The sequence below is a fragment of the Dendropsophus ebraccatus genome, chromosome 2 (genome assembly GCF_027789765.1).
Source record: "Dendropsophus ebraccatus isolate aDenEbr1 chromosome 2, aDenEbr1.pat, whole genome shotgun sequence".
NCBI lineage: Eukaryota > Metazoa > Chordata > Amphibia > Anura > Hylidae > Dendropsophus > Dendropsophus ebraccatus.
Window position 1 is genome coordinate 146,873,859 of NC_091455.1, and position 72,089 is coordinate 146,945,947.

At 44.4% G+C, this 72,089-nt stretch overlaps 1 protein-coding gene across 2 annotated transcripts; it reads right to left on the bottom strand.

The window, feature by feature from the left end:
- Positions 1 to 2,370: 2,370 nt before the first annotated feature.
- FKBP9 (FKBP prolyl isomerase 9) lies at positions 2,371 to 24,899 on the bottom strand. 2 transcript variants are annotated; one of them, XM_069958448.1, is made up of 10 exons: positions 24,232 to 24,899; positions 18,026 to 18,171; positions 16,681 to 16,870; positions 14,949 to 15,094; positions 13,981 to 14,170; positions 12,460 to 12,605; positions 11,574 to 11,760; positions 7,029 to 7,174; positions 5,741 to 5,904; positions 2,371 to 3,489 (listed from the first exon to the last, which is right to left on the bottom strand). In XM_069958448.1, exons 1-10 carry the CDS (start codon positions 24,486 to 24,488, stop codon positions 3,307 to 3,309), a joined length of 1,755 nt encoding a protein of 584 aa, XP_069814549.1. In that variant the 5' UTR covers positions 24,489 to 24,899; the 3' UTR covers positions 2,371 to 3,306. The 2 variants fall into 2 exon arrangements, with proteins under 2 accessions (XP_069814549.1, XP_069814550.1); XM_069958449.1 differs by lacking the exon at positions 24,232 to 24,899 and adding an exon at positions 19,342 to 19,577.
- Positions 24,900 to 72,089: the final 47,190 nt, after the last annotated feature.

The following is a 72,089-nucleotide window of genomic DNA, read 5'->3' on the forward strand; positions in this document are numbered from 1 at the left end:
AGCCATAGTAAGTTAAACAACGGCTGTTATTTGATGCTTAGAACAACGGCTGTGGCTTTGACTATCAAATAACGGCTGTTGAAAATTGTTGCATGAGCATAGCCAAACACAGCACAGAGATCCCTTTTCTATTACAATATTACTCTTACTTTGGGAATTGATTATAGTATAAACAAAAAGTAAAACCTAATTCATGCTACCATCTGACACTGATATAAAGTGTAAAAAAACACAAGCAGAGTTTCTCAGTTATTTATTTATAAAAGGTGATAACTCTGCACTCATAACATTTCATTCAGTTTTGAAACGGTTAGGACATTCACATGTCTGCAAATTTGGCACTGTCGTGACAGACACAGCAGTTCAAAGAGTTTCCCGCTGCTGGCATGATATTGACACAACATGCCAGGCGGGAAACATCCATTACATTCCTTCCCATCCGCAAATTTGCGGACGTGTGCATGCCCCCTTAGGCAGGCTCACATGTGTCAGTCTTCCTGTGCCCACCTGCTGCAGTACCTGCTAATGGACATGAAAAGACTAATCCTTTTTAATGCTGCGTTTACACGAAACGATAATTGGCCCGATCGTACGATTAACAATGTCGGAGTACCGTTTTTTTTTTTATAACGATCAGCGTTTAGACGGTACGATATATCATACGGAAATTCGTTTTGCGATCGCTTAAGCCTATCTCACACATTGGTTAAATCGGCGAATGACGGAACGATCTGCGAATTTTTTGCGAACGACTATTTTGGAACATGTTGTAAGATCAAAATGAACGATTTGTCGCTTGATCGTTCGCAGCGTTTACACGTACGATTATCGTTCCGTGTAAACGCAGCATAACATAAAGCAACAAGAGTTAATTCTTGAGCAGCACCTCTTCAACCACACCATGCTTAATTTGTTGTTTTTTTTTTCCCCCTGTCATTCTAGACATTATATTGAATTACAAATACTTGGAGATGTAAACATTTTTAGCAACCTTTAGCCAGGGTTTAATGCTAATAGTTATGTAATCCACATAGACTGTAGTTTTTGATCCGAAGCCATGTGGATGTGGCAGGGAGACCTAAGTTGTTTTATTTTTCCCATTACTTTGAATCTACCTCTGGTTTTGACTCCAAAACTGCAGTGCCTGTTTTTCATAAAACAGGCACTCTAGGCTCTGTGTCACTCTAGGCTATTAGGTATGTGAACAAAGTCTGCATCATGCCTTAAGATCTTTTTGCTGGTACTATTAGCATTGCACCTTATTGTGTAGTAAATACTGTCAAGGGTAATAATTCAACTACTTTAAGGAAATCTGTTGGGTCTGTACCAGGTGCAGAGCTGCAGACACAGGCAGATAGGTGACAGGGAGATAAAACAAATGATGCCTTTGTCTTTGCTGATGGCCATTTGCAATATTCTAAAATTTCATTTTTCCTTGGTAGTGTCACAGAAGTTATGCTGAGCTACAGCATGGACACTTTTTCCCTCCCACACCCTCCCTGTCTCGACTGTCGTGATTGATTGAAATCAGTCAAGGAAGGTATAGGTGGGAAGGAGACGTGAAGGCTTTGGCTTAGCATTGCTTCTTTGGCACTTTAGCTTCCAAGGGAAAATATAATTTAAAGGGGTAGTGCGGTGTAAAACATTTTTCTCCCATTCTGACCCTTTGCCAAAGTTATACATCCCCCCCCCATATGCTTCCTGTACCAGAATGGTCGTTTTCCCTGACTTTGAGCCCCCTCTCCAGCTGCACAGGAAGTCCTGTAGTTCTGAAAATCTCTCTGACTGTCGTCACATAGATTTCCCTGTCCTCCATCTTGTGCCAAACGTCAGAGAAGGTGGAATGTGACTGGGCGGTGCTGGCAGTGAGAGAGTCTCTTCTTATTGGTCCCCTTCAGGGCTAATTTAAATATGTGGGCGTATGAATTCTTATTGATGTAGTAGTAGTGAGCAGCAGCCAGATTCTAACCCAGGTAGAATAGCTGACTGCTAATGTCTCTAATGTGATCTCCCTGTATGTACATACAAGCTCTGCTGGATTACAGCGTCCTCCTGGTGTAGCAGAGATGAGTTTCAGAATGGGAGAAAAAATTTTTAAACTGTACAACCCCTTTAAGCACTCAAATGGGCATCAACAAAGACAAAGGCATCATTTGTTTTATCTCCCTATGCATACGTTCACACTGCAGAATTCGTTCGGAAAATTCAAGCGTATTCCGCCGGACGGCCTCCACTTGAAGTTCCACCCGTCCCATAGACAAATGGCGCCCTCAAATATTATTAAGTCTATGAGATGGGTTGAACTTCAAGCGCAGGCCACCCGGCGGAATCTGCTTAAAGTCTCCGCACATATTCTGCAGTGTGAACATACCCTATCACCTATCTGTCTGTTTCTGCAGCTCTGTACCTGGTACCGACCAAATGGATTTCCTTTTAAAGAAAAAGTGATACATTTAAAAAATGGGATGTCTGCCGATCTTTGTACAGATCAAACAGGTTTTATGGGATGAAACCGCATATAGCTGCATTTACATAAGACACACAGCTCTTTTTTTTCTTTTTAAATAGGAAAGTACTCCACGTTCTACTTCACTGATAATATATCTGACATGGATCATTCTTGGTCTGTGTCTAGAATTGCAGCTCAACTCAACTGAATGTAATATCAGAAAGAGCTGCCCCATCAGTCTTGATTACTAGATCTCGCCCTATAACCAAACAAGAAGAGATCTATTAATCAAGGCTGGTGTTGATAGGTTTCCTTAAATTACATGTGAACTCTATTACACCCTACAATGCATCATTTATGTGAGGCACAAAACTCTGCAGCATGTGTGGCATGTTTCCCCCCATAGGAAATATTCATATTTTAGTTTAGATTTTAATGTTATCTTTGCCTAACCTCATATATAAGAACAAAAGGAAAGTAAATCATTACAGGACTTGTTATGTGAAAGAACATAATTGGGCATTTTGGGGACAATCTGAGTATGAAAAAATATAGAGGTAAGATCAGTAAAATACAAATAAAAAATATTAATCTAAACTTTTTTTTTCTTCACAGATTTTAGATTTTTTTTTAAATGTAAAATGGAACCTGAGATATTATTAGTGTTGTCGCTGATAAAACCATAATTCAAATGGAATGTTGTATGTGGTGCCTATGTTCTCACATTTAGCAATCCAGTCAGTGATTTATATCCCCCACAAACAATCCATTCACCGATACACATCATTCACAATTCCACCTTTTTACCATCAAATAAAGCTTTCACAGTGCATGTGGACACAAACTTTAACTAAATATTACAGTTCGTCATGTCTTTCTTTATCTTCTTGGTCTTTTAATTTAAACTCTGCTTCTGTTATTTTGCCGTCTTCATTTCGATCCTGGTTTTTGAACATGTTCTCTATAATCTTGAATGCATCAAAACCAGGAGCTAGTTTGCCTTTGCCTGATTCCACCTGGGCATAAATATAATCTGAAAACTAGAAGAGCAAAGATAAGGAGACTTAGTACATTTGTCATATCAGTTGTGAGCAAGATACATGGTAAATGCCTGGTAGAGGGTGTCAAGCATAAAACATATCAAGAAAGACTTAAAGGGGTTATCGAGCACTACAAAAACATGGCCATCTTCTTTCAGAGACAGCACCACTCTTTTCTCCAGTTCAGGTGTGGTTTGCAATTAGGCTCCTTTCACTTCAATGGAACGAAGGTACAGAATTCCACACAAACTGTAGACAAGACTGGTGCTGTCTCTGGAAAAAAGTGGCCATGTTTTTGCCCCTGCGCGGCATCAGCGGCGGCGATCTCAGCGATATAAGCCAGCTACTACACCTCCTATCACCTGCTCATGCTATGAGCAGGTGATGAGAGTAGTAGTTGAGTGTAGTCCAGAGCGGCGGGCGTTCGGTAGCAGCGGTTCGGCGGGCTTACTGTGATGTACTGATTGATTACATTTATGGAATACTTTGGGGAGCAAGGACACTTGCTCCCCAAAGTATTCCATAAATGTATTAAATCAAAAACACTGTATATTACATTTACATACACATCCATTGTAATTCCAATGGAGTGTCCAGCAGGGGCGCACTATATATAGAAGTCAATGGTACTCATTGACTTCTATATAAAGTGCGCCCCCTGCTGGACACTCCATAGGAATTACACCATTTGTCGTGACTTCACTGCTTCTGAGAGAATTCTCACACTTCCTGATACATTGAATTAAGGGAAATAGCAGTATATGAGCCTTTTCCATAATTAATGTACATTAGAAAATTGTATAACTTTCCATCAGTAATAACAAATAAAAAAATTATTTTGGCCCGACTTCTCCTTTAAACCTGCCTGGGATAAACCTATATCTATCCTAAAATAATAAGGGAAATATTAAAAAGGAAGACTAGATGGACCAAGTGGTCTTTTTCTGCAGTCTGCTATGTTTCTATGTAAAGACAATAATGAACATACTTATGAATCAAACCTCCAAGTCTCCAGATTTATAATTCATAAACAGTGTGAAAATGTGTGCAACCAGAGCATGAGGCTATAGTCACACATAGCGTTTTATCTGTGCTATTTTTCAGAAAATTCACAGGAAAATAGCACTAATTAACACTATTTAAACGCTATGTATGAACATCACTTAACTGTTGTTTAGCTATTAGACTAACAATCATCTGATGATAAATTATTTTTTCCCCAATGCAGCTGTAAACACTTAAGTCCATATCTGGCATATGGGTATGTTTTCACATATTAGAGTTTTATTGCATTCATGAAGGATGGCTGGACAGCAATTAAATAATGTAGTAACCCAATTAAAATGAATGTGTGAATACAGCCTTGGAGTCCTCTTCCATTAAAAGATTTTGGTATTGTTTTTGCGGTCATGGAAACTGACAGCAAAAATATGTATATATCTGTGCTGTCAATTTCAGCTGACCGCTGTTACTTTTACACTGGCTGATTATCGGCTGAACGGCAACAGTCCTGGTCGAAAATCGGCTTGTGTAAAAGGCCCTTTAGAGTTGGTTAATCTGGCCATACATGATCAATGACATCAGGCAAAGGATGAAGAATCGTTCTGGGAATATTCTGGCTTTCTTTCCTGGAAGATCATTCGTGGATTAAATCTTTTATCATGGCTATTGCTTGAATTCCTTCCAGACAGTGAGTCTGTAATTGGTTGGCTAAAATGACGGCCAACCTATAAGTTTTGGCTGAAATCATCCGTGTTAATCAACATTAATGTGTATGGGAATCTTACATCTCATCCATCACATAGGTCATAGAAATAAATTAGGTGGAGATCTGGCCACCATTACTTGCCCTATAGGCTACACTGTAAACTACAAGCACAGCAAAATTCATACGGAATCTGATATAGTGTACCGTTGGCATATTGTGCTAACGCTTCTGTTTTATGGGGGCGGCTACAAACCAATGCAGACTCACCACGTCACTGTTGCCAGTTGCTAGGAAACCACTGAAACCTGTGGTTTTCACTTAGGTTTCTCTTCAATGTGGGGTTTGGTGTATGCTACACTAATACCCATTATACAATATAGTCCCTTACTTTCACAGGAAATTTAAAAATACAGTGCTGTGCTAATCACAAATTATTAATGATTAGGTGTTAAAAATCGCCTCCAATTGTCCAGTTATTAAAAACATTATTACTGAGTGATAAATTGCTCTACCATAATTATTATATGAAGATCTGGCACATACCTCCTCCAAAAATATCTCCCCATTTTGGTCTTTGTCAATCTCTTCAAAGAGATTCGGTGACACATCTCCATTCCATATAAACATGTAACCATCAGGCAGGCCTGGTATTAGATCCACCAGTTCAATGTTAAATACCAAGACTGCACTTCTCGGAACTTCTCCCTCTGTCATATGGTGGAAAACACAAAACATATTGTATTGATATTTGTTCACATATGATTACTGCATTTAAATGTAAACTGATCTAATTACTCTCTGTAATGGAGCGTTTACACGGACAGATTTATCTGACAGATTTTTGAAGCCAAAGCCAGGAATGGATTTGAGAAGAAATCTCAGTCTTTCCTTTATGATCTGATCTCTGTTTATAGTCTGTTCCTGGTTTTGGCTTAAAAAATCTGTCAGATAAATCTCACCGTGTAAACGCTCCATAAGTCTTGAGCCATGACTGCTTGCTGAATGCATTGTCAAAATGATCCGGACAAACCTCACTGATTAAAGTGTACCTGTCATATGTAAAAACTTTTGACAAATCATAGAAGCATGACATGAGTGTTCAGACCCCTACTGAATGGGAGAACGAGCAGGTAGAGCACCACGCTGCAGCGTGTCCTTTCCCCGCTTTGTGTGAGAAAAAAAAAAAAAAAAAAGTTGGGCTTCATAGACTTACATTATGAGCCTGACTATTTTTTGTAACAGAGTGTTAGGTGCAGGTCTGAACAAAGTTTTTGTCTCAATGACATCTCAAAAGTTTTTACCAATGATGGATAAACTTTAAGCTCTACAGTATGACCTGTATTACTACCAATGTCTATGGCGACTACATGACTGAGTCCAGTATTTTTGGCAGCAGCAGCGCGGCAGACTTCTGTTTTTTTCTAAATGCAAAAAGATAACTGCAGTGTGTTTTATTTAAACATATCAAAAATACCAGGCATGTCAAAAGTTATTGATCACAGCAGTTTTAACTGCTGACACTTGCTGTGATCAGTGTACAGTATATTGCCAGGGAGAGAGCACGGCAGCAGGGCGATCCACTTGCCAGCCAGCAACCTCAAAGACTACACTGTCGGAATTGATCATTATGGCTATATCTCCTGATCACAGCAGTGAGAACCATTGTGATCAATAACTTTTGACAAGCCCGACGACATGTCAAAAGTTATTTTTCATGATGTAGTAAACCCAAAACTGCAAATTACAGTAACTCGATTTATGCATTTATCCATGGTGAAATGGCGTACAGTAATGGAGTTTTACTCACTGGAATGCTTTCTGACACACTCACCTACTCCGGCTTCTCCATAACCATAATGTGGAGGAATAACAACTGTACGTTTCTCTCCGACACACATGTCCCGTAATCCTATGTCCATTCCTATTACCACCTGTCCAGATCCAAGAACGATGTTGTATGTTTTTCCATACTGGTGCCTGACGGAACACATTAAGATGAGTCTAGTATGTACTCTATGTATAATATTGTAAGTTTCAGGTATAATAGACACTACTGAATAGGCTGAGTTTTGCAAACGAAGGCTAGATTCGCACACACATTTTTTTTAGTCATTTTGGTTAGTGTTTTTATCCAAAACCAAAAGTGGAACCAAAGCACTAATAGGGGTTAAATCTTTTTCATAAATTTTCCTCTCTGTCAGTTCTCCGCTAGTTATAACTAAAAATACTGACCAAAATATTACATGTAAACACAGCCTAAGGCCATGTTCTCACTGCGTAAGTTTCATAATAATCACGGCCGTGATTACTACGGAACATATGTGGTAAGGAATCCTTCTAAGGAATCCTGGCCGGAGTGTATACACACAGTATACACTCCGGCCGGGATCCCTAGCAGCGCCGCAAGAAACTGACATGTCAGTTTTCTGCTGCCGCTATTCAATGAACAGCGGCCGTAGAAAACTCTGTCAGTTCACACAATGGAGCGTGCGGCCGGAGCAAATTCGAATTCAGAGGAAGTAAAGATCTTTTCTGACACTGGCCAGGGAATGGCCAGTGTCATACAAAGTGGGAATATAGCCAAGTGGGAATATAGCCTAAGGCTATGTTCACACTACGTATATGTCCGGCCGCATATTTTTCGCGGCCGGACATATACGTGTAAATCTCCGGCCGGAATTTACGCAAGTTGCGGCCGGCTACGTACGGTCCGTGAACTTACGCCCGTAAGCTACGTACGCTTCCCGAGCGGTGTACGTAGCGATCTGACATCGGTATTTTACTGGGATATCTTCGGCTAGCCCCGGACACCCCACAGAACCTTTTGGATCGGCAAATCAAAGTGGAAAAAAGAAGAAATCACCACTCCGTACGGGACCGCATGTTACGCAACGGGCGTAAGTTACAGCATTTCTTTAAGGAAAACAAATAAAATGTAGATCTGTTGTCCACATGCAGAAAAAAAAGTATCTGCAGAATTCAGAGCATGAGGATTTTAAGATCTGCAACATGTCAATTCTGTTGCTGCTTTGTCCTATGGATTTTACATTTAGACTATGTTCCCTCTATGTCTTTTTTGGCCATTCTACAGTGCCTTTTTAGTAACTGTCTTTTTGGCATCAAAAGATGTCTGTAATTTGCATAACATGGATGTATTTTGGTGTCAAAATGATGGCTGGCCAAAAATGCCCAAAAAACAGCAAACAAAAGACGTTGTGGGAACATAGCCTGACATTGCATAAAATCTGCAAAAGAATTTTGCAGTGGATTTAGGGAAATATCCACCAAGTCTTAAATCTATTGCTTTTTTACACTCTGAGAAGTCAGTATAGGCAGTATATGTATAGTCCCACCTAATGTATGTCGGATGGCATGTGGAACTTGTAAACAATTGTAATGGAAAGTAAATTCAAACATTTACAACTAACTGCTTTGTGAGAGTACATGAGGTCACTATGTGAAAGAATTCCATCCTGATGTTTTTTATTGTGACAAGAACACCAAACAAACATTCTTTGATTTACAGGAAATTGACTGTTTACACAAATGTGAAGGTGCTACCGTCTTGGGCACTTACTTGTTACTTTGTGGATTAAATGACAATGTTACTAAACTGCACAACAATAACAGCATTTTTGTTTTTTTTGTTAAAGATTCATAATTCATAGAAAAAATAATGAGCATTACAGCATATAAAAGTAAAATGCATTCCTTACATATATTGATTTTACTATTTTACTATACTAAATCTGCACAATTTCCTCCACAACCAACAGGTTGGTAACCTCCTTTCCGAAGGAGTTGTGAAATTTAAAGTGTACCTGTTAAAAAAAAAGCTGATTGCCTGAGCGGGTTGTCCATCAGCCAGGACAGGCATTTTCCCCAGGGGGGGGGGGGGGGGGAATGGCTTCCGATGGGGGTCCCAAGGCCGGTCCTGCCACTCATCATAAGCAAGGGGAGAGGTGAGTTAGGACTGGTTATTACATTCCCCCTGCCCCTGCTGCCTGTCCTTTTCTGAAAATGCCCAGACTTCTCCTTTAGGGTACAAACCCACTTGACGTATTTGCTGCGTGAATCAGTCTTAAAAATAAGCAGGCAAAACGCAGGTTGGCTTTATACAATTGTTCTGCGTTAAAATACGCAATTGCGTATTTTTGAAGCGTGAAGCTACATGCGTTTTTCGCACAGGTTGTTAACAACTGATGCTTTGCTAACAACAAGCTTCACGCTTCAAAAATACGCAATTGCGTATTTTAACGCAGAACAATTGTATAAAGCTAACCTGCGTTTTGCCTGCCTATTTTTAAGACTGATTCACGCAGCAAAAACGTCAAGTGGGTTTGTACCCTTAAGCTTACAAACTGGGCATGAGGGATCCAACTGTTTTAGGGGCATATCAAAAGTTTTTTTTTTGGGGGGCTTTGAGTGTTCAGACCGCTGGAGATGAGTAGGGAGAGAAGAACATGCATGCTTTTCTCGCCACCCTGTGTTATTGGGAGCTAGACCGTCCTACAGACGATCAATGTAGATTGATCAATGTTATAGAGCAGGAGGAGCTGAACAGATTGATAATGAAAATTTGTGAGAAAAGATTCAGTATAACTTGTCAGTTATTAACTGAAATTGTGTGATCCTGTAATTGAGTGACACTGTCCATTGGACTCCTGACAATACATGTTATACTGAATCTATCCCATACAAAAAAATAATTATTTATTTTATTTTTCCCCTCTCCACAAAATACTCGCAGCAGGTGGGTGCCAACAAATGTACCAGGATGCTCTGATATGTGGCTATATACAATAAAAAAAGCTGCGACACAAAGTGAGTGTCAGTTTAATAGAGCTGACCTAGACACTTCATTCTGAACTAACGAAAAATTACTCTATTAACTTTGATGGCCTCAAATAAAAAAAATCATGATCATATAGAATGTAATGTGGTTGGATATGTTTGATCCTTATTAGGACACATTTTTATATACTTAACAATAACATTTCATCTTTTCATTTTCCATCTGCACACTTTTGATTTTTGTGCAGTTTAGGATAATAATTCTGTTGCCCATAGGAAAAATATACAGGTAGAAGCCCTAGAAGGTAAACAGATTTAGTACTTTATAAAAAATTTTTGCTTTGAGTTGTCTTTGAATTAAAGGAGAAGTCCGGCAAATTTTTTTTATTGAAGTATTGTATTGTTCCCCAAAAGTTATACAAACCCCCAATATAGACTTATTACAGTAAATGCTTATAAAGTGCTTTTTTCCCTGCACTTACTACTGCATCAAGGCTTTACTTCCTGGATAAAATGATTATGTCACGACCGGACTCCCAGAGCTGTGCGGGCTGTGGCTGCTGGAGAGGATGATGGCAGGGGGACACTGAGGGGCACAGGGCACTGGAGAACACTGAGCATCCCTGTGCCATCATCCTCTCCAGCAGCCACAGCCCGCACAGCTCTGGGAGTCAGGACGTGACATCACCATTTTATCCAGGAAGTGAAGCCTTTATTAATTGAAAATACACAACAATAAAAACAAGGCAATTCAAAACATAAAAAACAGGCTACAAAGTTTTGGGATTTATATATATCATTAAAAAAATGAAATTAATAATGGGTATGGTGTTGATGGAAGCGGATATTAGTGAAACGTGCGTTGGGGATACAACCAGGCTGCTCTGAGATGGGTAATGCCCTTTTTTATGATTTTGTAATGGGTTGATGCACATATATACATGTTATGAGTTAGAGGAAGCCAGGCTAGACGAATAGAGCTGATGTAGGCATATTGGCAGTGGTGAGGCTAACTGTGTGGGAGGGGGGGGGGGACAGATTTACTTTCCCTGTTAATACGCCAGATTTGGCACATGTGATACGGGAAGTTTATGGTTAATCCCTGCTTGTTAACATCTATATTACATCACACTGCCACTTTGTTATTAATTACAACACCATACCCATTATTAGTTTAATGATATATATATATATAAATCCTGAAACTTTGTAGCCTGGTTTTTCATGTTTGGAATTGCCTTGTTTTTTTTGTTGTGTATTTTCAATTAATAAAGATATTGTTATTTTTATATGGGTTTTGATCTAATTTCTGTAGATATGTTTATGCATAGGATCTCTGTGTTTACAGGTAGAATAACTGTACTGATTGCACAAGCATGAGACTAATTGAAGTACATTATCCACTGGAGTGCGTGTATATAAGTGTATATTGATAATTTGCATAACTTTTGAGGGGTAATACAATACTTTAATAAAAAATTTTGCCGGACTTCTCCTTTAATGGGAAAAACAACATACCTATAAAAGTACTGTTCAACCACTTGAAACTATTAAAATATAACAAATGCATACGTAAACTTACGTTGAATCTAGTGTGGTGCCATCCATAAGTGTTGCATTATAGTGATACTTCAGATAGTCCCCCTTCTTGCTCAGAACAGTGCAGTTGTCTGGCTTATAGCTTGATATGATGCTGACAGAATCTTCGGGGTTGTGAAAATCGACAATGAGGATGTCAAAAACCAACACTGCAGATCCTGGGATCTTTCCTTGGAAAGCAACAAGAAAACCCAAAATGATGAATCTCTCTGTTTATTAAGCAGATTATTCAAAGTGGACCTTGTCAGTCAGTTGGATCAGAGATATTGCTGTGGTAAACTAAATGCTATGAAGGGATGGAGATTTTCATTTTTGGATAGAGATTGGTTCAAAATATTTTCTGAAGCATAGCAGTACTGGAAGGGCATGTTCAAGGAGCAGTTTGGCACATCATGTCTGTGTATTCCCCCAACATACGCCCCATTGATTGGAATGACAAATGTACACTATTATTCACATGACGCATTTCTTATGTGTCGGGTTTGAAAATGTCACAATGTCATAGAAAATACAAGTGTATTTAGATGTTGATTTCAAGAGAAAAGAGATATCAAACTACTTATTCCTTAGCCTCCTTTTTACATTGTGTGAATAAACCCTGGGAATTAATTCTTTTCAGTATCATATTATTTGTGCTATGAAACTGCTCTGAGCTGGACCAGATATCCAGTTGCCCAGTCCACAGTCCAAAATAATAGACCACATAGGCTCCTGACAAACGAGTGTATGTCATGTGCATTCATCTAGTCTCGGACTGACAGCTATCAATCCGGGTCATCATGGTTTGGCTGGGGGTTGCGTTTGTAATATAGATGGTATAATGATAAGACATATGCTCATTCGTGGGCAGCCATACAATAGGTACCTACCAGTTCCTTCTTCACCATAAGCAAGATGTGGTGGAATTGTGATTCGCCTCTTTTCTCCAGTGCACACACCCAATAAACCTTCATCCATTCCAGCAATGACATAACCTTTTCCAATATATGTGTCATAAGTGTGGTTTCGAGAGTAACTAATTATTGGGGCAAATAATAAATAAAACAAAACATAACGGTGGTCACTTTCCGGGAGCATTAGCAAAATATGCAATCTTTTAAGTAAATGCAGACATAGAAAAGACAACAAATTCAGATTTTACTGAGACGCAATACTTAGATATAATACTTGGTATAGTTTAACCTCCTCCCGCCACTCCACTGTTAATTAACGTTGCTGCAGTCTATGCCCGATGCTGCAGCGACGTTAATTAATGATCCAGAATGACACAGGTGCAGGAGCTGCGCCTGTGTCATCCGCGGCGGGTCCCAGCTATCAGTGATAGCCGGGGACCCGCCGCAACTCTTAGCACCGGAGCGCTGAGAGTTAACCCTATAGATACTGCAGGCAGCACGACCACAGCATCTATAGGTCTCCTAACAGAGAATTCTTCCTCTACAGAGGGATAATTCTCTGCCGGTGTCCATCGGGGGCTCTACGAAGTGATCGCAGAGCCCCAATGGTAGCCATGGAAACCAGAAGCCTCAGGCTTCCGGTTTCCTGGCTACGGAGTCTGGCGGGGGGAGGGAAGGAAAGAGGAAAGGCAGGGCGAGTGCCGGGTGCACGGCCGTGAGCTCTGCCTCCTCCCCTCTCTCCCCTGCTGCTATCACAAGATTGTAACAGCGACAGGGGAGAGGGGTCAGACACAGGGACATCAGCTTATGGAGTCATTATGATCCCATAAGCTGATATCCTAAAACGACCTGGGCATTGAGGCATCAGTGACCCCAGGTCGTGAAAGGGTTAAAGAAGCTGTATAGAAAACTAGCTTTACTTACCTCTTTGGCTCCCGAGGTAAGTAGAGCCTCTATATTGTTTTATATACACGTGCAGCAATATAGATAATGTTTTTTATATCCAGATAACCCCTTTAACAGTGTCAGCAATTTGCAACATGAATTGCAGCTGACAGATTCACTTTCATTCACAATAGGCTATAATGCAGCTGATGGATGAGTGTGCAGCACACTGTATCTTCTTCACACAGTCTTGGAGTAATTGTAGGCATACAATTTCTTGGATATAATGCTAGCACACAATAAATCTTAGACAATAACATTGCTTTCCCACTGTTGTCTGAATGACGCTTGTATTGTTTTAGTCTAAAGAGACTGAACTGCATGTCACTCTAGTGAAATGAATGTATATGTGCCACTGTACTTTTCAAGAACTGTACTATGTAAGGAACCCTGACAGAGCCTATGGGATTAACTAACAGTCTGATTTTAAAAGAATGGTAAATCCTTTCATTATGACTTATGCATTTTATGTTAAACTTAGAATAATCAAGGAATACACATTGTGAATAGATATGACAAGATTTGTGTGAAAAGAAAGCATCATCTGTAAACCTGGAGTCGAAGAACGTGCCATCCAACAGTGTGCCATTGTAATGGTACCGAACGTAGTCACCAGCCTGAGTTTTCCTCTCACAGTCTTCTGGGAGATACTGTACTTCTACAGTGATACCATCTTTTGGGTTGTGCAGGTCCAATAACACTACATCAAAGACTAGAGTTGCCTGAGATGGAATATCTTTACCTGTAAAGGCAGAAAATTAACACCATAACTGCTACAGACAGGAACTCTTCTGCTAAACAGGAACATAGCATTACAGTTACAATATAAACTGTGTAGGTACCACCAAGGCATGGGCTCAATAAGACCTATATGGCTCTGTTTCCCCATATGCATTCAGACTGTAATCCTAACTTTGTGGAAGCCATGTGCCTGTTCTCCCCCAAACAGTTTGGCTCTGCTTTAAAACTGTTACTCGTGCACCCACACATCGCCCCATGTAATAGGAGTTGTACGACCGATTAATAGATAGGTTCCCATGACCTGCAACTAATTCACCAGTCCTTACACTTTTGATGGGTGCTATTCATACCCCACCCAGTTGTCTAAACTGCTCAAATTAGGAACTGACTGTTCTACCTTAGGCTGGGTTCACACTACGTATATTTCAGTCAGTATTGTGGTCCTCATATTGCAACCAAAACCAGGAGTGGATTAAAAACACAGAAAGGCTCTGTTCACACAATGGTGAAATTGAGTGGATGGCCGCCATATAACAGTAAATAACAGCCATTATTTCAATATAACAGCCGTTGTTTTAAAATAACAGCAAATATTTGCCATTAAATGGCGGCCATCCACTCAATTTCAACATTGTGTGAACAGAGCCTTTCTGTGTTCTCAATCCACTCCTGGTTTTGGTTGCAATATGAGGACCACAATACTGACTGAAATATACGTAGTGTGAACCCAGCCTTAGAATATGCTCACTGAATTAAATGACACTATAATGTCATCTTACCATCACCATCTTCTCCATAGGCCAGAAAGGGGGGGACTGTGATTATACGTTTTTCACCCACACACATTCCAAGAAGCCCAGTATCCATTCCAGGGATCAACCAACCAATTCCCACATAGGTGTCGTAAGTTCTCATGCGATTGTGGCTTGAAAAAAAAAGAACAATAAATAAATAATTTTTCTTTTTAGTCTGTAGTTCTGTATTTTACACAGATTATATATACATGTAAATACAGTATGATGGAGACAATCTTTCACACAAAAACTATATAAGGATGTAGTCCATATTCATGTCAATATATTGCTGGTATAGTGCAATAGGGCTAATAATGCAGATTACAATGTTACTTTTAATATACCTCTGTTGTTGTGTTTTTGATATGTAAGAAAAACCAATGATATGAAATTTAGCTGGTTTGGTGCACATTCCCGAACCCACAAGTACAATGCTGCATCCACCAGCCACTGTAGATATGCCTTCATCAAATATTTATAGGTCTCCCCTGCACTGATGCATTTGTATCCTGTGATTGGGCGATTACATCAGCAAAACAGTGGCACAGTGTTACTGTGCATGCCCAGTATTTCATACATCACTGCAGGGGAGGCCTATGAATATTTATTAAAAGGCATGGCTACAGATGCTAGTGGAGCTAATATGCATGCCACAGTTTTTATTATATACGAAAACAGCATGAATTGTATTGACTGCAACCATATAATATGTGTACTGAGGACTAAAACAGTTTTTTTGAAGAAAAAAAAAAATGCTAACTCACCCCCAGAATTCCCATAGTACCAACTCTCTGTAATCGGCTCAGATGCATCCATATATTTCTATATGGGTCATGTAGCTGGGTCATGAGACCACCAGTCTGCCAACTAAAAAATTACATGCCTTAATCTTGTAGACAGGAGGTCAGTCTATGTTACTAATTTCCTGTGAACTACATGATTACATTATCACCTATAAGATCCCTACTGGCAGCTCAGCCTTAAGCCCCCCCCCCCCCCCCGATCCCCTCTCCCTGTTTATCTCTATATAACTATATGTGTCTCATACATCTGTCTTATGGTGCGTTTACACAGAGAGATTTTTTAAGCCAAAGCCAGGAACAGACTATAAAGAGGGATCAGGTCATAAAGGAAAGACTGAGATTTCTCCTGTTTTCAAATCCATTCCCGGCTTTGGCTTCCAAAATCTGTAAGATAAATCTCTCTGTGTAAACGCACCATTAGGAGACAAGGGGTATACTGATCAGCTGCTAAGTAATGAAACCAGTCACACTGCCCCTATTTCCTGTGTGCATATTCTGCAGGGTCTCCTGGGTGAAAATAAAAGAATCTATCTACATCTCTATCCATGAATGTTGGATCCATGAATGTTGCTCTTTTCCTCTGTGTTTGTGTGATTCTCCTCCTCTTTGCTTTTTAATATTTTTGGATTACATGAATAAAGGAATATATGTTTATGATTAGATCTGGATGCGTTGATTCTTTTACTATGGGGGGTATTTTTTCCAGTTATAGGTGATAATTGTTCTGCTAATAGGTACCCCTATACTATTCCCCTTCGTGGGATCCAATTTTTTGGTGTGTTTTATTATTTAATAATAGTCTATGTTGCAGTATATAAGCAAAAAATCCTGTACAGCTTCTTTATAGGTGAAAACAGTAGTGTAGACAAATGTAAACTGATCATGTAAATAATTTTATTGATGTAAATATATACCTGGAATCAAAAAGTGTCCCATCAAGCAAAGTTCCGTTGTAATGGTAGCGAATAAAATCAGACACCTGCACTGTTCGAGCACAATTTTCTGGTTTGTAGGATGTCTCTATTTCAACTTTGTCTTCTGGGTTCCAGATATCCAGTAAAAGAACATCAAAGTGAAGTACTGCATCCGGGGGGATAACACCAGCTATAAAAAGTAGAAAAAAAAAACCTTTTGTACACACAACAACATGCATGAAATACATCCAAAATGAGGAAATAAATTCCACCCGATGTTCTCCTGTGCTTTGCAATGGAACTGTAGTACATACTAACATTAAACAGTGTCCATTACAATATAGTTAGGGCTAAACAGAGATTTCTGGTCCCCCAACTTCATCACTTATAGACTATGCTCCTACAATGTAAAAATAAGGGCAAATAACGACCATTGTTGCCATTGATCATGACCATGTGATAGCTGACTTCCTGCCGGGCCGCCGGCACGTGTGAACGGAGAGCGGCGACCCGGCAGGAAGTCAGCTATCACATAGAGTAAGGAAGCAGCAGGAGGGGGGAGCGGAGGGGGATGATGGCTGCAGTGATGAGCGGCTCCCCTGCGCGGCATCGCGGCGGCGATCTCAGCCATATAACCCGGCTACTACTCTCCCATCACCTGCACATGCTATGAGCAGGTGGGGAGAGTAGTAGTTGAGAGTAGTCCACAGCGGCGGGCGTTCAGTAGCGGCAGGCGGCGGGCTTACTGTGATGTACTGATTGCTTACATTTATGGAATACTTTGGGGAGCAAGGACACTTGCTCCCCAAAGTATTTCATAAATGTATTCAATCAAAAACACTGTATATTACATTACATACACATCCATTGTAATTCCAATGGAGTGTCCAGCAGGGGCGCACTATATATAGAAGTCAATGGTACTCATTGACTTCTATATATAGTGCGCCCCCTGCTGGACACTACATAGGAATTACACCTTTCGTGGTGACGTCACTGCTTCTGGGAGAATTCTAACACTTCCTGGTACACTAAATTAAGGGAAATAGCAGTATAGGAGCATTTCCCATAATTAATGTACATTAGAAAATTGTATAACTTTCCATCAGTAATAACATATAAAAAAATAATTTTCGCCGGACTTCTCCTTTAATAATGGCCATTATTTTCCCCTTCATTTTTGCATTGTGGAAACAGTCTTACTAGTGAATGAGGTAATAGAGCAAATAAGGGATAAAGAGAGGGGTTCTCTTCACTGTTCTTTTACTTCAATAAATACATACATAAATACAATTTAAAAAGAGAATTCTTCTGTCCATAGAAGACATGAAAGCTGATCACTTACCCACTCCTTTACTCCCGTAGGCAAGACTAGGTGGAATCTTCACTAATCGCCTCTCATTTACACACATTCCAATCAGTGCTTTGTCCATTCCTGCAATGATCTGGCCTTTTCCCACAAAGACGTTATAGGTTGTACCCCGGTCATAACTGCAATAATAGAATTGATCAGCTTAATTATGATGGTATGTACTTTGTCACTTCATTTCAGTGGGTCCGTTTGTGGTGTTCATCCTCTACTGCTTGCCATATACCAGACTAAATACTTTCATGAAAGCACAAAGTGGTCTTAGTACTTATTACAGGCTAAAATGTACAATGCTGGTGTGTTTAAGGCCTATGTATTAGATTAGATCATGAAAAGTCATAGATATTACATATTTTACTTGCACTTGCTTTATGTTCCACATCTAGAGAAAAAAAATTGCCAAAAGTTAAGCTGAACCTTAAACAACTCCAGTCAGTTTTACAACCTTCCCTAAACATATTTCATCTGCTGGAGCGATCAGAAAACTGGCTGCAGGAAAGCTCTGTACACATTGTATCAGTTCATCATCTTACAAGTTATCACCCCATTCATTGTAAATAGCCTCTATATTCACAAAGCTAAGTTTCTGATTTGTTGCCCATACATTTCTTGCCAAAAACAGCAACAAATCCAATTCGATGTAAGCAAGTGTCACGGTGCCCATACACGTCAGACAAAAGTAATCTGTCCACTAGCAGTCAAGAAGTATGTAATGTTTATGGTGTATCCTGACCCTCCCTGACAAATGTCAGGAATAGAAGGATCCGATTGGGATTTCAACATGGCCAATCCTTTGTTCCCATGAGGGATAAACTGCAGCCAGAAGTGTCTGACAGTGCAACTTATTCCTCCTTTCCATTAGAAAAAACACGTCCACTTGCCGGACAGCTTTGATAAGTGTGCGGACTGCCTTACTTTCAATTACTTTTAGCCAACGATACAACTGTGTTTGTGCACTTAAAGCCTGCAACGTAGAGACAAAGCAGCCCTTGTTCTATCTCTGCATGAATTTCTCTAATAGAGATTTGTGTTGCAATCCACGTTGATACATTTTTACACATTTTTAAAGATTAAGGCAGATTTCACATGAGCCTAATACAGCTGCATTTTTGCATCTGTATTACTACTTTGACACATATCTTTGACAGTACGGCCATGAGGTGGATTCACAAATCTAAAGCATGCCCTCAGTTTCACATGGATTTTTTACGCTGCACATGGAAGGAGATCGCTTAGGGTCACACACAGTAAAATATGTGGATATAAATAAAGAATGTACAGGTGATAATTACCCATCTCCGTGCCCCCTTAGCGCAGTGTCACCAGCTTACTCTCAGCCTCTGGGCTCCAGAGTTCTTCCAGTTCCTGTGTTGTCACAACCTGGTGTGAACTACCCGCTCATCCAGTCAGTGACTGCTGGGATGTCCCGCCTCCAGTCACTGACTGCTGGGATGTCCCGCCTCCAGTCACTGACTGCTGGGATGTCCCGTCTCCAGTCACTGACTGCTGAGATGTCCCGCCTCCAGTCAAGGACTGCTGAGATGTCCCGCCTCCAGTCACTGACTGCTGAGATGTCCCGCCTCCAGTCACTGACTGCTGAGATGTCCCGCCTCCAGTCACTGACTGCTGAGATGTCCCGCCTCCAGTCACTGACTGCTGAGATGTCCCGCCTCCAGTCACAGACTGCTGAGATGTCCCGCCTCCAGTCACTGACTGCTGAGATGTCCCGCCTCCAGTCACGGACTGCTCAGATGTCCCGCCTCCAGTCACGGACTGCTCAGATGTCCCGCCTCCAGTCACGGACTGCTGAGATGTCCCGCCTCCAGTCACTGACTGCTGAGATGTCCCGCCTCCAGTCACTGACTGCTGAGATGTCCCGCCTCCAGTCACTGACTGCTGAGATGTCCCGCCTCCAGTCACGGACTGCTGAGATGTCCCGCCTCTAGTCACGGACTGCTGAGATGTCCCGCCTCTAGTCACGGACTGCTGAGATGTCCCGCCACCAGTCACGGACTGCTGAGATGTCCCGCCTCCAGTCACGGACTGCTGAGATGTCCCGCCTCCAGTCACGGACTGCTAAGATGTCCCGCCTCCAGTCAGTGACTGCTGGGATGTCCCGCCTCCAGTCACTGACTGCTGAGATGTCCCGCCTCCAGTCACTGACTGCTGAGATGTCCCGCCTCCAGTCACTGACTGCTGAGATGTCCCGCCTCCAGTCACGGACTGCTGAGATGTCCCGCCTCTAGTCACGGACTGCTGAGATGTCCCGCCTCTAGTCACGGACTGCTGAGATGTCCCGCCACCAGTCACGGACTGCTGAGATGTCCCGCCTCCAGTCACGGACTGCTGAGATGTCCCGCCTCCAGTCACGGACTGCTAAGATGTCCCGCCTCCAGTCACGGACTGCTGAGATGTCCCGCCTCCAGTCACTGACTGCTGAGATGTCCCGCCTCCAGTCACTGACTGCTGAGATGTCCCGCCTCCAGTCACTGACTGCTGAGATGTCCCGCCTCCAGTCACGGACTGCTGAGATGTCCCGCCTCTAGTCACGGACTGCTGAGATGTCCCGCCTCTAGTCACGGACTGCTGAGATGTCCCGCCTCCAGTCACGGACTGCTGAGATGTCCCGCCTCCAGTCACGGACTGCTGAGATGTCCCGCCTCCAGTCACGGACTGCTGAGATGTCCCGCCTCCAGTCACTGACTGCTGAAATGTCCCGCCTCCAGTCACGGACTGCTCAGATGTCCCGCCTCCATTCACTGACTGCTCAGATGTCCCGCCTCCAGTCACGGACTGCTCAGATGTCCCGCCTCCAGTCACGGACTGCTCAGATGTCCCGTCTCCAGTCACGAACTGCTCAGATGTCCCGCCTCCAGTCACGGACTGCTGAGATGTCCCGCCTCCAGTTACTGACTGCTGAGATGTCCCGTCTCCAGTCACGGACTGGATGAGCAGGCATTTCTGAGCTGGGTTGTGATGTCACAGCACCATGCTGTGGGGGCATGGACACAGGAAAGTCAGCAAAACAGTGCAAATGATACGTTCCCCCTAAGTAAGTGGGATACAAATAACCTAAATGGTACTTTTACAGAAGCCAGCTCCTAGGGGACCAATTAAGTATTAAGCAATATATAATACATCCAGTCAAAAGAGCCCTGTTCACTGTATATGAAACTTTTGTATTACAGAGTAAGATGGAGAAAGTTTTTTCCACAGACGTGCTTCCGGTCTTCAGGCCAGATGAGAACATCAGCAGCTGTAAGAACATGGTATTAGCAGGGGGACTACAACTATTTCTCACAGCTTGTCACTAATATAATACACATCAAAAGAGTTTTTCCATTGATGTATAATTCATAATTGATCGGATTTATCAAAGTATTTATGCCAGTTATCTAGTGTTCCGCTATTGCTACATCCCCCTCACAGAGCTTAAAAATGTTAAAACAAATTGTGTTTTTTTGTTCCCACCATGTACAATATATACAAACTAAATGTAATATGTAATGTAATACTCCTAATGTATTCAAACTATGCACAAAAGGGACATGTTCTTTCTCTAAAAACAACCATGACTATAGGACTATAGGATGGTTTCTAGCCTGTATTATGCAAAGAGACTGTAGTGGTGAACTGGGACTGAGGAGCCAACAGGTCGTCTGCATTGTGAGACTTCTTAACTACGTGTTAACAACTTTCTTTTATGCCCATCAGGCCTATAAAATGTTTTGGGCAGAAAGATGCTACTGATATTTGAGGCTGCCTCTGCAAAACCCATTCTCTCACAACAGACTGCCTCTCTATCCCAAATTCACAGGCAAATGTGGGGACGTGGACAATCCATGGGAGTCATGTTTCAGCTCGCCCCTAATTGAGAGCAGAGGAAAAAAGCGGCTGCTAATCTGAAGCCTGAGCTGGAGTTCTCTATTATAATAATGGTAATGCTGCCGACAGATTTGTGACAGAAAGATGGCACAGAGGCTTGTGAGGTGGGACAGACTGATGAGAACTGTTCCATAGAGGTATCAGGATTTACTGCCCTTACTGAACCTAACACAATACTGTATACAGTGCACCTCTGTAGTCCTTGATAGCAAGCCATTAGCCTACAACTATAACCGGAATGGCAGAAGCTATGACAGCCTTTATACCAAGCCCACCACTGCCAGTGATGACACCATGAACATACAGAATGTCATACTATATAGGATCTATATAGTAGTATTAACCACGCAGGCAGAGCTGTCTTTTGTGAACACAACATTGATATATTATTGTGCCTCGTAATGCCAAAGCTGTGGATGTTCTCTTATTTGGTAAGGGGCCTGCAGGCCCCCCAGGTGGTAGGGTCTAATGATATATGCTGTAACCTCTACAACCCCCCACACCAATGCAGTGGCCAAAGGACAGCTAAGGAATGTGCTACAAGACATGGCTGCTACAACGTCCCATGCATGGAAAAGAATGAATGGCCACATATGGATGATAATATATCAGTCACCACTAACATTTGCTGGTATATATATTCACTCATCCTATTAAACATATGAACTACTTTATGCTCTTTCTAATGCTGTTTATGATATGTGAAGTTGGTGGCGAGAAGATAACACTGAAGTCACAGCTTGTATTTCTCTCTCCAGCCGCAGAAAGCCAGGTGACATACACAATATATAGCCCCTGTACTGTCATGTTGGCACGGGCAGAACTGCTCGGCAAATGGAAGGCTCTGGTCCTGACTGCAAGGTACTCTGATAAGAGGAGCCTATAAGGAAAGGCAGTGTATGCAGGGGGGGCAGCGGAAGCCATTCTGTAGGCATCAATGGCATATCCCAACCACTGGGACTACAGCGCCACTCTGGTCTGTGTGCTAGGCCACCAGATTATTGGTATACACCAGAGCACTGGGGGTTGTTGCCATTAGTCAGACCTGTGCCACACATTCATGGGGACAGAACCACTTAAAAAGGAAAACATAAAAAGTTTGAAAGTTTCGATAGGTGCAGTAACAAGTTGGCTAAGTCTGGTACAGTGGCGGTGGCAGTGCTTGTGCTGTGACCTGGACCAATATAATCAATGAATGGGGGAGGAGTGGATGGAGCAATGATGGGTGAGTGGCTGGTTGGGTGGATGGATAGGTGAGTGGCTGGTAGAATGGATGGATGGATGGGTGAGTGGCTGGTTGGGTGGATGGATGGGTGAGTAGCTGGTCGGGTGGATGGGTGAGTGGCTGGTAGAATGGATGGGTGAGTGGCTGGTTGGGTGGGTGGATGGATGGGTGGGTGAGTGGCTGGTAGAATGGATGGATGGGTGAGTGGCTGGTCAGGTGGATGGATGGGTGAGTGGCTGGTCGGGTGGATGGATGAGTGGCTGGTAGAATGGATGGATGGGTGAGTGGCTGGTTGGGTGGATGGGTGAGTGGCTGGTCGGGTGGATGGGTGAGTGGCTGGTCGGGTGGATGGATGAGTGGCTGGTAGAATGGATGGATGGGTGAGTGGCTGGTCGGGTGGATGGGTGAGTGGCTGGTCGGGTGGATGGATGAGTGGCTGGTAGAATGGATGGATGGGTGAGTAGCTGGTCGGGTGGATGGGTGAGTGGCTGGTCGGGTGATGGATGAGTGGCTGGTAGAATGGATGGATGGGTGAGTGGCTGGTCGGGTGGATGGGTGAGTGGCTGGTCGGGTGGATGGATGAGTGGCTGGTAGAATGGATGGATGGGTGAGTGGCTGGTCAAGTGGATGGGTGAGTGGCTGGTCGGGTGGATGGATGAGTGGCTGGTAGAATGGATGGATGGGTGAGTGGCTGGTCGGGTGGATGGGTGAGTGGATGGTCGGGTGGATGGATGAGTGGCTGGTAGAATGGATGGATGGGTGAGTGGCTGGTCGGGTGGATGGGTGAGTGGCTGGTCGGGTGGATGGATGAGTGGCTGGTAGAAAGGATGAATGGGTGAGTGGCTGGTCGGGTGGATGGGTGAGTGGCTGGTCGGGTGGATGGATGAGTGGCTGGTCGGATGGATGGGTGAGTGGCTGGTCGGGTGGATGGATGAGTGGCTGGTCGGGTGGATGGGTGAGTGGCTGGTAGAATGGATGGGCAGGCACCTTCTCTGCCATCTCTTCCTGGTCACTCCTTACTAAGCCTGTTAGGATCCAGAACATGGAGCATGACGTTATTACCGGCACCTACCTGGAGTCGAACTTGGTGCCATCCGGGAAGGTGCCATGGTAGTGGTACCGCACAAAGTCTCCCTCCTTGACAGCGCGCAGGCACAGCTCGGGCACCGAGGTCCTGTCTATGTGCAGCTGATCCCCGGGCACCGGCGGGGCGTCATTACAAGCCACAAAACTGACTAGAAAGGCGGCCTGCAGGGCCAACACCGGCCAGCGAGTGACGGGCATCCCCGGGAGACTGGCAGCCGGGCTCGTCCTGTGCCGTGCGTCCATGATGTCACGAAGCGCTGTTCGCAGGGGTCAGAGCGGGGAAGAGCAGGAGGTGAAGGCTGAGCGCTGAGGATGATGATGATGGGAGTGTAGGGGGAGGCGCTAGGACTATTGGGGGAAAGTATGTGGAGAGTTCTCAGCCCGCACCTCCTGCAGGCACGGCGCCCGCGGGCACAGGAGGTGGCAGCACCGGCAAGTATGCGGCGTGTACGGGCAGGGACCGGCCGGCCAGGGTCCGCACTCTCAGCTCTCCCTACGGCGCCAGCACTCAATCATTGCGGCTGACTAACTTTTTAGGAAAATATATAAACTTTATGTACTGTAGTGTGGCCGCCATTAATGATATATGTAAACGTGGACACCTTCCCCCCTGCCTCCTCCCCATCTGGTACAAGCCCCTCATACACCCATCATGAGGGGAGGAGACCACTTAGAGGGAGTAGGGGGGGCTGCAGTCAGCTTCTCCAGGACTTGTACACATAGCGGCCGGGGAGGCTGGGCGGGATGCAGGTCACTGCAGCAAGTAGAGTGTATGGGGAGCAGACTGGGAAGGGTCGCCAGAGGGAAACCCCACTGGAGAAGGCTCTACCGGGGTCGGCGCATTCTACGTGGCTGATGTGTTGGCAATAACCATGGATGAGGGGAGGAGAGGTATGTGCCAGCCTTCTCTTCAGCCACCCCCATTGGCCCACCACAAGGCTCTGCTGCCAGTCTGCCCTGGTCTGCTCACTACTAATACAGTACTTCACACAAGTCACTGATACAGTGTTACATAGGGCTGCTATGTGGAGAAGAAGTATTATACAGAAGGTCCCTGGGCAAAGACTGGCACATAATGAGAAGTTGGATCACTTAGTTATCCCCCGTCCTGTGGAGGTTCCCGCAGTCAGACCATCACCACTCACCTATTAATCTGGATAGAGGATAACTTTGTATAGTAGCAAAACCACATTGCACATTGAGGAATAGGCGAGGAATTTGAACCGGAATCTGCTCTTAAAAGGGGTAGTGCGGCGCTAAACAATTATTCACAAAATAACACACATTACAAAGTTATACAACTTTGTAATGTGTGTTATGTATGTGAATGGCCCCCTTCCCCGTGTTTCCACCCACGCTAGACCCGGAAGTGTGGTGCATTATACTCACCGCATCTCGTGTCGACCCCAGTCTGCCATCTTGGGACAATGACGTAGTCCTCGGGAGGCCGGCCGAACCGCTCCATCTGTCTCTCATGCCGCCCCCCCTCTGCCGCGTCATCAGCAGCTCGGCCGCGATTGGCTGAGCAGAACTGTGCTTAGCCAATCACGGTTGAGCACAGTTATGACGCGGCAGAGGGGGGCCAGCATGAGGGATGAATGGAGCGGTTCGGCCGGCCTCCTGAAGACTATGTCCTTGTCCAAAGATGGCGGACTGGGATCGACACGAGATGCGGTGAGTATAATGCACCACACTTCCAGGTCTAGCGTGGATGGGGGGAAACATGGGGAAGGGGGCCATTCACATAACACACATTACAAAGTTGTATAACTTTGTAATGTGTGTTATTTTGTGAATAATTGTTTAGCGCCGCACTACCCCTTTAATTCTGGCTGGAAATTCCTACTGTAAAATATGAACAGAGCAATCTCCCATTGTTTTCAATGGGATTTCCTCTCACATCGGAATTTTCAAGCAAAATTTTCTGCCGCAGATCTGCTTTCTGCCCAAAGGGTGGGTTCACACTATGGCAGGGCGATTAACCCCTTCCCAACCAAGGATGTAACTGTACTGGAGTTCAGAGCGGGGCCATACGGCGACCGTGCTCTGAACCGCCGCAATCCCGGGTGTTATTAATAGCCCAAGCCGCAGCTATTAGTGGGCACAGTCTGATTGCCGCTCCCGCTAATAAGCCGTTTAGAAGCAGCTGTCATTGCAGACAGCTGCATCTAAACTACTATTTATCCCCTTAGTGGGCAGATCCATTTAACTTTCTCAGCCGGGCCTCAGCATCGGAATTACACTGATCCCGGCTTGGCATTCTGCTGATCTGGTCTGCAGCAGACTAGACCAACAGAGCACCAATCTAATGGATCGACGCTCTATTATATACGCAGCATTGATCTCAATGGGAGATCAATGCTGTGTATATAGAAGTCAAGTCCCCCAGGGGACTTCTTATTACTGTGTAAAAAAAGACATTTTTTTTCATTAATTAAAAAAAAAACCCTCCCCTAATAAAAATTTAAATGACCCCCCTTTTCCCATTTTATAAATAAAAATAAATAAACAAACATATTTGGTATTGCCGCGTGTGTAATCGCCCAAACTATAAAATTATCACATTTCTGATCTTGAGCGGTAAATGGCGTAAAGCAGCCAAAGTACAAAATTGCGCATTTTGGGTATAATCGTACTGACTTGAGGAACATAGATAAAATGTCAGTTTAACCATAGGACAATCAGTGTAAACACAACCCCACCCCCCAAAAAAAGCATTTTATCTTCAATTTCACTGCGCACATATTTTTTTTCCGCTTTTGCAGCATATTTTATGAAAAATTAAGTCTGTAATTGCAGAGTACAATTAGTGGCGCAAAAAATAAGGGGTCGTGTGGGCCTGTAGGTGAAAAAAAGGAAGTGCTACGGCCTTTTGAATGGAAAAAACGAAAGCCCAAAAACAAAAAGTTGCATGGTCCTGAAGGGGTTAATCAAATTACTTCGATTAATTCACCCAGACTTGTAGAATTGATTAGATTTTTTTTTTAATTCGATTTTGCGGGTCGTGCTGTGGCCATGATGTGTGCAGTGAGCGGCGGGCGGGGAGGTGTGCGGTGTGGCAGGCTGTGAGGTATGTTGTGAGGTGTGCAGCGGGTGGTCTAGAGAGTGATGGGCAAGCGGTCCCGGCGGTGCGATGTGTTTGGTCTCTGGAGAAGGCTACAGGGACTGCAGAATAGGGTGATCCCACCATGTGCTCCCGGATAGTGTCCTCTCTGCCTGTCAAACATCTACGGTAGCCACAGGGAGCTGCATAGCAGAGCTATACTGTGCAGCAGGGAGCCATATCAGCACAATTGTGCTGATTGATTCCCTTTAACCTACCTGAATTTTGAAACTCTACAATCTGATCCACTAGGACTTGTGACTGGGTCAGGAGAAGTAAAAGGCAAAACCAACAGAACCACTAGTTCCAAAGATGCAGAAGTGTGTTAGATGCACACTGGTTGATCCACAATCCCAAATGAATTGAGTAATCTCCAGATAGTCGGCTAAGTTGGTGGGGACAGGATGCACGCTGGAGGGTCCTGTATGCACATTACGTAGTTCGCTACCAAATGTACATACAGTAGCAAGGAATTACCTCCGGATTTCCTGCTCCTGTACAGTAGTGGCACTGCAATCCATAGCAGTCAGATCTCATGAATATGAAACATGATGCAGATAACATAAATCAGTATCAATAGGTGGTTAGGTATACGCCAGTACAGTTAGATGAAAATGCAAAACATAACAGATTACATAAGGGCTAACACAAGATAGTGACTGACCTCAAAATGAATACTGACATAACAATCAAACCAGCAGACAAGGGTGGGGACTTAGTAACCATCAATACCACCCAATACATACAAGAAGTACTTAAAGGGGAACTCCGGATAAGAAAAACTTGTTTTCTATTAAAAGTACATTAAAGGTTAAATAAATGTGTCTATACAATGTATTACTGTATCTGTATGGTTCTGCCACACTGGTAGCTGATAGAAATCCAGGAAGTGAAAAAAATGGCCTCTGTGCCAATCCACATTGTCTCTTGCTCCTTCTGCTCTCCCCTCTTAGGAGACAAATCTTCCATGCCTCTGTCTCACATTGTGTGTGTTTGCTGAGATCAGACTGATGATGCAGACAGGGGGCAGGGCGTGATGTCCCAGGAGGCCTGGCTGGATCCCCCAATCCCCTGAGTGATTCACCATCTCTGACCGGCCAGAAGCAGGTGTTGCACTGATTTCTCTAATTGTGCAGAAGTGTCCAGTAAAATTAGGGCTGTGTTCACACATGTTGGAGTGTCATTGCAGTACTGCAGCGTTTTCACAAAAATGATGCAGTAACACAAGTAAATTATGCTAAACGACAGAGAGGATCAGAGCCTTATTGTGGGGCTCAACTTCAAAGATAACAGATGCTTGATCATAATATGTACGTGGAAATGAAAAAAAAAAAATCAAAAACTTCTTTATTCCAATATCATCGCTACAGGTAGAGAATACAGTGTTACAGGTATACAGCGTGCTGTGTGGTGTTACAGGTGTGCTGTGTGGTGTTACAGGTAGAGAATACAGCGTGCTGTATGGTGTTACAGGTAGAGAATACAGCGTGCTGTGTGGTGTTACAGGTAGAGAATACAGCGTGCTGTGTAGTGTTACAGGTAGAGAATACAGTGTGCTGTGTGGTGTTACAGGTAGAGAATACATCGTGCTGTGTGGTGTTACAGGTAGAGAATACAGCGTGCTGTGAGGTGTTACAGGTAGAGAATACAATGTGCTGTGTGGTGTTATAGGTAGAAAATACAGTGTGCTGTGTGGTGTTACAGGTAGAGAATACAGCGTGCTGTGTGGTGTTACAGGTAGAGAATACAGCGCACTCTGGTGTTACAGGTAGAGAATACAGCATGCTGTGTGGTGTTACAGGTAGTAACAGTGTGCTGTGTGGTGTTACAGGTAGAGAATATAGTGTGCTGTGTGGTGTTACAGGTAGAGGATACAGTGTGCTGTGTGGTGTTACAGGTGGAGAATACAGTGTGCTGTGTGGTGTTACAGGTAGAGAATACAGTGTGCTGTGTGGTGTTACAGGTAGAGAATACAGCGTGCTGTGTGGTGTTACAGGTAGAGAATACAGCGTGCTGTGTAGTGTTACAGATAGAGAATACAGCATGCTGTGCGGTGTTACAGGTAGAGAATACAGCGCACTGTGTGGTGTTACAGGTAGAGAATACAGAATGCTGTGTGGTGTTACAGGTAGAGAATACAGCGTGCTGTGTGGTGTTTCAGGTAGAGAATACAGCGTGCTGTGTGGTGTTACATGTAGAGAATACAGCGTGCTGTGTGATGTTACAGGTAGAGAATACAGCGTGCTGTGTGGTGTTACAGGTAGAGAATACTTTGCGCTGTGTGGTGTTACAGGTAGAGAATACAGCGTGCTGTGTGGTGTTACAGGTAGAGAATACAGCATGCTGTGTGGTGTTACAGATAGAGAATACAGCATGCTGTGCGGTGTTACAGGTAGAGAATACAGCGTGCTGTGTGGTGTTACAGGTAAAGAATACAGTGTGCTGTGTGATGTTACAGGTAGAGAATACAGCGTGCTGTGTGGTGTTACAGGTAGAGAATACTTTGCGCTGTGTGGTGTTACAGGTAGAGAATACAGCGTGCTGTGTGGTGTTACAGGTAGAGAATACAGCGTGCTGTGTGGTGTTACAGGTAGAGAATACAGTGTGCTGTGTTGTGTTACAGGTAGAGAATACAGCGTGCTGTGTGGTGTTACAGGTAGTAACAGTGCGCTGTGTGGGTGGGACCACAATGAAATCATAAATTACTGCAAATAATTCAGTAACACAATGAAACTGCAATGTGTGAACACAGCCTGGATGTTCTGCAACAGCTTTGGCCGGGGAATAGGCAGGATGGAGGACTGTGATGAACAGCTGAGGGAAAGCATTGCATTCTGGAACCTGTAGTACTGTGTACAACTGATAAACCAGGAAGTGCAGAAACACAAAACAGAACAAACCCCCCCCAAAAACAAATGGATTTTTGGTAGTTTCAAAAATGGGATAGGTAAGTAATGCTTTATGCTTTTGCAAAAGTTTATTTTTTTTTAAACCTCTACCTGGAGTTCCCCTTTAACCAACTGTCAAACAATAGTGTATATGAAAAATTGCCATCCAATTCAACACAACAATACACTAAGGAACTTGGCACTTTGATTCAGGAGGCACATGACGACAACATAATTGACAAACTAAAAAAAGATTTCATCCCATTGTCAGTGTCCTGTACACTTTACCTACAATACATAAGGACCTCTCAAATTCTCTGGTATGTCCTATTATCTCAGGGAGGGTATCCTTATTTAAAGGGGTAGTGCGGCGCTAAAAAATTATTGACAGAATAACACACATTACAAAGTTATACAACTTTGTAATGTATGTTATGTCTGTGAATGACCCCCTTCCCGTTAACCCACCCCCCCGCCCGTGTACCCGGAAGTGTGATGTGCATTATACATTACCTGATCCGTTTTGAGGGCCGTCCGCCATCTTTGGACGCGGACGCGTCATCAGCCGCGATTGGCTGAGCATAACTGTGCTCAGCCAATCGCGGCTGAGCACAGTTGGGATGCGGCGGAGGGGGGACGGCGGCAGGGATTCGGCCGTTCGTCCGAAGATGACGTTTGGCACAAAATGGCGGACAGCCCTTAACACGGATCAGGTAATGTATAATGCACCACACACCTCCGGGTACACGGGCGGGGGTGGTGGGACACGGGAAGGGGGCGATTCACAGACATAACATACATTACAAAGTTGTATAACTTTGTAATGTGTGTTATTCTGTGAATAATTTTTTTGCGCCGCACTACCCCTTTAACCCCTTAGTGGCCGCCGATACGGCTTTTTATGGCGGTCACTAAGGGTCCTTATTCTGCTGCCATCAGCTTTTTACGGCGATGGCAGAGAATAAGGCTGCGGGGCCGGGACGGCCCCCACCCCATCCCCCCAGCTACCGGAGGTAGCTGAGGGGTTGGGGCAGTGTGTGGGGTCCGTCCTGCCCCCCCCCCCCCAACCGACGATCGCCGCTATTCATGTTATAGCGGCGGCTGTCGGTAAAGGGGATTACCGGTGCCGCCGCCGCCTTTCATCTCCCCCCGCCGTAAATCTACGGCGGGGGAGATGAAATAAGTGTCCCCCAGACCTCAGATCAGCCCCCCCCTAGTAGGGCGATCACTAACCCCCCTCCCCCGGCGGCCATGATTTCCAAGATGGCCGCCGCCATCGCTGTGAACCGACTAATGTCTGTTCACAGTGATGGAAAAGTTAAAATGAATGAAAGCCCCATGCTCTCCGCCACCGGAGGTAACGGAGAGCATGGGGCAGTCATCGGGACCCCCCCTGTGGGGTCCCGGTTCAAGCGATCAGCGGTATATACTATATACCGCTGATCGCTTGTACCATGTGCTCCCGGCACTTTTTATCCCCTGTCACCATGAATGATTGGTGACAGGGGATAAAAAGTGATGTCCCCCCAAGTCGCCCCCCACCCCCCCTGTCACCCCCGTCCCCCAGTCACCTCCCCTACCCCTTATACGTTACCTGATCCTGGAGCTCCTTCCTCTTCGGCGTCCTGGCTGGTTATGAAGTGCGCATGCGCTCCACAACCAGCCAACTCTGAAAATTTAAAGTGACAGAGACCAATTTGGTCTCTGTCACTGAACTATGATTACTGTGATAGAAAATATCACAGTAATCATAGTAATACAGTGAAAATGAATGTGTAAAGTACAAAAAGTGACAAACATACAAAAAAATAAAACACACACTTTTTATTATAGTAATAATTGCAGTTTACTCCCAAATTACCCCTAACCCCCCCCAGATTACCCGTAACCACTGCACGTTGCCCGTAACCACCGCACGTTGCCCGTAACCACCGCACGTTGCCCGTAACCACCCCAAATTGCCAGTGACCCCCTCCAGATTGCCCGTAACCACCCCAAATTACATGTACCCACCCCAGATTACCTATAAGCACTTCAGTTTATCAGTAACAATCCCAGATTGTCTGTAACCCTTCCAGGTTGCACATAACCCCCCAGGTTCCCCGTAATCACGCCAGATTACATGTAACCCCCCCAGATTGCACGTAACCACCGCACGTTGCCTCTGACCAGCACACGTCGCCTCTGACCACCACACGTCGCCTCTGACCACCACACGTCGCCTCTGACCACAACACGTTGCCTCTGACCACAACACGTCGCCTCTGACCACAACACGTCGCCTCTGACCACAACACGTCGCCTCTGACTACCCCAAATTGCCAATGACCTCCTCCAGATTGCGGTGCCCATGCCAGATTACAGGTACCCACCCCAGATTGCCTATAAGAACTTCAGTTTATCCGTAACCACCCCACATTGCCCGTAACCACCCCACGTTGCCCGTAACCACCCCAGATTGTCTGTAAGCACTGCAGGTTGCCCGTAACCACCCCACGTTGCCCGTATCCACCCCAGATTGTCTGTAAGCACTGCAGATTGCCCGTAACCACCCCACGTTGCCCGTAACCACCCCAGATTGTCTGTAAGCACTGCAGGTTGCCCGTAACCACCCCACGTTGCCCGTATCCATCCCAGATTGTCTGTAAGCACTGCAGGTTGCCCGTAACCACCCCACGTTTCCCGTAACCACCCCAGATTGTCTGTAAGCACAGCAGGTTGCCCGTAACCAGCCCACGTTGCCCGTAACCAGCCCACGTTGCCTGTAACCACCCCACGTTGCCTGTAACCACCCCACGTTGCCTGTAACCACAACAGGTTGCCCGTGACCACCACACGTTGCCCATAACCACCACACGCTGCCTGTAACCACCCCAGGTTGCCGTAACCACAGCAGGTTGCCCGTGACCACCCCATGTTGTCCGTAACCACCCCAGATTACCTGTAACCACCTCAGGTTGCCCAAAACCACCCCAGGCTGTCCGTAACCACCCCACATTACCTGTAATCTCATTTTTTTTATTTTATTTTAGTAACTGCGCTATTCTAATAACCATTACTAGCTGCGGTTTTGCACCAGTAAATTGGCGCTCCTTCCCTTCTGAGCCCTGCTGTGTGCCCATACAGTGGTTTATGCCCACATATGGGGTACCGTTGTACTCAGGAGAACCTGCGTTACAGATTTTTGGGTACGTTTTCTCTCCTGTTCCTCGTCAAATTGAGAAATTTCAAACTAAACCAACATATTATTGGAAAAATTCGAGTTTTTCATTTTTACTGGCCAATTTTGAATACTTTCCTCTAATACCTGTGGAGTAAAAATGGTCACCACACCCCAAGATGAATACTTTGAGGGGTGCACTTTCCAAAATGGGGTGACTTTGGGGGGGAATCTATTCTGCTGACACTACAGGGGTTCTGCAAACGCACCTGGCGCTCAGAAACTTCTTCAGAAAAATCTGCACTGAAAATGCTAATTGGCGCTCCTTCCCTTCTGAGCCCGGCTGTGTGCCCATGCAGTGGTTTATGCCCACATATGAGGTACCTTTTCACTTAGGAGAACCTGCGTTACAAATTTTGGGGTACTTTTTTCCTCTTGTTCCTTATAAAATTGAGAAATTTTAAACTAAAAGAACATAATATTGGAAAAATTTGAGTTTTTCATTTTTACTGTCTACTTTTGAATACTTTCCTCTAATACCTGTGGGGTCAAAATGGTCACCACACACCAAGATGAATACTTTGAGGGGTGCACTTTCCAAAATGGGGTGACTTATGGCGAGATTTTACTCTGATGGCACTACAGGGGCACTGCAAACGCACCTGGCGCTTGGAAACTTCTGCAGCAAAATCTGCATTGAAAAAGCTAATTGGCGCTCCTTCCCTTCTGAGCCCTCCTGTGTGGCCATACAGTGGTTTACGCCCACATATAGGGTACCATTGTACTCATGAGAACCTGGGTTACAAATTTTGGGGTACTTTTCTCCTCTTGTTCCTCGTGAAATTGAGAAATTTTAAACTAAACGAACATATTATTGGAAGAATTCGAGTTTTTCTTTTACTGTCTTCTTTTGAATACTTTCCTGTAATACCTGTGGGGTCAAAATGGTCACCACACACCAAGATGAATTCTTTGAGGGGTGCACTTTCCAAAATGGGGTGACTTATGGGGGGTTTTCTCTCTGCTGACACTACAGGGGCACTGCAAACGCACCTGGCGCTCAGAGACTTCTTCAGCAAAATTTGCATTGAAAAAGCTAATTGGCGCTCCTTCCCTTCTGAGCCCCGTTGTGTGCCCATACAGTGGTTTACGCCCACATATGGGGTACCGTTGTACTCAAGAGAACCTGCATTACAAATTTTGGAGTGCTTTTTCTCTCATGTTCCTTTTGAAAATGAGAAACTTTAATCTAAACGTATATATTATTGGAAAATTTTAATTTTCCATTTTTTTAACTGCCTAATTATGAATACTTTCCTCCAGCCCCTGTAGGGTTAAAATGCTCATTATACCCCTAGATTAATTCTTTAAGGTGTGTAGTTTCCAAAATGGGGTCACTTATGGGGGTTTTCAGGATACCAGACTTCTAAATCCATTTAAAAAAAGAACTGGTCCCTAAAAAAAATCAGTTTTGGAAACTTTCACGAAAATGTGATAATTTGCTGATAAATTTCTAAGCCCCATAACACCCTAAAAAAGTAAAATATGTTTACCAAATTATGCCAGAATAAAGAAGACATATTGGTAATGTGACTTAGTAACTAATTTATGTGCTATGACGTTCTTTTTTTTAGAAGCAGAGAATTTCAAAGTTCATAAAATGCAAATTTTTAAAATTTTTCATGATATTTTGATAATTTTGATAAATTTGATAATTTTTCACAAAAAACACACAAAGTAGTGACCAAATTTTTCCACTAACATAAAGTGCCATATGTGACGAAAAAACTATCTCAGAATCGCTAGCATACGTTAAAGCATCACTGAGCTATAAGAGCATAAAGTGAGACAGGTCAGATTTTGAAAAATTAGCCTGGTCATTAAGGCCCAAACTAGCTGCAGCACGAAGGGGTTAACAGACAATATGCCACCTCAGCCCGCTCCTATGCACTTGACACAACAGACTTTTCGACAAAAATTGAACATCTGACCCTGCTACTATTCTTGCATTATTTGTCGTAGTCTCACTTTACACATCTACTGAACACCATCTAGCCATTGAGGCAGTCTCGCGTAGTTTACAGACTTCATCCATGATGACCCCTATCTGCATTTGCTTTTTGCTCTCTCTCCTAGGATAGGTCTTCCATCACAATTATTTTAAATTCAGGGGCTCCTGCTACAGACAGTGCTGAGGGATTGCAATGGGCTCAAATGTAGTGCCCCCTTGTGCTAACATTTACATGGCGCCCCTCGAGAAGGCACAGTTTCCCAGTCTTCCTTCATTCTCCCAGCTCCCCAGCGCACAAGTGACACCACTGATATATGGTAATTACCAACTCCTGACACAAATATGCACACTGGCGCATATATATATATATATATATATATATATATATATATATATATATACACAGTGGTCCCTCAACATACAATATTAATTGGTTCCATGATGAGCATTGTATGTTGAAACCATTGTAGAGTCCATAACCCTATGGAAAACTGGTAATTGGTTCTGAAGCCCCCCAAGATATCATCCCAAAATGTGAGAAGATTAAGAAAAATAGGCAGATATCTCATACACATAAAGTGAGTCCTTACATACAACAGACAAAAAGAGGTACTGGAAGCTGTAAATTACTTCCTATGTAGAAGACTGGGCTGCTTTCAGGGTCCAGTACAGTTCCGTCACGGTCCCAGAAAAATAAAATTAAGTCGCCCTCACCTGGTGCTCAAAGGAGCAACACTGGTAAAGAGCAGTACAGAAGATGTAATATCACACTGCACAGTAGAGAGGAGATACTAGACAGCTAACCAGTGCAGGCACTCCAGTAATACTGGGGTTTTATCAGTAAATAGCCATTTTTATTGGTCGACCTTCTACTTATTCACATCTCCTGCAGATCTTGACTGTCTGTAGCATTGTATGTTGAGTCTGGTCTCAAGTTACGAAGGTCATAAAAGGAACATTGTATGTAGAAAATATTGTATCCTGAGGCCATTGTAAGTTGAGGGTCTACTGTATACACACAGGCACCATTAACATATATACAGATACACCACTTACACACATTTACACTGTGTTGTGATTACACTAGTGTACACCATGAATACACCATATATAGGAAAATCATTTCCCAAGTGTAATAAGAACTATTGAACCAGAAATAAAATTTGCTGTAGAACATCTTTATAAGCAGATCTGTCAATCACCAGATTATTGAGAGGCACTATAAGCTGGGGAGCATTTTCTTTTAGTGGTGTGATCTCTTATAAGAGCCCAGCATTAATCGAAGCTGCTGCAGGACATCTTTGAGAGCAAGCCTGTCAATCACTTGGGACACTGCTGACATACACAAACACACACACACCACTGTTGCAGACACTACTGACACACACACACTCACTAAGATACACAGATACATAAATACACACACTGACATATACATATATACCCACAGATACATACATACATACACAACATACATACACACACTGATATTTATACCCACAAACACACACTGACATAAACATATATACACAAAAATGCAACAGATAACCACAATGGCAAGATACAGACCCACTGCAGACATGAAAATAGTTAAAAACAGCCCCCCCCAACTGCTAAAAAAAATTCCTACAAAAATAATGGGGCTCTTGGTTACCATTTGCAAACAGTGTAAACCACCCCACCAACGATAAGGTGGCCCCATGCCGGGGTGGACCCTACACTGTACTCTCCATAAGATCCATCTTATACTGGCAAAAGTAATTATATACCCACAGATACTTACATACACACACTGACATATATACCCCACACAAACACACACACTGACATATACATTTATAGCCACAGATAAATACATACACACACTGACATATACATATATACCCACAGATACATACATGTACATATATACCCACAGACACATACATACACACACTGACATATACATATGAATCCACAGATACAAACATACGCACACTAACATATACATACAGTGGGGAAAAAAAGTATTTAGTCAGTCAAAATAGTGCAAGTTCTCCCACTTAAAAAGATGAGAGGCGTCTGTAATTTACATCATAGGTAGACCTCAACTCTGAGAGACAAAATGAGAAAACAAATCCCGAAAATCACATTGTCTGATTTTGTAAGAATTTATTTGCAAATTATGGTGGAAAATAAGTATTTGGTCACCTACAAACAATCAAGATTTCTGGCTCTCACAGACCTGTAACTTTTTCTTTAAAGGCCCTATTCCACGGAACGATTATCGTTCGTATTCGGCCGATATCGGCCGCTACGGACGATAATCGTCCCGTGGAATAGAGTGCAACGATCAGCCGACATCGTTCATGTCGGCTGATCGTTGCAGTCGCTTGTTTTTCAACATGTTGAAAAACAAGCGGCTGATATAGCAGCGATCTGCTGCCGTCGCTCCGTTGAATAGGAGCGTCGGCAGCAGACGCTGTTATATCCTATGGGCTGCCCGGACGATCAGCGATCCCCCGGGCAGCCCCCCGCAGCTCCCCGCCGCCCCCTCCCGCACTCACCTGCTCGCTGCAGCCGCGCTGAATAGCGGCGGCAGCGAGCGGGGAACGAGGAGCAAACGAGCACTGAGAGCGCTCGTTTGCTCCTCTAAACGACCGGTTTAATAGGCCCATAAGAGTCTCCTCTTTCCTCCACTCATTACCTGTAGTAATGGCACCTGTTTAAACTTGTTATCAGTATAAAAAGACACCTGTGCACACCCTCAAACAGTCAGACTCCAAACTCCACTATGGTAAAGACCAAAGAGCTGTCAAAGGACACCAGAAACAAAATTGTAGCCCTGCACCAGGCTGGGAAGACTGAATCTGCAATAGGCATCCAGCTTGGAGTGAAGAAATCAACTGTGGGAGCAATAATTAGAAAATGGAAGACATACAAGACCACTGATAATCTCCCTCGATCTGGGGCTCCACGCAAAATCTCACCCCGTGGGGTCCAAATGATCACAAAAACGGTGAGCAAAAATCCCAGAACCACGCGGGGGGACCTAGTGAATGAACTGCAGAGAGCTGGGACCAATGTAACAAAGCCTACCATCAGTAACACACTACGCCACCAGGGACTCAGATCCTGCAGTGCCAGACGTGTCCCACTGCTTAAGCCAGTACATGTCCGGGCCCGTCTGAAGTTTGCTAGAGAGCATTTGGATGATCCAGAAGAGTATTGGGAGAATGTCCTATGGTCTGATGAAACCAAAGTGGAACTGTTTGGTAGAAACATAACTTGTCGTGTTTGGAAGAAAAAGAATACTGAGTTGCATCCATCAAACACCATACCTACTGTAAAGCACGGGGGTGGAAACATCATGCTTTGGGGCTGTTTTTCTGTAAAGGGGCCAGGACGACTGATCTGGGTACATGAAAGAATGAATGGGGCCATGTATCGTGAGATTTTGAATGCAAACCTCCTTCCATCAGCAAGGGCATTGAAGATGAAATGTGGCTGGGTCTTTCAACAAGACAATGATCCAAAGCACCCCGCCAGGGCAACAAAGGAGTGGCTTCGTAAGAAGCATTTCAAGGTCCTGGAGTGGCCTAGCCAGTCTCCAGATCTCAACCCTATAGAAAACCTTTGGAGGGAGTTGAAAGTCCGTGTTGCCAAGTGACAGCCCCAAAACATCACTGCTCTAGAGAAGATCTGCATGGAGGAATGGGCCAACATACCAACAACAGTGTGTGCCAACCTTGTGAAAACCTACAGAAAACCAGTAGTGGATTATAATAGGGGCGTTTCGGGCGGCAGCCCGGGGCCCTGAGCTCCTGGGGGGCCCATGACCACCCAAAAAGACTTATACTTTCAGTGGTGTACTGTCTCCTGGCTACACTTCCGCCATGATTTGCAAAAAATCACTGTTTTTCTATGGCAATTTTGCACAAATCAGGACATCATGATATTATCTGTCCTGTACTATGAACGCCAGGCTAGTGCTGCCATAGTTACAGTGGGGTGGGGGGCCCAGGCTTGGTGAACAGCCCAGGGCCTATGGTAAAGTTAATCCGCCCCTGCGAAAACGTTTGACCTCTGTCATTGCCAACAAAGGATATATAACAAAGTATTGAGATGAAATTTTGTTACTGACCAAATACTTATTTTTCACCATAATTTGCAAATAAATTCTTACAAAATCAGACAATGTGATTTTCTGGATTTGTTTTCTCATTTTGTCTCCCATAGTTGAGGTCTACATATGGTGTCAATTACAGGCCTCTCTCATCTTTTTAAGTGGTGGAACTTGCACTATTGGTGACTGACTAAATACTTTTTTTCCCACTGTATATACCCACAGATACTTACATACCGACAGACACATACATATACACACACTAACATATACATATATACCCACAGATACATATATACGCACACTGACATATACATATAGCCACAGATACATACAGTACACAGTAACGATCTAAGGTGCAGCTCATCTGTATCTGATTTGGCTGAGGTTAACTGGAATACACCATCCAATGTACACAGTAACTAAAAAATTCTTAAACATACCAGTCCTCAAAGCAAAATCTGATAATATGTGTCAATTTATTGTAATAAAATGTAATAAAAATATATATAAATATATAATAATAAAAAAAAAAAAATCTTAAACCTGAGGTGTCTTTCTGTCTAGTCCAGGATAAAATACTCATAAACACATTAAAAGCATAAACCATACAAATACATAAGCCCCGGGGCCCTTATAGTACAATAGATCAACACAAAGGGTTAGGGAATGCGGTACAAAAGCATATGAAAACAAATGAAAGAAAAAACAAAACAAAACAAAACATAAAGGTGTAAAAGTGTATAAAACAACTAGATACTCATATAAATAGCCATCTAGTCATTGTACTGCAATGCTTCAAATATATAATCAGCACAAAAAAGTGGTAGAACTGGTCTTTTGGTTCAGACCAAGAGGGGGATTCCCATCATCCTCTCACTGACTTGCAGTAGAATCACACAGTGAAAGCAGGCAGATGGGGGTAGTAGTCCTGGCTAACTGGACTGATCCCACTTTGTTGTTAAAATTCAAAAGTCAGTTCGTTTGTAGATCACGATCCAAAGTAAATGAACTCCTTGTGTGGAGTGTATAGTTATTAGACCAGTATAATAGATATCACTGATCCCTGGTGTTCTGTCTGAGATGTACTGCAAGCACTGGATCTCTCTGGCTCTATCACTGTTTGTTGTCATAGGGGAGGATTTATACACAGTCACATAGTTTGGTGCATGTGCACCGCTCACCCATACAGGATCTGTGTCTTCTCCGGGGTCACCGGCGTCCCGGTCTGCCCACGGTGAATACAGTGACGTCACCAGTCTTGTTCCTGGTCTGTGTCAAAGCGTGGCTCTGCTGCCAGTAGTGCAGTAGACAAAGTCACTGTTGAGCCAGCTCCTCCCAGACTTAGAGAGATGGGGAATAGATCCAGGGGTATGTTCAGGTGACTGTTGAGGGGTGTAGGCCAATGTTAGGTGGCTTCCAGACGCGATTCGAAGCTGCTAGCTTCTTCCTCAGTGGCTGTGAAATGGTGTGAGCCATACAGTACACACACTCAGGGCCGGCCTTTGGGGTGTGCGAGCTGTGCGGTTGCACAGGGCGCATCACTCCTGGCCAGCTGGGGGGCGCTCTGGCAGTCAGCTGCACACTTAACTGGTCTGGCAGACAGACGTTCTGTCTGTCTGCCAGAACGCCCCTCTAGCTGGCCGCCTGCCCTCCTTACATAGTAGTTGGTTTGGGCGCTCCAGAAGATAGACGGGCTAGGGACCTGGCAAAGTAATGTTCCGGGTTGATCCCGGTAAGCTCCGCCCCCCGCCGACAAGCCCCGCCCCCGGCACCCACCACATGTGGGAGGCTGACTTTTTTCTTGCCACATTGCAGCCTGCAGTGTGCTCAGGTCCCATCAGTGTGGTGACCTGTGACCTCTGCCCGGCCATGTGCGTCCTCCCTCCTCCTCCTCAGCAATGCTGCAGCCTCCAGGATCCTGGGCCCCTGCTGTAAGTCTGATGATTCTCTCTCCTCTGTCTCTCTACCTCTTTCCCTTCTATCTATCTATCTATCTATCTCCTATCTATCTATCTATCTATCTATCTATCTATCTATCTATCTCTATCTATCTATATATCAGCTGAAACAGTGCATAACTACTGCCCCCAGCATACCCAACAGCTAAACAGTACATAACTACTGTCCCCAGCATACCCAACAGCTAAACAGTGCATAACTACTGCCCCCAGCATACCCAACAGCTAAACACTGCATAACTACTGCCCCCAGCATACCCAACAGCTAAACAGTGCATAACTACTGCCCCCAGCATACCCCAACAGCTAAACAGTGCACAACTACTGCCCCCAGCATACCCCAACAGCTGAAACAGTGCATAAGTACTGCCCCCAGCATACCCCAACAGCTAAACGGTACATAACTACTGCCCCCAGCATATCCCAACAGCTAAACAGTACATAACTACTGCCCCCAGCATACCCCAACAGCTGAAACAGTGCATAACTACTGCCCCCAGCATACCCCAACAGCTAAACAGTGCATAACTACTGCCCCCAGCATACCCCAACAGCTAAACAGTGCATAACTACTGCCCCCAGCATACCCCAACAGCTAAACAGTGCATAACTACTGCCCCCAGCATACCCCAACAGCTAAACAGTGCATAACTACTGCCCCCAGCATACCCAACAGCTAAACAGTACATAACTACTGCCCCCAGCATACCCAACAGCTAAACAGTGCATAACTACTGCCCCCAGCATACCCAACAGCTAAACACTGCATAACTACTGCCCCCAGCATACCCAACAGCTAAACAGTGCATAACTACTGCCCCCAGCATACCCCAACAGCTAAACAGTGCACAACTACTGCCCCCAGCATACCCCAACAGCTGAAACAGTGCATAACTACTGCCCCCAGCATACCCCAACAGCTAAACAGTGCATAACTACTGCCCCCAGCATACCCCAACAGCTAAACAGTGCATAACTACTGCCCCCATAATACCCCAACAGCTAAACAGTGCATAACTACTGCCCCCAGCATACCCCAACAGCTAAACAGTGCATAACTACTGCCCCCAGCATACCCCAACAGCTAAACAGTGCATAACTACTGCCCCCAGCATACCCAACAGCTAAACAGTGCATAACTACTGCCCCCAGCATACCCAACAGCTAAACAGTGCATAACTACTGCCCCCAGCATACCCAACAGCTAAACAGTACATAACTACTGCCCCCAGCATACCCAACAGCTAAACAGTGCATAACTACTGCCCCCACGGTAAACAGTGTAATTGCCAAATCGGCCAAGTCCAAATTTGCTGTTTTTTAGTGAAGTCACATCCCAGAGAAAAATTCAAAAAGTGATTAAAAGGTCACATATATAACGGGGGGGGGGGGTAGATGATTGATAGATACATACATAGATGGTACTTCTATCGGGGGTCGGGGGGTTTGGGGGGGCTGGGGTTTAGGGGTGGAGCTTGTTGTAGTAGGATTTAGTATATTGTATCTAAATCCTACAGCCTCCTGTCCCGTTTGTGGTTTTATTGTGGGGGGTTGTCTGGAGGGATGGGAGGCTGTGAGATTTAGTCTATGTCACCATTAGGGGGTATCAACAGGGGCAGGGGGGGGCGCCAAAAGAAAGTTTCGCACAGGGCGCCATCTACCCTAAGGCCGGCCCTGCACACACTGACATATACAGATATAATCACAGATACATACATACACACACAGACATATACATATATACCCACAGCTACATACACATACTGACATATACCTATATACCCACAGACGCATACATACATACATACATAGACAGCACTTACAGCTCCCAGGCTTTCCCCTTCTCCTCTTGTAGTCAGCTGAGCTCCACACAGTAATTTTGATAACCTGTGGGTCATGTGATCAGGTCGTTCAACACTCTACTCTGTGTGCAGGACACTGGCAGGTCCTGTACCTCTGTTGCTAGTTGCGGATTATAATAGGTCCTTTTCGGGCAGTAGCTCGGGGCCCTGAGCTCCTGGGGGGCCCATGGCCACCAAAAAAGACTTATACTTTCAGGGCTGTATTATCTCCTGGCTACAGTTCTGCCATAATTTGCAAAAAATCGCTGCTTTTTTACCGCAATTTCACACAAATCAGGGCTTTATGACATTATCTATCCTGTACTATGAACACCATGCTAGTGCTGCCAAAGTTACAGTTGGGGGGGGGGGGGGGGGGGGGGGAGAAAATATGGTCAACAGCCTGGGACCTATGGTAAAGTTTATTCGCCCCTGTGTGTTGCTTTTCTGATGTTCAGCCTGTACATCCTGCACTACAGTGAGTGGGCTCAACATCACAGTGGCCTGTCCCTTTCATGCCCCTGGGGGAGGCGATGCTGTGAGTGGCGTACCATGGAAACCTGCCTTCTCTGGGCCCCCTTACTGCAGCGGCCCCATAGCAGCCGCCTGGTCTGCCTTCATGGTAGCTACGCCACTACAGGTACAGATTTGCTTTCCCAGGCTCTTTAACCTCCAAAAGAATAACGGACCCAATGATCCCTGCCTTTTATAAACCCCCCTGGATAAGACCTCCCCCACAACTACTCCCCCAACTCCACCATAATACATATTTGCATTACCTCAACCACTCTCTATTAACCCCTACATACCTACTGATAATCTGCTGTGCCCTGTTGTATTCCCCTAGCTAAAAGTCCCTCCAAACGCTGTCATGTTGGCCTCCCCTTAGGCTATTGCCTCAAGTTTAGCCTCACTAGACAGGACACCTGGGCTTCTGCAGACCAGAATCACCTGGGCAGTGTTGGTTAACCCCTTAACGACCGTGGGCGTAAGTGTACGCCCCCAAAACCCGTGCCTTAACGCAAACGGGCGTACATTTACGCCCGCGGTTTCCCCGATCGCTGCGTGTACACACGCAGCGATCGGGGAAGATGGCCTGCTATAATGTATAGCAGGCCATCCCTGCTTGTCGGCACGGGGGGTGATTAACCCCTCCCGTGCTGACGATCGCCGCTATTGGCTGATCAATTCAGATCAGCATATGGTGGCGATCTGCAGCTTTCCGGGTCACCGGTGACCCGATGGCCCAGAAAGCAATGGCGGTCGGTGCTGTCCGAGGACGACACCGACCGCCATTACTGTTAAAAGTAACGGTGGCCACGGTGCCACGTCCCAATCGCCGGGATCGGCCGGCCAGGAGCGGCCGGCCGATCACGGCGATATAAGTACCCCATGAAAGTGTTAAATACCTGCTGTGGACACCTCAGCTAGGTAGCTGAGGTGTCCAGAGCAGGTATTGACCCATACTCACCGGATCCAGCGTCCCGATCGCGTCTTCCGGGTTCCGAACGCGACTTCCGGGTTCCGAACGCGTCATCGTCTTCGTCGGCGTCTTCGTCTTTTTCCGGCGGTCCCCATCGGTAATCATCGGCTCCAGCGTCGTCAAACTTCGGCTTTTTCCGGAATTGGCGTTCTACTGCCCCCTAGCGGCTGATAAGTGTATATAATACACATATCAGTAGCTATAGGGTTGAAGAAAGATTTTTTTTTTTTTTTTTTTCCCAATTTTTTTTTTTTCTATTTTCCGCACCCTATCGCCGCTGAGTGCTGATCAGCATCGCACGTAAGTGCGCCGCTGATCAGCAGCTCCTCCTTTTTGGCGTAGAGTGTTTTTTACCTATATCCTACAGCCACGGTCTGCTTATAAGTGCCGCACATAAGTGCAACATTTATCAGCAACTCCTTTCTTGGCGTAGTTTTTTTTTTTATACTTAATGTTAAAAAAACATGTAAAAAACACCATTACACTACACGGAATAAAGTTTTACACTACACCACTACATACCCCATATACCAATCCCCATATAAAGATGGCCCCCAGGGTGTTTTCGGTGTCGGACGCATACGCTATTATTGCCTCCGACACCGAAACAGCCACGCTGCCCCCCAGACACGTCTTTTCCGCCAGTACCGTCCCAATAAGAGATCACGGTATGGCGTGAAATTCTACAAACTCTGTGAGAGTACCTCAGGGTACACTTACAGATTTAGGGTACGTGCACACTGCGGAATGGCGAAGGATAACCCTTTGTGCATTCCGCAGCTGGCACCCGCCGGCGGACTGATGCAGGCGCGCGTCTCCACCCGTGTCATAGACTCCATGTTATGCTTGGGCGGATTCCATCGTCCGTCCAAAGAATGAACACATTTGACGGAGAGCGGAATCCGCCCGTGCATAGAATGGAGTCTATGACACGGACAGAGACGCGCGCCCGCATCAGTCTGCCGGTGGGTGCCAGCTGCGGAATGCACAAAGGGTTATCCTTCGCCATTCCGCAGTGTGCACGAGCTCTTAGAGTGTATGAAGGAAGGGACAGCCGAATCCAGCCCCCAGATGCCCCCCCCCCATCCTCTGAGTTAGTGGGGAGATCGTTCGGGAACTGATCTTCGCACTGCTGGATAAAGGTTACCACCTGTACGGGGATAACTTTTATACCAGCACCCCCTCTTCCGGTCCCTCGCTGCCCTGTAGCTTGCGGCACAATCCAAACATATCAGAAGTAGTAATAGCGCCCTAATTTTTAGCAGCCATGGAGCGGACCCAGCGCTTCTGGATATGAAGGACCCCGTATCGCACCAGGGCAACATTCTCCAGGTGACGTCCCCCACACTGGAAAACAGGAGACCCCAGAAGAAGTGCAGAGTGTGGCGTAACAGGGGGATCAGGAAGGACGCCATTTTCCAGTGTGACGCCTGTCCTGATCACCCCGGCCTCTGCATACTGGATCGCTTCAAGGCGCACCACACGTCACTGGGGTTCTACATTATCTAAATTCTGTCCCTTATTCCTATTTCAGGGGTCACGTTGATCCAGGGATTATTCTGATTGCCATTATGGAGTCGGGAAGGAATTTTTTCCCTGTGATGAGGCTACTGTCGTCTGCCTTACGAGGGTTTTTTGCCTTCCTCTGGATTAACACAGATTGAGTTTGATGGACACCTGTCATTTCCAACCTTATAAACTAATAATTGGCCTAATACCCCCAAATAAATTAGAATTGTCCCTTTTTCCCCAGCTAAATAGGTATGGCCGCCATTCCCATTAGAGGATGCCATGATGCAATTACAAAGCCTCTGTGCGGCCAGGACAGTAGAAACCCCCGACAAGTGACCCCATTCTGGAAACTACACCCCATAAGGAATCTAACAAGGGGGGCAGCGGGGATATGGCCCCCTGGTGACGGCCACATTTGGGATGTGAAAATGAAAAAAATTGTATTTTTTATTTTCACGGCACATGTTCTACATATGTGCCTGTTACCAGTGGGGTCCATATGCTCACTGCACCCATTGTTAGATTCCTTATGGGGTGTAGTTTCCAGAATGGGGTCACTTGTGGGGGGTTTCTACTGTCCTGGCAGCACAGGAGCTTTGTAATTGCGACATGTGTATTTACAGAGCGGCGGCAAAGGCTCATGGGAGCCCTTCCCGCCGCTCGGCATGCCGGGAGCTTCCTGTCTCGCGCCGGCTCTTTTAAAAAGAGCCGGCGCGAGACAGGAAAAGAGAATGTGTATATTGTAAAATCACGGGAGTAAAATAAAATAATTCCAATTACAAATATTAATAAAATATTAATTTACAGCTTATTAGCAAAAAAATTTTTTAAAATTTCGGCCATGATTGGTTCTCTTTAAGGCCATTTTAGGCCCGGTCCTTAAGGGGTTAAAGGACCTATGGTGATGTCATGCCCATGTGTGTCAGGAAGGAGCCAGACTCAACAAGCCGTCAGAGGAATGCAATGAGCAGGAGTGTCCTTATGAGCTGGTGACCTAATAGAAACCCCTGTTTTGCATGGTTTAGGTGTAGGATTGTTGAAAACCTAAAACCCCTATTATGCGGGGCAACTGTGAGCGGGTGAGAGCCTGGGGGGGGGGGGGGGGGGGGAATACCGAATCCCATTATAGTATATGGGAGAAAAATCCTTGGGACTTGGAAATCAAGATTCGACCACTAGAAGGTCACCAAGTGCCCAATGAAACCTCAGGAAATGATGCCAACACCTCTGGAATGCATATGGGTGAGAGGAATGAGTTAATCCATCCAAAGAAATAAGAAGAAAAATAAAATCTTTTCTAAATGAACTTTCCTATATGACTGAACTTCAAGGACACACAGCTGGTCTACCACCTGTTTTTAGCAGATAATAAATGTTATTTTATTATTCACATTTTTGTAAGCAGATAACAAAATGTTCATGTATCAACATCCTTATGTAAACAATTTTTTAATATCAACATCCTTATGTAAACAATTTTTAATTGAACATTTAATCTTATTGTATGTCCATATCTGTCAAAACATATCTGTAATTATCCGTTCTTTTGAAGTTGATGACTTGCATAGTGTATGACTTTGCATTTTACATTCATATCCATTGGTTTTTTCCTGTATAAATAAAGGTGGGTTCTCAGAGATAGCAGAACACACCAGACTTGTTTGCAAGATACGTAATCTGTGTCCTCATTCTAAGTGCATGGTGTGGGAGAGGGGATCCGGACCCATTCTCCAACTCAATTAGGAAACAGCCAACAACAGTAGGCCTTCTTTGGGAAGGCACCTCGACATTTTTGGCGCCCGAACAGGGACACGCCCATTACATCGGGAGATCGGATGACCTGCACTGCTGTACCAGGAGAGAGAGGGGTGAATAAGGAGACCACAAAACCTGGCCAGGTAAGAGTAAAAAATTTGTTTGCTCTTTTCTGTGCTCTCCTCCTTCACATCTTTCTTACCTACCTCTGCAGAGTAAGTTATCAAAGTGAACTCACGATAGGTGTGTCAATTTGAACTTTGTTCTCCTCTTGTTGGCTGTTCTATGTCTGTTTGTCCTAACCTGTGAGGGATAGTATATAGTAGGCGAAGAATTGCTCATTCAGGCTAAAACTGTTACCCAGAGCCCGGCCGTGGTTGTCACAGGTCCTCATAGACACGGAGCGTTGTGCGGTGGGAACAGTGCCAGTGCTAAAACCACTTTGGAATGAGCCTAGTAGCCTAACTATACAAGGACGCTGGACAGTAGTCTGGTTGTTTCCAAGGGAAAGATCTGTAATATGCTAATCCCTGTCCTCTGTATACTTGGGGTAATTTGTTTTGCAATCTACATAGCAGCAAGAGTATATTTCAACATTAGAAAAGGAAGCCCTGAACCGTGGAATATTCTAAGTCCCAGCTTTTGGTAGTGATCCGTGGTCATAAGTGTACAGGACACAAGAAAGAAAATCATCAGTTGATCATTCTGGGTGCCTCCTGTTATACGATCACGAAGTAACATAAAATGGGACAAACAGAATCAAAAGGGGTTTCTGCAACCCACATAGTGACCTGCCGATATGGCAAAGAACAAGCAAAAAGGGCAAAAGCAATGTTGAAATATTTTAACATCCAACACGATGCTGTTTTTAACCCCAATACTTGGACTGAAGTCCAAGAAACAAGGGGAGGATTAATAATTGATAATGGATGGGAAATGACAGTTACCCATATGAAAGATCTATCTCAACAGGCAAAAGACCAACAATGGATGTATGACTGGACAGAGGGACAGAGGGGAGATAACAAAAAGGGACTGAGCCTTACTTCAGTCTCAAATCCCCCCCCTTCTTACACAAAAACAGTAAACGGACCCCCGGGATGGGTATGTTTCAACTGTGGTCAACAAAACCCAGACTGGGAGGACACTTGCTTAGCATGTGGGGCACACAAGCCTCATCCTGATGCTTTGCACCCTGTGATTGAGAGAAGGGCATTTATTAAGGAACCAATAGATCCTAATAATCCTGATGCTCCACGAGATTACCAACTAAGGACATTTGATGAATATAAACCCTGGCAACCTGGGGATCAAATGTCCCTGTTACAGAATGCACCAAATCCTGGAATAGCTCCTGTTAGTTTTTGGAGGTACCTAAATCAAATTCAAGGTACATATAGAGCCGCTTGGATAGACATGATGGATCTTTGTAGAATGAAAATGAGCCCAGTTCAATTTTCCCAACTCCAGGCACATATTGGCAATCGTGTACCTCATGACATAAGGTCAATGGCATCAGGACAACAGTTTATGGCACATTTAAATGTTTTTTGCCAAATGCAACAGAGACAAAAGGGATCTGCAGGACCAGTAATACAAGGTCCTCAGGAATCAGTGACTGACTATTCTTTCAGACTAAACCAGTCATATCAAGATGAGGGACTGGATCTACAAGATGCAGCAGTCAGAAGATTGCTAGCAAGAGCTTTCATAGATGGTTTAAGACACCCAATTGCAGATAAACTGAAATTATGTTGCCCAGAGTGGAGACAGGCAGATAATGTGGATGATATGATTACAAAAGCATGTGGAATCCAATTGGATTTGCAAGAAGGAAAACAAAAAAGAGTAGTGGTAGCTGTGGCCAATGAACAGCAACCTGACCAGAAACCACGGAGAGGTCCCACTTGCTACTATTGTGGTAAGATAGGACATGTGATCAAGGAATGCAGAAAAAGAAAACGGGACAATAAAGAAGAAGAAAAGGAGGAGACAGAGCCAAAGAAACAACAATGACTATATGCAGCAGAGGATAAAGACACTAGAGGACCATTTGTCAAAATACCCATACAAGTCTCTGGAGTTCAAACCCAAGCTCTAGTAGATTCAGGAGCCTCAAGATCAATGATACCCTCTGATAAGTTGTCTCCCAATGATATATCAAATGATGCAGTAAGTGTAGCTGGCTTTGATGGTCAACTACAACAAATTTCTCTTACCCACCCACTAAAAACAAAAATAGGTCCACATATATTGGTATCCAGATTTCTTGTGGGTGGATCTGGGACAATGGCACTTTTGGGTGCTGATCTTTTGTCCCGCCTGCAGGGGAACATACAATATATGGAAGATGGGAATGTTATGTTGAAAATTCCCTCAGACCTACAACCTGAGGCACTGTGTCAAATACTCAGCCTTGAAGAGCAGAATGACAGCATTCCTGCTACTTCACAGTCTACACTCCTTGATTCCTTACCTCCCATTTTATGGGCCAAGGATAAAATTGATGTAGGAGACATGCCAGTAGCACCAGTAAAAGTGAAATGGAAAGAAAATATCACACTGCCTCAACTTCAACAGTACCCTCTTAATTCTGCTCAAGAAAAGTCATTATCTGAGCAAATAGAACCATTGTTGCAAAGGGGGGTACTGATTAAATTAAAATCTGCAGCCAATACTCCATTATTCCCTGTTAAAAAGAAGACCATCAAGGGACAACCAACTGTTTACCGAATGGTTCATGATCTAAGAGCCATAAATGCAATACTGGAACCCCTCACTCCAGTAGTCCCAAATCCCCATACGCTGCTCAATCAAATACCATCTGGAACACAGTATTATACTGTCATTGACTTGGTCAATGCCTACTGGTCAGTGCCATTGCATCCTGATTGCTATCACCTGTTCACATTCACACACAAGGGTGTCCAATATGCGTGGACGAGATTGCCACAGGGAATGGTTCACTCGCCAACTTTGTACTCTGCAGCAATGGCATCTGTCCTAGAAGCCTTTCAGCTGCCACCAGAGACTGTGCTCTTACAGTATGTTGATGACTTACTTCTTTGTTGTCCAACAAAAGAAGTTTGTGAAAAAACAAGCATGGAATTACTGAATTTCCTTGTTACAATACACTGCAAAGTGTCCAGAGACAAATTACAATTTGTCCAGGAGAAGGTCATTTTTCTGGGACATTGTCTATCAGCTGGCCAGAAACATCTGAGTCCAAGTCGCATACAAACTGTACAGCAAGCCAAACCTCCAACCAATGTGAAGAAGCTTCGTGCTTTTCTGGGACTCGTATCTTACTGTAGACAGTGGATACCAAATGCTGCAAAACTAATGCAACCATTGTATGACTGCACAAAAGAAATTCCTTTCAAATTTCCAACAGAAGCGGCAGCTGCATTTCAAACTCTCAAGCAAGAATTGTTGAGAGCCCCTGCCTTGAGTTTGCCAAATTACGAGTATCCTTTCTTTCTCTTTATCAGAGAAATAGATGGGTATGCTTTGGGAGTCCTTACTCAGAAACATGATGGCAAACATAGACCCCTGGGGTACTATTCAGTCAAATTGGACTCAGTGGTCAAAGCAGCTCCCACTTGCCTAAGGACTGTTATATCAGTACAAGTCATTGTGGATAAAGCATCAGATGTATCTCTAGATTATCCTACCACCATTCTCACTACTCATGACGTCTATGCCATACTAACACAGGTCCAAACTAAGCATCTGTCAATGGCTAGACAAGTCCGTATGCAATGTGCACTTCTCCTTCCTCCTAATTTCATCTTTCAAAAACTCACAAGTCTAAATCTGGCTGAACTTCTCATTCATGCACAGGATTTGGCAATGGGATTCTTGAAATATTGTGAATAGGTTGTGACTCTGCTTCTATTAGTTCAGCACAGTCGTGTTCCATGATTTCAAGTGTTTCTTCACCATTGTCATTGTCCTTTTCCCCCCTGTCCAAATCTGTGAATATGAGAAGTTCAGCCAGATTTAGACTTGTGAGTTTTTGAAAGATGAAATTAGGAGGAAGGAGAAGTGCACATTGCATACGGACTTGTCTAGCCATTGACAGATGCTTAGTTTGGACCTGTGTTAGTATGGCATAGACGTCATGAGTAGTGAGAATGGTGGTAGGATAATCTAGAGATACATCTGATGCTTTATCCACAATGACTTGTACTGATATAACAGTCCTTAGGCAAGTGGGAGCTGCTTTGACCACTGAGTCCAATTTGACTGAATAGTACCCCAGGGGTCTATGTTTGCCATCATGTTTCTGAGTAAGGACTCCCAAAGCATACCCATCTATTTCTCTGATAAAGAGAAAGAAAGGATACTCGTAATTTCATCTTTCAAAAACTCACAAGTCTAAATCTGGCTGAACTTCTCATATTCACAGATTTGGACAGGGGGGAAAAGGACAATGACAATGGTGAAGAAACACTTGAAATCATGGAACACGATTGTGCTGAACTAATAGAAGCAGAGTCACAACCTATTCACAATATTTCAAGAATCCCATTGCCAAATCCTGTGCATGAATTTTTCATTGATGGCAGCAGGTTTGCTGATGAGCATGGCAAATTCCATACTGGATATGCTGTGGTAACCCTGCATGAGACAGTGATATGTGGCCCTTTGCCGCCAGGCTGTTCTGCCCAGGTCGCAGAATTAACAGCACTGAAAAAGGCCATAGAACAAGCAGGAGATGATGCCACCAATATCTACACTGATTCAGCATACGCACATGGCGTAATCCATGACTCAGGCCACATTTGGGCAGTAAGAGGGTTTCTGACTGCAGCAGGAAACCCTATTAAGCATGGGACTCTGATCAAAGAACTCATAGAGATAGCTGCAAAAACCAGAGATCTGGCAGTGATAAAAGTGGCTGCTCACACACGAGCAGATACCAAGGAGGCCAGAGGGAATGATTTGGCCGACAAAACTGCAAAGAAAGCAGCTCTTCTTCCACTAGAACCTGATGAAGAAGTGGATACTGTGAGTGAACAAACAGAATTACAGAAAGTCATTCAGTCTATGACAGAGGAAGAGCTTGACGAATGTACAAGAAAAGGGGTGTTGGTGGATGGACTATGGCATATTGAAGGGTTACCAGTTTTGCCAAAAGCCTGGTTTCCAACCCTTTACTCAGCCTTACATCTACCTAGCCATGTCAGTGCAAATGTGATGTTGCAACAAAGCAGAAAATTCTGGTATGCACCAGGATTCAGGCATTATGTGAATGAACGCCTAAGGGTATGTCACATTTGCCAGGCCAATAACCCTGGACAGACAGTAAAAGTCCCACAAAAACATTTACCAAGGGCTTATTATCCCTTTCAGAGACTTCAAATTGACTACATCCAGATGCCAAAGTCTGGTCCACATGAGTATGTACTTGTCTGTGTGGATCTCTTTTCTGGATGGCCAGAGGCATATCCGGTAAAGTCAGCCAGTGCCAGAAATACAGCAGCTAAGATTGCTATGGAACTGGTTCCAAGATTTGGCCTACCAGAAGTCATTGAATCGGATCGAGGAACGCACTTTACTGGTCAAGTGTTCCAAAATGTGTGTCAAGCTTTGGGTATAGACTCAGCACTACACACCCCCTACAGGCCACAGGCCTCAGGAAAGGTGGAAAGGCTGAATGGTACCCTTAAGCTGAAAATACAAAAAACAATGCAAGAGACACATAAACCATGGCCACAGTGCTTACCAATTGCTTTGTATTCAGTGAGAACAGCTCCTCAGGGCAAGACTAAACTCTCTCCATACGAAATATTGTTTGGACGGGCACCGCAGTTGGGGTGTTATCTACCACAGCAGTTGGAAATGAATTGCGATAACCTATCTGCATATGTTATCAGTTTGCAAAAGCAACTAAATAATAACCATTCTCGAGTTTTCTCTTCCCTTCCAGACCCTGAGGCTGATACTGGAAGCCATAAATTACAACCTGGTGATCTTGTCTATGTAAAGAAGCATACTCGAAAAAGTCTTGAGCCCAGATTTGATGGTCCATTCCAAGTGCTTTTGACAACACCTACATCTGTCAAGTTGGAAGGAAAGGAGACATGGATCCATGCCAGCCATTGCAAACTTGCATCATGATTTTGATCCTAACTGGGTTGAGTATATCCTTGTTAAAAAAATCTGAGTCTCGAGAAAACATGTTACTAACACATCACAAATTACTTAACATGGAACTAAATGTATCTGACTGTTGGATATGTACCTACTCCCCAGTAACTGCATCTTCTCTTGCTTACCTAGCTATTCCTGTCCCATTTGAAGAATTTCTTGATGTTGATTCCTGTTGGGACCAATTAGCTAATAATGATACACAGTACAGTAGTCAGTGGAATGTCAGTGTCACAATTCCAATAGTAGGGTGGATATCTTTTCCATGGTGGGCAGGGGAAGTGAGGTCTCCAACCAAAGGTTACCAATACCTAGCATTCAAAGGGGGTAGTTGGGTGAGGAGAAACTCTACTCAAATAATACACATGGGAGATGTGCCCTTAGAGAATGTAAAAATAATATTCAATAGGACAGATGCTAGTAAAGGGACATCAGATGTATGGAAACCATCCCTATTAGAGAGAAAGATCATAGATTCTAAATGGGAATGGTCACATTTATTCAAAGGTGGTAATGAGACAACCTGTCAGAATGAACAACATAATTTGTGGTGTAATGATTCATCGGCATACAGTCCAAACGATCCTACATGTGGAAACCCAGATGCTGGATATTGTAGCCCTTTGGGACAAGATCCTGAGTGGTGTGCAATAAAGAGTGTAAGCAAATTGATTGATCTTGCCCATCATCTAGTTTTACAGCATTCTCACCTATGGGACCTCCCAGGAGGAGTGTATTGGGTCTGTGGAAGGAACGCCTACAAATGGCTCCCTGTGGGAATAAATGGTACCTGTACAGTGGTAAGATTGACACCTGCTACCTTTATAGTACAGACTGACGACCTCCCAATAGGTAAAATCCCTAGACATTCACTGACAAAAAGGGCCAAGGACAATAAACCGCGACATAATGGAAGACCTCATCTAGTGCAGATGTCAATGGCCAACAAATTCTTTAGTACTTTATTTCTGTATCCTATGGTGATGCAAACTTGGGACAAATTAGTTGAAGCCACAGACTATTTAGATGATCAGATATTTGACATACTGGATATACTTAACACCTCAGTAGCAGTGCAGAGGCAACTTATGGTAGTTACTAACCAGCACACTGTGGTACTTGATTTTCTGACTGCTGCTCAAGGGGGGATGTGTCAGGTAGTTGGCCCTACATGTTGTCATTATGTAAATGATCAGGGAATAGTGCAAATCACAGCAGGACTGGATAAAATTGCACAACTAAGGAAAAAACATGATGAGATGATTCTGGCAGGCCAGGATAAATGGTGGTCAGGGGCATTAGCTAGCTTAAATCCTGCAAATTGGTTCAATGGTATAGGAGGATGGTTCATGGGAATACTACAAACAGTTTTTCAGATCATGTTGTTTCTTTTATTGGTCTACTGTGTAATCAAAGGATTATGCTGTTGTTGTCAACAAGTTACAAAGACTAAATCTTATACTCTATAAGTAATGATGTTTGTTTCTTTTCCTTCTAGATTGGCGTTATGATGAGGAAATTTCTTGGAGGAGGATATGCCCATGTGGCTCTAGGTGATGGTGTTGGACCCAGAAGCATCCGCACCCTGACAACCCTCGCCGGTCAGAGAGTGTTTAGGGTACATATTGGGATTTAATCCTGTCCAGGACCCAGATTTCTTCATCATCGCCAAAAAGGGGGGAATGAGAGGAATGAGTTAATCCATCCAAAGAAATAAGAAGAAAAATAAAATCTTTTCTAAATGAACTTTCCTATATGACTGAACTTCAAGGACACACAGCTGGTCTACCACCTGTTTTTAGCAGATAATAAATGTTATTTTATTATTCACATTTTTGTAAGCAGATAACAAAATGTTCATGTATCAACATCCTTATGTAAACAATTTTTTAATATCAACATCCTTATGTAAACAATTTTTAATTGAACATTTAATCTTATTGTATGTCCATATCTGTCAAAACATATCTGTAATTATCTGTTCTTTTGAAGTTGATGACTTGCATAGTGTATGACTTTGCATTTTACATTCATATCCATTGGTTTTTTCCTGTATAAATAAAGGTGGGTTCTCAGAGATAGCAGAACACACCAGACTTGTTTGCAAGATACGTAATCTGTGTCCTCATTCTAAGTGCATGGTGTGGGAGAGGGGATCCGGACCCATTCTCCAACTCAATTAGGAAACAGCCAACAACAGTAGGCCTTCTTTGGGAAGGCACCTCGACATGGGACAGCAGGGGAAGTATACCAGGGTACATGAATGTAAAGTAGAAGTGTACCTTTTGGTCTAGCGGTACTTGCCTATGTATTAGGCGGTGCGTAATATTAGCGTATGTTTGTTTCTTGTTCAGTACACATGTGAAATACAATTGGTTGCAGAGTTATATATTGCCCAGCCAGTGATGTGAATTGCACACATGAATATATTGCATATATATATTTTTATATATATATATATATATATATATATATATATATATATATATACACACTTTTAATATTATGCCACTATCACAGACTATCAACTATAGACTCCAAACACAATATAACCGCTTTGTATAATGAAAAAAATACTCGGACAACTTATTTCCTCTACATTAGCATGGACAGAAAGCCAAATATTGAGCAAAAGAAAATTAATCATGCAGCCATTTAAATCACAAAAAGCAAAGTTGGTGTGGGGATTGAACCTAGCCACACATTATAATGAAGCTGCAGTAAGGTTTCCTATTTGTAGGCAGCCCCTAAAGTATTAAAACCTCTGATTTCCTGTCCCTATGACAGCCACAGGGGGCCCCTGTCTCTTACCATAGCAGCATAATACATTTCCTTTAGTATCCCATAGCGAATGATCACAGCTCCCTTTTCACTTGGGAAGAGCAAATAATATGTGAAAGCTAAGCTATGATTGGTTACTATCTGGAAACAAGGACACTGTGTGATAAATCTACCCAGACCCCACCGGGTGTTTTTGTCTGGGCAGCGTATACTCCTACAGCCAGTGGGAGAAAGAAGAGTTGGAGAAGGAGAGTGACCAGCAGGGGGACCTCCTGTGTGACGTCCACCTTGGTTCCCCTTTCCTCCTCACTTCAAACAATAACTGCAGAGCGACCATCTTTGGGGGAGCAGAGCTGACAGGTAAAGTGTAGGAGAGGTGGGGTATGGTCTTTTTAGTGTCCCACATTTTCATTTTTACACACTTACACTCTTGGACACCTTACTCCAAAGTATAGATGCATATAAAATTCTGGTCTATAATAAATTCTCCATATGTCTATTTTCTTATAACAAGAAGAACACATTTTTGGCAAAATGAAAAACATTATTTAAGTTTTTAAATCATTCGCTGTAGGGATGACCCTTGGAGCGTGGTGTGGAGGTGAGGAAGCCACTGAGCACTTCCTTGGAGATGATAGCGATGCATTTCTTCAGCTCCTCGGTACTGGAGAAGCATCGCAATATCAGTCTGATGCTCTGTAGGACGCCGATCAGCATCCTGCTGGTGGTAGTCCAGGACAATGCCTCACTCGCAGTGATCAGCCATGAGAACCTGTTGCAGCGGCTGGTCCCCCAAGTGAGTAGCTGGAGGGTTGTGGCAATCCACACCAGCTTCTTACTGATGCTTTTTAGTATGGCTTGCAGACCGCTGGTGGTGATGGTGGAAATCAACGTTATCAGCTCACCAATGGTAGTAGTGGTGGTGATCCAGGTGGCTGTGGTCCTCCAGATCTGCAGGAAGCTGCTGCAGATGAGGGTGATGATCCACATGATCAGGTCTCTTATGTTGCAATCACAGGTGGTGGTGATAACACTCAGCCACTCTATAGCAGCTGTGATCCAGGTCAGCAGGGTGCTATTAGTGAAAGTCCAGCTCAGCAGGCGGCTGGTGGTTTATATCGAGCTGAGCATATCACTAACAGCAGTCTGCCAGCTAAGCAGGCCAGTGAAGACAGTTGCTGCGCTATGGAGATGGCTGGTGATGGAAATAAGGTCACAGGTGGTCATATTCCATTGGGCAGGTCTCCAATGGTGTTGTTTGGACTCTGCATTTTGATGGTGCTGGAGTTGCTACGCTGCAGGTTGATGGTGGAATTGGGCCTCAGTAGGTTGATGGTAATCTTCCAGCCGGCTGCTCTTTGATGGAACTGTTCAACCACTGCAGGCCCCTGGTGATGTCCCAGCTGAGCGGGTCGCTGATGGAATTGCCCCAGCTCAGCGGGTTGATAAAGGGTTCAATCAAGGTGAGCGGTTGTCTGGTGGAAAGACAGCCCACCAGGATTGGAACCAAATAGCAAAGGAGGTTGCCAAAATAGCAAGATCCCTGTCAATCCTCTCCTCTCTATCCATGGACTGATAAAAATCAAAACCACTAGAATAAACGTGCAATATACGCAGGCGGAACGCACAGGTAGAACAGACAGTGTGATCGCTAGTGAGTCCCTAAGAACAGAGAGTCTGGGGCTCTGCACCTTCTTTTATAGTGCCCTGGGATGACATCACCAATTATATCACTTACGTGATGTCACTGCTTGTCGTAGTGATGTCATGAGCATGTCCTGACATGTTGGAAGTTGATGTTTCAGGTTGGAGCACATTGCACTGCAGTCCTATTTGCCCTGTCACCCACTATACAATATCAGTTGTGAAACAGGCTTTTATGGCCTCTCCGAATGATGTAGGGTATATTCAGACATGGAGGATATGTTGCGGATTTTTACAGCTCAATACATGTGACTAGCGGTTGTACAACCAGATCCAGGGGCATATTTAAAAGCGCATGGCCCCTGGTGGAAAATTTTAGCTTGGGCCCCAGTATCCCATTTGATAAGACGCAGAGGCCAAAAAAATATTATTTCCAATTACTCTAAGGTGATGCCCCCTAATGTGCATCAGTGTCTTAATGAACTGTCACTGTGTCCCCTCATGTATTGCACAACTTTCCCCCATAATGAATGTACTGTACTGTGTCATTCTGTAATCATTGTTTTCTGATCTTTGACTCCCCAGCAGAAAAACTACAACTCCCATCATGGCTGCCAGAAGGGCATGATGGGGGTTGTACTTCTGCAACATGGAGAGACACAGACTGCAAAACTACAAGTCCCATCATGAACTGCCAACAGGGCATTATGGGGGTTGTAGTTCTGCAACCTTGAGAGCTCCAGGTTGCAAAACTGCAACTCTTGTCATGAACTGTTAGCAGGGCATGATGGGGGTTGTAGTTCTAGGGATAATAATCTCACCTGTCCAGGTTCCTGCTCTTCCCTAGGGCTCTGGTCAGGTCTGGCTGCTTTGCATGATGGCGGAGCTAACTGCTCAGCCTGTATTACACAGAGCAGGAGTCCCAGGGGCAGGAGAGGGAGCATGGGGCTCCTGCCAGCAGTCTATTCCGTTGTATCAGCAATTGCGTAGGGAGAGACAGCAACCTCCCGAATCAGCTGCCATTATCACCAGATGATTCGGGAGAACTGCAGCTACGCCACTGCTTGCAACATGCAACATAACAGGACTATGACAACCACCCAAAGTCCAAATCTGATGGATTTTTGGTTATAGGTGTAATGCAACTTTGCCGGGATTTACCTCAGTGCAGGTCATATGCAATATAATAGCCAAATTTTAGCTATAACAAAGTCACACGACAGCGGGTCATATGAACCCAGCCTTAGCATTTATTTAGTAGCAAACAGTTTGGAGACTTATGTACCTCATTTAATCCTGTGACACCCATGATAGTACAGTGCTTTTATTTGGTGTGTAGATAACTGCAGCCAGGGCTGGTTTTAGATAAAGTGGGACCCCCAAATGAATGTGTATATTTTGTTTTCTAGGTACACAGAACATCCTCGAGCGCGCACCTTGGACCAGAAGGCCTCGCAGCAAGAGCAGTAAGGTAGATAAATATGGTCTCTGTGTGTTTCAGCAAATTTTCTGTTAGGACTCGGGCCGTGTGTTCGGCTCAGCATCCATAGCAACTTAAACACTTTTCATGTTTTTGCTATAAGCTCTGCTGCTCCTTGTTGTAGCAGTGGCAAGTGTTCTCTCCCTGGCTGAATCAGCACTGGTGTTTGTTATCAGGTTAATTGGACTGACAGCTGACTCTTCCTGTTAGCTGTCAGTATCTGGGCTGGGCCGGGACTCAAGGTCTCATAAGTAGTTCCATTCTGCCCAGATTCAGTGCCGGTGATAGTCTCTGGTTTCTAGTTACTTGACCAAGTGGTTTCCTGCCTTTAGCTACTGACCCTTTGACCGCCCCTTGGATTCGATTTTGTACTTTGCTTAGGTCCCATTCACACGTCCGTGTCAGTTTTTACTGTCAGGAAATCCTGATCACGAGGCCTCAAAAGCCATCAGGAAAGTATCAGGATTTCCTGACGGTAATCCATTTTTACCTTCAGGAAATCCTTCAGCATTTCGGCAGAGAGGTGTGCTGAGGTTGCAGGTGCCCCGCAAAAAGGTGTGCGGGGGTGCTGGCGGCCTCTTAACCAATCTGGAATCCCGGGCACTTTCCTGATTCACATCAGGAAAGTTCCAGTGATTCCGGCGCTCCCATAGACTACTATGGGGGCGTCCGGGCTGGAATTCCGGACAAAAATAGGACATGTCCTATTTTTTCCGGATCTATTTTCCGTAACGGACAATCTTCCGGAAAAATCCGGAAAGGTGTCCATGACTAATGAAAGTCTATGTGTCCGGGAAATTCTTGGTTTTTCCGGACGTGTTAAGGGGGCCTTACCGTCTGGTTTTGTCTCAGCTATCTGACCATTCTTTATTGTGTTGTGTTTGTCTGTCTTTGTTCTGTGTACCACTCTACCCAGCATAGGGATTGCCATCCAGTTGTCCCTAGCTGTTATTGCTTTGAGGCAAGTAGGCAGGGACAGCGGGGCGGGTGCCAGCTTAGGGCTCAACTGTCCTTGTCTCCTCTCCTGTTTAACATTATCAGCGACCGTACCCCGCGACAGCGGTCCCGATGGTTCAGCATGTCTATCGAGCTGTCCCTAACTGACCGCATATAAGACAATGCAACACACATGGAAGGTATGGCGGAAGGTATGGAAGGTATGACCATTACAACAGCTCCTGCGGTCTCTCAGACTCCCCGGCCTAAAATGCTTATGCCCGACCGGTTTGAGGGGAACCTGGACATTCAGGGAGTCCTGTAACTTGTATTTTGTAAGTTCAATGCCTTTTTGGGAGATGCTGAGAGAGTAGCTATGGCCCAGGATTGGGCTTTAGCCTTACCCCCTGACGCACCCGGGTCATTTTATAAGGCCCAATATGGGGCAGTGTATAGGAGTTGACTAGAAAGATTGGCGATTGCTTACAGTGCCTTCTCATGGCATGATATTCTTGGCAGCACAAACTATCGCTCTATCGTTTATGAGGCCTTTTAAGTGCATTGATATTTGCCACACATCACCTGTTTACACAGAGAGAACAATGATCTTTTGTGCTGCACAAAATATCAAATCAGCCGACAAGTGGGCATTTCACTTTTATGCGGCGTTTACATGGAACGATTATCGTTCAAATTTTCACAATAACGATCGCATTTGAGCAATAATCAGTGAACGATCAAGCGACAAGTGAGAAATCGTTCATTGTGATCTTTCAAAATGTTCTCAAATCATCGTTGGTCGTTTGCTGTCGGGGTGGCTGTCTGGGGTTCTTTCTATATGGGGATGCACAGCAGGGGACTATTCTATATGGGGGGATGCACAGGGGGGGCTATCCTATAAGGGGGGATGCATGGGGGTGCTATTCTATATGGGGGGATACACAGAAGGGGATCATTCTATATGGGGGGGATGTTCAGGGGGGCTATTCTATATGGGAGGATGCACGGGGGGACTATTCCATATGGGGGGATGCACGGGGGGATATTTTTTAAGGGGGGATGCATGGGGGCTATTCTATATCGGAGGATGCACGGGGGGCTATTCTATATGGGGGATGCATAGGGGGGCTATTCTATAAGGGGGGATGCATGGGGGCTATTCTATATGGTGGGGATACACAGGGGGGCTATTCTATATGGGGGAATGCACAGGGGGCTATTCTATATGTGGGGATGCAGGGGGGGCTATTCTATATGGGGGGATGCATGGGGGCTATTCTATATGGGAGGATGCACAGGGGGCTATTCTATATGGTGGGATGTATAGATGAGGATGTTGCTGGAGCAAGAAGCCTATAATGTCTGTCTGGCAGATCCCGTGGAGATGAGTAATGGCCAGAGAAGTCTTCATGATGGCCGGAGCCAGATGGAGAAGAAAGGGAAAAGTGGACGTCTCTTCATGCAGAGAAGATGCCTACTGTAAATGACTGAATGTTTCTGCACTATAATAACTTATAAGGTCTTATAACTTATCAGGGGTGTCAAACTCCGGCCCTCCAGGTGTTGCAAAACTACAATTCCTGTCATGCTTTAGCTGTCCAGTCATGATGGGATTTGTAGTTTTGTAACAGCTGGAGGGCCGGAGTTTGACACCTGTGTTCTATTGTCACTGCTTTGGGAGAATATTGCTCTTTATATAGCGGCTGTTATTTGGTGACAGTATAGTGGTATTATCCAGTCACCGTATGGTGGGAGTAGTGGGCATGGTGTGATGCTATTACTCGTCCTGTGTATTCTGGTCTTATTGGTAATATTAGTGTTTTATATAGTGGATTGTATTCAGTCACAGTATAGCGGTATTAGTCATTATGTGGTGGTAATGGCAGTGCTCATGGTGTGGTGATATTATTTTTTACTGATATATTGGAAGTATTGGCAATATTGGTGGGTTTCCTTAGTAAAAGTATGGCAGTAACATGTACAGTATGGTGATAATATTTACTGGTGTTATTAACTATGACAGCATTATCATGCACAGAAAATTCTTACCTATGTTACCATTATATATCCTAAAATTTGTCCTGGGGCCCTACTTATACCTGAGATTGATAGCTGCATGTGATTTTTTTACTGAATATGGAATAAAACACTCTGGATTTTTCGAATTCTTGGACTATTTAAGGGGAGACGTGGATTCGGTCTCCAGCTGCTGGCACCCTGAGCATCAACTTTTAACAGAGTGCACTCCATTGTGATAGATAGATAGATAGATAGATAGATAATCAATGTTCAGCCGCACCTCCGAGGTACCGGGTGCCAGAGAGGGTCCTGACCACGGACCAAACAGATTCCAGTACAATAGATCGTCTCGGCACTCCCAAATCGATTTAGTGAGAATTTATTAGCAAAAGTTCATAACAGTGCAGCACAGCAAACAGGTTATGGTGCAACGTTTCAGCAATCCTATACCGCCATTTTCATGCATAACCATCGTGACATCAACCTCAGTTAAATACATGTGTTTCAATTAAGTAAGTGCTATTTCATTGGTGCAAAAACATGTCAATAAAATTCAAAATCCGTGACGTGTCCAGTTAAGCACACCTCTTGGGCGTGTGTAGTGTCCTTTAAGTCCATTCACAATTTAAGGCAAAAAAAATCGCGTGAACATGTGAATAGAGTCCAATTTACAAGTGTAGTCCGTGATACATAGTGAAATAAAGCAATATCTTACCTGTGTGACAGACTTTGTAATATATGCGTTGTGGTGCCCCTGTGGTAAGATATATATTGGAGAGACAACATGGGAATTAAAAACTCGTATCATACAACACAGATATTCGATAAGAAAACAGAAACTTGATCTCCCTGTAGCAAAACATTTTTTTGAGCAGGGACACCAAGAAAAAGATTTACGGTTTATGGCTATAGACAGAGTGGGACCCCTTAAGAGAGGAGGGGATCGCCAACATATATTGAAGAAAAAGGAACTGGAGTGGATCTTCAAAACGGAAGCCCTGGATGAGAATGGATTAAATATTGAGTATAAAACATCCAAATATACCCAGAGATGAGTAAACCCAGATGGTTAATGCAGTCTGCGCATCTACAGGGTCGTGTCCCTTGCATCTAATGTGATTTTGTTCTGACATTAACCTTTAATATTATGCGATTTCTAACATCTATTATCAATCTTTTTCAGATAAATCCACAGTGAGACACGGGAGGGCAAATCACTTATGGGAAGCCGGAGCAAGGTATCCTGGATGGTAATAAGACAAACACAGCGGTTCTCCTGATCTCTGACGCATGGTATGACCTGGGATGTGGCCAATCTATAAATCATGACCTGGAGAGGTCTAGTTGATGAGCTGGATATAGTATCGTGTCAACGGGTGTTCTTCTCCCTGATGATGACGGAAATCCGGCATGTCAATATAAGAGTATGTGCTACAATGTTATCGACGGCCTAGATTCCCGTATGGGTCAATACCGCTATGTGTGGACTCAAGAAACAAAGTGGGCGGCTCCTCAACAGAGGTTAAGATCTTGTATGCACCACACCTATATGAAACTACAGCTTACTCTATCTGTTTCCTTGCTCCAGGAAAGAAGTACCATAGTGATTGAACTCCGTTGTGCTTCATTGATATATTATGAATTATGAATTCCATTAGCTTTCAAGTATCGCTTTTCATTTCACTATGTATCACGGACTACACTTGGACTCTATTCACATGTTCACGCGATTTTTTTTGCCTTAAATTGTGAATGGACTTGAAGGACACTACACACGCCCAAGAGGTGTGCTTAACTGGACACGTCACGGATTTTGAATTTTATTGACATGTTTTTGCACCAATGAAATAGCACTTACTTAATTGAAACACATGTATTTAACTGAGGTTGATGTCACGATGGTTATGCTTGAAAATGGCGTTATAGGATCGCCGAAACGTTGCACCATAACCTGTTTGCTGTGCTGCACTGTTATGAACTTTTGCTAATAAATTCTCACTAAATCGATTTGGGAGTGCCGAGACGATCTATTGTACTGGAATCTGTTTGGTCCGTGGTCAGGACCCTCTCTGGCACCCGGTATCTATCACAATGGAGTGCACTCTGTTAAAAGTTGATGCTCAGGGTGCCAGCAGCTGGAGACCGAATCCACGTCTCCCCTTAAATAGTCCAAGAATTCGAAAACTTGCCACTCTGCCGGATTTCCCTTTTTATACTGGAATGAGTTCCGTAGTACCTCGTATAACCGCAATACTGTTCTGACTAGTAGATCCGTTGGAGACCTTGCCGATGTTCAGACATACGTGTTCAGATGTACATGACTTGGACCTGCGTCTTTTTACATCAACAATAGAGGGTCTCCAGCATGACATATTTACCCGCTACTCTCTTGCATTACGTTACTGGACTTGCAGCCTGCTACTTAGGACACTCTGCAATGGCAGCCATATGACACAGTACACACGGTGCGACCGGTGCATATGCGGTACACTTTGTTTACCTTACAGAAGTGGTGTGTCCAACCTACGAACTAATGCTCCTCCCCTAATGACTTGGACTGGGATGAGCACATCTACCTACCCGCGCATGCGGGTCAGCTTTGTTTACAAACTACATCAGTCATGGGAGAGCACATGGAGTATGTTTCTTTCCTTTCCTGTTTAACCCCTTAAGGACAGAGCCTGAAATGGCCTTAATGACAGAGACAAATTTTATGAATATGACCAGTGTCACTTTAGTCATTAATAACTTCGGGATGCTTTTACCTATCCGGCTGATTCTGAGATTGTTTTCTCGTGACATATTGTACTTTACATATCTGGTAAATTGGAGTCGATACTCATAACAAATCTTTATGAAAAAAACCCAAATAATGTGAAAAAATGTGAAAAAATGCATTTTTCCAACTTTGAAACTTTTTTGCGTATACAGAAAGTGGTTATACCACATAAATTATATATTAAATAGCATTAGCAACATGTCTACTTTATGTTGGCGGCATTTATTAAACTATCTTTCATTTTTTTTAGACGATAGGAAGCTTAAAACATTAGCAGCAAATTTCCAAATTTTCAGTAAAATTTCAAAATCAGATATTTTTAGGGACCTGTTCAGGTTTAAAGTGTATTTGAGGGGCCTGTATGTTAGAAAGCCCCACAAAGCACCCCATTTCAGAAACTGCACCCCCCAAACTCTGCAAAAGCATATCCAGAAAGTGTTTTAACCCTTTAGGGGAGTCACAGAAATAAAAGCTAAGTGTGTAAGGAATTTGAAAATTTTAATTTTCTGTGCAGAGATTTTATTGTAATCCAATATTTTTCATAATTATAAACCTATTACCAGAGAAATGCACCCCAATAATTTTTGCCCCGTTTCTGCAGTTTATAGAAATACCCCATATGTGGCCCTATTGCGCTATTTGACGCAACCACAAGCCTCAGATATAAGGGAGCGCCTAGTGAATTTCAACGCCTCCGTTATATTTGGTCATTTTTGACTGTACCACTTCAGGTTGGCAGAGGCTCTGGGGTGCCAAAACCTAAAAAACACCCCTAAAGTGACACCATTTAGAAAACTAAACCCCTCAAGGAATGTAACAAGGGGTGCGGTGAGCATCTGGACCCCACAGGTGCTTCACAGATTTTCCGAACAATATGGCGTGAAAAAAGAAAAATTTATTTTTTACACTAAAACGTTGTTCTAGCCTTCAATTTTTCATTTTCTTAAAGGGATAAGAGGCAAAAAAAGACAAAAAATGTGTAGCGCAGTTTCTCCCGAGTACAGAAATACCCCACATGTGGCGATAGAGTGCCAGGGGGGCGCAGGACGAGCCTCCAAAGGGAAGGAGCGCCAATTGGCTTTTGGAAGCTGAATTTCACTGAAAAGGATTTCAAGGGCCATGTCGCATTTACAGAGCCCTCGTGCTGCCAAGACACTGGAAACCCCCCACAAGTGATTCCATTCTGGAAACTACACCCCTCAAGGAATCTAACAAGGGGTGCAGTGAGCATATGGACCCCACTGGTGACGGGCACAAATGTGGAACAATGTGACGTGAAAGGGAAAAATTTCATTTTTTCACTTTCATGGCACAAATGTGCCCGTCATCAAGGGGTCCATATCCTCACTGCACCCCTTGTTAGATTCCTTGAGGGGTGTAGTTTCCAGAATGGGGTCACTTGTGGGGGGTTTCCAGTGTTTTGGCAGCACGAGGGCTCTGTAAATGCGACATGGCGTTCATCATCCATTCTAGCCAAATCCAACCTCCAAAATCCAAATGGCGCTCCTTCCCTTCGGAGGCTTGCCCTGCGCCCACATGGCGCTTTATGTCCACATGTGGGGTATTTACGGGCTCGGGGGAAATTGCTCTACACATATTGTGTGTTTTTTTCTCTTTTAACCCCTTGTGAAAATGATAAATTCAAGGCTAAACCAACATTATAGTGTAAAAAATGTAATATTTCATTTTCACGCCACATTGTTCCACATTTGTGCCCGTCACCAGTGGGGTCCATATGCTCACTACACCCCTTGTTACATTCCTTGAGGGGTGTAGTTTCCATAATGGGGTCACTTGTGGGGGGTTTCAACTGTCTTGGCAACACAGGGGCCTTTTGAATGCAACATGGCCCCTCGAAATCCATTCCATCCAAATCCAGCCTTCAAAAACCAAATGGCGCTTCTTCCCTTTGGAGGCTTACCCTGCACCCGCATGGCGCTTTATGTCCACATGTGGGGTATTTCCGTACTCAGGGGAAATTGCTCTACACATTAAATGTTTTTTTTTTATCTTTTAACCCCTTGTGAAAATGAAAAAACATGACAAGATTAATGATTTAGAGTAAAAATTTTACAAAAATTACACTAAATGTTGGTCTAGCCTTGATTTTTTTCCATTTCCACAAGGGGTTAAAAAAGAAAATGAACACAAAACGTGTAGGGTAGTGTCCCCTGAGTACGAAAATACCCCACATGTGGGCATAATGTGCCATATGGGCACAGGGCAAGTCACCAAAGGGACAGAGCGCCATTTAGAGGCTGGAATGGAGGATGGAGGCCATGTCGCAATTACAAAGCTCCTGTGCTGCCAGGACAGTAGAAACCCCCGACAAGTGACCCCATTCTGGAAACTACACCCCATAAGGAATCTAACAAGGGGTGCAGTGAGCATATGGACCCCACTGGTGACGGGCACTTACGTAGAACATGTGCCGAGAAAATAAAAAATACAATTTTTTTCATTTTCACGTCCCAAATGTGGCCGTCACCAGGGGGCCATATCCCCGCTGCCCCCCTTGTTAGATTCCTTATGGGGTGTAGTTTCCAGAATGGGGTCACTTGTGGGGGGTTTCCACTGTCCTGGCCGCACAGAGGCTTTGTAATTGCATCATGGCTTCCTCTAATGGGAATGGCGGCCATACCTATTTAGCTGGGGAAAAGGGACAATTCTAATTTATTTGGGGGTATTAGGCCAATTATTAGTTTATAAGGTTGGAAATGACAGGTGTCCATCAAATTCAACCTGTGTTGATCCAGAGGAAGGCAAAAAAAAACCCCTCGTGAGGCAGACGACAGTAGCCTCATCACAGGGGAAAAATTCCTTCCTGACTCCATAATGGCAATCAGAATAATCCCCGGATCAACGTGACCCCTGAAATAGGAATAAGGGACAGAATTTAGATAATGTAGAACCCCAATGACGTGTGGTGCGCCTTGGAGCGATCCAGTATGCAGAGGACGGGGGGATCAGGACAGGTGTCACACTGGAAAATGTTGTCCTTCCTGATCCCCCTGTTACGCCACACTCTCCACTTCTTCTGGGGTCTCCCTTTCTCCAGTGTGGGGGACGTCACCTGGAAAATGTTGTCCTGGTGCGATACGGGGTCCTTCATATCCAGAAGCGCAGGGTCCGCTCCATGGCTGCTAAATATTAGGGCTCTATTACTACTTCTGATATGTTCGGATCGTGCCGCAAGCTACAGTAGCTCGGGCAGCGAGGGACCGGAAGAGGGGGTGCTGGTATAAAAGTTATCCCCGTACAGGTGGTGACCTTTATCCAGCAGTGGGAAGATCAGTTCCCGGACGATCTCCCCACTAACTCCAAGGATGGGGGGGGAGGGGGCATCTGGGGGCTGGATTCGAGTGTCCCTTCCTTCATACACTCTAAGGGTACATGCACACTGCGGAATCGCGAAGGATAACCCTTCGTGCATTCCGCAGCTGGCACCCACCGGCGGACTGATGCAGGCGCACGTCTCCACACGTGTCATAGACTCCATTCTATGCACGGGCGGATTCCGCTCTCCGTCCAATGTGTTCATTCTTTGGATGGACGACGGATTCCGCCCGTGCATAGAATGGAGTCTATGACACGGGTGGAGACATGCGCCTCCATCAGTCCGCCGGTGGGTGCCAGCTGCGGAATGCACAAAGGGTTATCCTTCGCCATTCCGCAGTGTGCACGTACCCTGGATCTGTAAGTGTACCCTAAGGTACGCTCACACAGTTTGTAGAATTTCACACCATGCCGTCATCTCTTATTGGGACGGTTCTGGCGGAAAAGACGTGTCTGGGGGGCAGCGTACGCTATGCTACCCCCCAGACACGTCACAGGATGATGAGGATGAATGGAGGAAAGAAGGATCCCCCCCATTCATCCTCACTGGCTGTTTCGGTGTCGGAGGTAATAATAACGTATCCCTCTGACGCCGAAAACACCCTGGGGGCCGTCTTTATACGGGGATTGGTATATGGGGTATATAGTGGTGTAGTGTCAAACTTTATTCAATGTAGTGTGGTGTAATGTAGTGTTTTTTACGTGTTTTTTTACAGTAAGTATAAAAAAAAAACCTACGCCAACAAAGGAGTTGCTGCTAAATGCCGCACTTATGTGCGGCACTTATAAGCAGACCGTGGCAGTAGGATATAGAAAAAAAACACCCTACGCCAAAAAGGAGGAGTTGCTGATTAGCAGCGCACTTTCGTGCGATGCTGATCAACACTCAGCGGCGATAGGGTGCGGAAAATAGAAAAAAAAAAATTTGAAAAAAAAAAAAAAAAAAAATTCTACATTCTGAATATCCCTGTAGCTGCTGATAAGTGTATTACACATATCAGCCGCTAGGGGGCAGCAGAGCGCAAAATACGGAAAGAGCCGACGCTGGAGCCGAAAATAGCCGAGAGAAGCCGAACGTGACGTCACGGAAGAAGCCGAAGACCCGAACGAAGACGAGAACGCCGCGAACCCGGAAGACGCCGATCAGGAGCCCGGGACAGGTGAGTAATGTACAAATACCTGCTCTGGACCCCTCGGCTACCTAGCTGAGGGGTCCAGGGCAGGTATTTACTATTTTGTGGGACTCTGATCGCCGTGCCACCGGCCCGATCGCCGTGAACGGCCGGCCGGCCGTTCACGGCGATCGGGCCGGTGGCACGGCGATCACCATTACTTTTTACAGTAATGGCGGTCGGTGCCGTCCTCGGACAGCACCGACCGCCATTTTTTTTCCGGGTCATCGGGTCGCCGATGACCCGGAAAGGTTCCGATCGCCGCTATTGGCTGATCTGAATTGATCAGCCAATAGCGGCGATCGTAAGCACGGGGGGTGTTAACCACCCCCCGTGCCGTGAAGCTAAGATGGCCTGCTATGATTTATAGCAGGCCATCTTCCCCGACCGCTGTGTGTGAACACGCAGCGATCGGGGAAACATCGGGCGTAAATTTACGCCCTGATGCGCCAAGTACCAGGGCGCGAGGGCGTAAGTTTACGCCCGATGTCGTTAAGGGGTTAATACCGAGCAGTGGTGAGTGGAAGCTAACCCCGCCTATCAATTATACCTTTGCACTTTATGTATATTGTATCCACAGAATTATGTATACAGGATTTTGTATTTATATATATGAACACTGTTTTGATAGTTCCTGGAGGAACCCTATCTTGTTTTTCACAATGTTAAGGAATGATCACCTTGTGTTTTCACTAGATTGATCACTGTTGTAATTAGTAACACACTTGTATAAAAGGATGTGAGTCACTATGTTTGCCATGCTTGAGAAAGGTCTCGTGATGAGACAGAAACGTTGCAGCACTTGTTTGTAATTTTTTTTTATATGAAATAAAGAAACACGTTTTTCACGATACGGAGGTGACGCAATTTCTGGAGTTTTGTTTGAAGTAAGGACGTGGTTCCAGTCCTTGTTGCGAGCACTCCATCACCGTACCTGTGAGTGCACTCCATTCTGCTTTTTAGATAGATAGATAGGAGATAGATAGATAGATAGATAGATAGATAGATAGATAGATAGATAGATAGATAGATATCCAGTAGGAAATGGCTATCTAGCAATTCATTATGTATCTTTGATTACACGAGATCACAACCAGCTGACACATTTTAATAATTAGAACCTTACATGGGGATGATTTTACAGTGTACAGTGGATGTTATTTAGTAATGGCGGTGGTGAAGGGGTTGTGATATTTGTTTGTTTTATACTGGTATTATTGGTCTTGGTATACTGGATTTCAGTTATGGTGTGGTGGTATTAGTTAGTATGGGGTGGTAATGGTTGTGGTCACAGTGATAATATATGTTTCTTATATACTGGAGTATTTGATTTGGTCAGTAACGGTATATTTCTTCTATCCCCTATTAGTTCTGTTCTGGGGTCACATCCACACACTCAGCCCCCACAGAACTATGTACTTTGATCTCCCATAAAGCCTCCAGTGTACAATACACCAAGAATCTTCCAAGTACAACAGCTGCAAACACTACAACTCCCAGCATTTACTGACAGTCTGCAACACCCAGGATATGCTGGGAGTTGTAGTACAGCTGGTGCTGTAGAGATTTAGGGCTGATGGTTGTAACATGATAAGAGAACCAGAAGGGCAATATAAATGATAACAGCACTGATAACAGGGTCACCGGGTACACCAGAGCATGGTACCTTAACCCTTTAAGGACGGGGCCAATTTTTGTTTTTGCGTTTTCGATTTTTCCTCC

Excerpts from the sequence above, each read along its gene's own strand:
- FKBP9 (XM_069958448.1), bottom strand. The coding sequence starts at position 24,488 with ATGGACGCACGGCACAGGACGAGCCCGGCTGCCAGTCTCCCGGGGATG. Across the intron at positions 11,761-12,459 it reads TTATGGTGAAGAAGGAACTG|GAAAGATCCCAGGATCTGCA; the intron begins GTAGGTACCTAT and ends TTGCTTTCCAAG. Across the intron at positions 7,175-11,573 it reads GGCACCACACTAGATTCAAC|GCACCAGTATGGAAAAACAT; the intron begins GTAAGTTTACGT and ends GTGTTCCGTCAG.